Consider the following 64,575-nt stretch of genomic DNA (forward strand, 5'->3'; position numbering starts at 1 on the left):
TTCATTCTTGGGCTCATTCCCTAAAATGAGTTGATAAAATGGATGGATAGAATGGATATACAACAAATACATCAAGGTGGTACCACAATCAAGGCCTGACCTTACTTGATGTTACCTCGAGTTGAACCTGGCATAATTCGCTCCCATCTCTTACTAGAGAACCTGTAAAGAACTTCCATGCCAGTCGGTTGACTGCATGGTGTGGAACCCATCATGTTGTCTCTGAAATCTACTCTGATCATCATCTGGGTGACCATTTGTAGGCATTGATATAAAATCAGCCTTATTCATGATTTAGGTGGACCATACTATTGAAAACAGTGTATGAGATTATGCCCACCCTCTAAATTGTTTCCCTCGATGTGGCCCACCTGAATCATGGATTGTCTTGATTTTTGGACCCTAGGCTTAAATGTTTTTGTGGCATCTAATGGTTCGAGTGGATTTAACACAATTATAATGGTGAGCCATGTAAAAAATCAACCGTGGACGTCTGATGTAGGATGTATCACACTGCTGGACAAAAAAATGCCAAAATGAAACCGGAAGTTGTCTTTTAAATTCAGGCCTAGTCCTACATAGGGCATGACGTAACTGGGCCCTGAGTGCATCCAGTTCGAAAAAATTCATTCTAGATAAGGAGAAATTGTTGTTCAAATGGTAGACCATAAACTAATTATAACTTTTAATCCAGACATCGTCACGAAACACACGACTTATCGATTTTTATATAACAATGGTTCCGATATCAACTAACCTGGCAGGTCGCGTACATCTGTTTCATGAGAAAATGCATCCTTCTAGTTTAAAATTGTGGTTTTAAAAAAATATATTATTTTTAATAATTATTTTTGTCATATCTTCTTATTTTTAAAATTTTAGGTTTATCCGTATATTTAGAAATTGCTTGTAATCATAAGAATTTTAATTTTTTGGTCTTTCTATTTTTGTCAAATTAAGCTTTAGCAAAATTTTATTATTGTGAGTAACTTTCAAATTAGGGTTATAATTTTGTTATTTTGGATAATTTTGAATTAAGATTTGAGTTTTCTTTATTAGTGGTATAATCGAGAAATTATATACACATTATTTAATAGAATACTCAAATTTTCTTTATTATTTTCTTATGTACTCAAGAACTCTTATTGTGGATTTAAGAAGAAAATAATCTTTCTTTTATTGTTTCACACTTGTGTGTCAATGACACCCATGTCCATTTTTTACAGAGCCCGATATGATGTATAGATGACTCGGATCATTAGATGAGAAATCCCCCATTAGCTACAAAGCTTTTTAAATAATAATAATAATAATACGGAAAGAGACATCCAATGTTGATTTTTCACGGGGCTATCGTGAGGATCATGTGAAATCCACTCAAAATATTAGATGCCCAAAAAACATTTAGGCTTAGGGCCCAAAAATCAGGATAATTCATAATTAACTTGGGCTACACCAAGGGAAACAGTGGGGAGGGTAAGCATGGCCACCTGAATCACAAATAAAACTAAGATTTTTATACCAATTAGATTTAAGAAAACATTTAATTGGCTTTGTCACATGTCGTCTCAACGCTTCCGGTTTGCACACGAATCTTTGCAGAAGGGTACTTTATTCTTTCTGGCCGTTCCTGAAGAAGGCTATCATAAATACACAAAGTCAAAAGCTGGTTTTGGAATATCCTATACCGCCGAGAATTTTCGGGTACAAAACTCTTTATTAGAAGCTGATTGCGTCCATGCATTCAACTCCCACCGTTGAAAACTTATCGTGAGCAGCAGAAGTTCTGAATCAGTCTAATATTTTCGTTTTCCCTTCATTCATGTTTACGTGACCTTATACACAGATTGGATGACAAATAAACATCACAATGGAACGGTGAGTTTCACTATTGCCGCTGCTTCCTTTGGTGCGACCCACTTGAACATTGGACCTGCCTAATTTTTAGACTCATAACCTAAAATGAATGGACGGCATGGATAAAACCCATATATCACGGTAGGCTCCTCAGAGCCCCGTACAGGCGGCAGGACTCAATCCTGTTCCTTTATAATAAAAATAGTCTTAATATCATAAGCCTGCTTAAAAATTATAAGTAGGTTTCATCGGCTAATTACTAACTTATTAAGCAAATTTTATTGGTTAGATTCCAGGTAATTGATAGAGATATAATACATAAAGAAATCATCACATGAGGTTGCCCTCTTCACCCCTTCATTATTTTAGCATTTTTATATTTAACCCTGCTCAAAAATCATGCGGATCCAAAAACTGAGGTTGGCCGCACTGCAGAGACCAAATAAGAGAGTCCCACAAAATACAAATTCAGTACGTCCATTGGTTGGTCCGATGATGTAGATCCTCCTATATGACTGGACCTGCCCCGAAAGCCAAGTTCAGGTCATTGGTCAGAGAGTCGTGAGCTGGCTGAGTTGGGGTGACTCGGCCAGTTAGACCCACTCACCTCTATTTTTAGTTCTGACAAAGGAGTCAGTTGATCCGAGTCAACTCGGACGAGTCACAGTACTCTAGTCCAAATCTTAAAATCTAATCGTGTCTGTACGGGGGACGTGGATTGCGTACTGACAGCGTCAGTAGCCACCTTGTACTGACACTGCTGTGGGCCCCGCATAATCTATATATATTTTATCCAAGCCGTCCATCTACTTTTATAGAATTTTATAGAGCATGAGTCAAAAAACGAGGGAGATCAAAATCTCGAGTAGACCACAACGATAGAAAAGTGGAGATCGAATGCCCGCCATTGAAAGCTTCCTACGGCTCACTGTAATGTTTATTTGTCATCCAACCTGTTGATTACATCATGAACACCTAAATAAAGAGATAACAAAAATATCAGATTAATCCAAGTCTCAAGTAGACCACACCAGGTGAAATAATAGCCATTAGAAACTTGCCATTAAAAACCTACCGTGGCCCAACCTAATCTTTATTTGCCATCCAACCTGTTGATAAGGTCACGGAGACTAGGATGGAGGAAAAACAAAACGAATATCAACTTGCCAAAACTTTTGGGGCCTAAAGAACTTTTTTGTGGTGGGCATTTTAATCACTGTTTGGTCCACTTGAGATTTAGATATGATTTATTTTCTGGACCATGGTATAAAATGAGCTGTAAAAACTGATGGACAATGTGGATGTACATTAAGGTAAGCCTTATGGTTAGGGCAACACCCACTAATAGGTTACCAAAAACCTCTAGTCCTACACAAATTGTTAGTGAAAGCCTTTAATAGGAAGTTCTTAGGTGATGTTTGTGAGAAATACACGTGGTACATTTATTTTTTAGATCAAGTTAAGAACAAGGGCTCATTAGTTAAAATTATCAAATTTCAAACATTTTTACTAGAGTTGGACATGGACCGAGTTAGCTCACTTGATTTGACTTGAAAAAGCTCGATTCAATTTGGTTAGAAACTGAGTTCAAGCTGATTTTCTGAGCTTGAAAAAATTTCAAGCAAAGTTTGAGGTTGCTTGAGCTCAACCTAGCTTGGATTGAACCCCAACTTGAATTGAACTCGGATCATACCAGTTCGGTGTCTTGGTTATTTTGATATTGATGTTGCTCACCAAGTCTTTGATAAAATGACTTAACGAAGTATTGCCCGGTGGCGAGGAAGGTATGAATATAAAACAAATATTTGTATTTTGATTTTTATATTATCTAGTGAGTGTTTGATTAATTACTTGTAAATTGATGCTGATGTTTCACATATTGTGAAAAATTGAAGGTGCACTCCAAGTGTTTGAGAAAATGCCACAAAGGCTTGTTCTTGGCTCAAATTGGCCCAAGCTGCTGATCAAATTGAGCTGAGTTGGCCAGTCAGGCTTGAGGACTGAGCCGAGCTGAGTTCAAGCTAGGGTCAACTGGTGGCCGAGCCGAGTCAAGCTGTGCCAAGCTCGACTCGGTTCAACTCATGTACAACTCTAATTTTTAGCCAATATAAATTTTTAGATTTAATAATAAATGTGAGGACATGATTATATTGGAAGGAGACTGTGTACTAAGTAACTCACTAACGTACTTAGTAAACTCTATGAGGTCCACCATGATTTATATATTTTATCCGCTTCATCCATCCATTTTACGAAATAATTTTATGGCTGAGCCAAAAAATGAGGCATATCCAATATTTAAATGGACCACACCACAGGAAATAGTTGAATTGAATATATACCGTTGAAAAATTCTTGGGGGCCACATAAGTTTTGGATCAAGCTTATATTTGAATTTTCCCTTCATCCATGTAAGAATGATCTTATGAATAAGTTGGATGACAAATAATCATCATTGTGAGGCTTAGAAAGATTTCAACGGTGGAAATCATTATCTGCACTGTTTCCAGTGGTATGATCCACTTGATCTTTGGATATGCTTCAATTTTGGGGTCAACTGCTTAAATTAGATGAAAAAACGGATGAACGGGGTGGATATACCATATACATTCAGGGTGGGCCCAACTTAGTTTACTCAGTACGATGAGAGCATCCTCAGTAACTCAGTCAGCAATCCGATTTCGATTATATTACATAAAATGGTCTAATTTCAACATTTTTACCAAACATAATTTTTTGTATCCAATACTGAGTTTGAGTGTTCCGAAATTTTTTCAATAATTTACCAAACGGTCTTAAAACTCAGTACTTTATAAATTTCGGCCTTTTTTAATTCAGTTTACCAGACGCACCTCATCGTGAAAGACTAGTGAAGTCTGTACGAGCCGACTAATGTAGGCTCCCATCTGCAAGCGCTGAAAAGAGTGCCACACACGTTCCAAAGTATCACTTGCGTGAGAAATCTAGGCCGTTCCTGTGGCCTGCGGCACAGCGAGTGTATCTTATTCCAAAAATCACAACGTTCAAATTTTCTGGTGGGCCACGAGTAAACAAAGAAAATTGGACGGTTAGAAAAGGATAACAGGTCTATTTTCAATGCTTATTTTTGGTCCATGGTACATCGAGCAGTATGTAGTTGTGGGCCACATGGATGGGACAGATGCTGTCTATTCGGCACGTGAGAAGTGCTAATTTCGGGAACGCAAATAATCGCAATTGGAAGGTTTGTGTTTAGAGTAGAAAAAGCTGAAAACGTACGTGGCGGATCCAACGGCCTTGATCTCCTGGCTCTTGCTTCGCGACGTGGACACCCGGCGCACCTTAGACTTTTCCCGCCGTTATCAGTCTCCTGCCTCGTATATAAAATGATCTCCTCAAACGCTCTCAGAAGCTACCTGACGTCTCTTCTCCACAGACATTTTCAACTACTCTCTCTCTCTCTCTCTCTCTCTCTCTCACCAAAACCCTAATTCTCCATGAAATCTTGGTTTTTCTTACTGAACTCCAGCTCAATCCAAAGCCCCAAAATTTGCAAAATTCCAATTTCCTAAACCTAATTTCTCCAAACCTCAATATTCTGAAATCCCGATTTCACTGACTTCCAATCTTCGAAGGCCCTAATTTTCTCAAAATCGCAGGCTCCATGGCGATGCTGCTGAAGAAGGTCTGGGGGTCTGTGTCGAGCCGCTCGAATTCGAATTCGAATTCGAATTCATATAAGAACTCGTCAGATACGCAAATCTTTCTTGATTCATATACAGGCTTGTTTGACCAGCTGCCATTAGATATCTTTATGCAAATTCTCAAGTATCTCGGCCCTAAGGAAGCTGCAAAGGCGAGCGCGGTCTGCAAGATGTGGAAAATTCTCATTTCCGATAATCGGCTTTGGATTTTCTTCTTTCAGAATGGGAAAGAGCCATGGGAATCAGTTGTTTTTGCTGAAACCCATCTGCGATCAGGTTATCCTCTCCGGTAGGTTGCAATTTAATTTCCATTCATTTTAAAGAACAATCCTTTTTTAATTTTAATTTTCTGGTTAGAGACTGGTGGAGTGAATTTGCTACACTGTATTTGATTGTTGGCAATTGATCCAACTAATTGGGGTAACTTATGCCTATAAATTCTAATCTTTAAAGTCTAAATCCCATGAAGTAGAGACTATAACATACATATGGGTGAAGAAGGTGCCTAACATCTTACGTGTCCATAACCAAGGCCCTTACTTAAATCTTTGAAAAGACTAGATCACACGTGGAGTCATTTGATCAAAATAATCAAGTACAACATTCGGGTTATGTGGCTCTATGGATTCTAGCCTTCTGTAGCATGGTATTCAAAATCAGTTACATAATGGCCGGTAGGTAACAGCAATGGCCATTACATAATGGTAACAGTCATAATCGTTGCATGCTACGAAGCTGAAACAGCTGTAATGGCCGTTTCAGAAAAATGGCCCGTAACAGCCCCATTCCAGTCTGTAATGGCCCTGTATCGGACCGTAACAGTCAAGTAACAGTTTTTTTTTTTTTTTTTTTTTTTTAAGAGCTGAACAGCCAATAAAGGGGCTGTAACAGCCCCCTATCATAACAGTGACGGTACCGTTATGGAACACCTTGTTCTGTAGATCCAAGATTTGTTGGCTAGTGGCAACTCCAATTTACTTTTTCTTTTCCTCCAAATTTTGCTGGTGAATTTGCTTGTTTGTTCCAGTGTATTTCGTTGGAAGTATCATTATTTTTTATATATATTGCAACTAGGATTTTATAAAAAGCTAAATGAAATGGGCATGTAACAAACTAAAAGTCATAGATGATGTAAAAAATTATTGCTTCTTTTTAAAGATACCTCTCCTCAACACTCTACAATTTGCTCACGACTACATCCCATGAAACTCCTCCAGTGTTTCAACTTTATTGCAAAATTTTCTATCGTAAGTTCCATCCCGATTGACCACAACCTACCTTGCAGGGTGAGTTACCATGTAATTTTTCTTCCAGTCTCCAAAACCCCACATGCCAATGCCATCACCTAAACAAAGGCCTTCCATGGCATTACCGAGGCCATCCCAGAGCGATAAACGAGCCTATGCCAAATTGCTTCCTGGAAGTCTCAGTGCATAAATAGGTGATTCATCGATTCCCCCCTGTAGTTTAAAATATTGCTCAGTAGACTCCATTTAAGGCAAGTCATATCAGTTTATGTTGGAACTGGTCTGGGCTATACACTTGTTACAAGAATTACCCACAACTCGATCCTAACTTGGTCCAAATTATCCCATATTAGGACGAGTCCCATAAACTCATGCTGAGTCATGATGTCTTAGGATGATTGGGGGCAAGCAACAACCCACTTGTGCTATTCTTTCTAAAGAATCCATTTGTACAAGGGAAGTTATTTGATACTCAGGCAGAATATACTTAATGAGGTTTGCCGGTGCTCATTAATGTGATGGGTCATGTTATTCTTTTTAAAGAACCCATTTGTACAAGGGAAGTTATTCGAATACTCAGGCAAAATCCAATCTAATGAGGTTTGCCGGTGTTCATTAATGTGATGGGTTAAGACGTGTGTGTGTGGATCCTACATTTGATGCCCTTTTGTATCATGTAAACTAAATGTGGCACAATCTAATTTAGTTGCCACTTTTATGATGAGGATCAGAGTTTTCCTAATGAGTGGATATGTGGTAGTGGCCTTGTTGACTGTACCTATACGCTTAGGGCCTGTTTGGCTGGACCGATCCCATGGTATTAGGAGGGATGGGATCACGATATCCCAAGATATGCATGACGAGCCAAACAGACCCGGTGAACTTGTCCCGGGATATAGGCGATCCCATGGATCTTAAAACAATCCACTGACATCACCATCATTACCTTAAAATTGATCCTATTCCTTGGTTGGACGGATTGGAAGGTAAAATCCCGAGATATGCCGGGCGTGCCAAACAGACCCAGTGAACTTGTCCTGGGATATAGCAATCCCATGGATCTTAAACCAATCCACTGACACCACCATCATTACCTTAAAATCCATCCCATCCCTCCTAATCCCATGTTATTCGCCCGGCCAAACAGGCCCTTAAGATGAGACAAGCACAGCTCTGATTGTGATGGGATGTAAGAAGAGTAGGAAGGAAATAAATGCATCTCTTTCTTCTTCCTTTTTTTTTTTTTTGCCTTTTTATAATTTTTCTTTTTAAGTTTTCTTAATTTTTTTTATATATATTATTCTTTTGTGTAAGCTAGGGGACTCATCAGTTTTTGGGCGAGTTGCATTGGTTTCGGCGAGTCATGCTGGTTTCTGCATTGGTTGAGTTGCACTTAGAAGTCAACATTTAAATCCTTGTTCCTTACTGCAACAGCAGTGAATACAATCATCTGTAATTGTCAACGTTCTACTACCCAGGCTTTATGAGAACGCCTGAGGAACAAAATGTGTCTCTTTCTTCTTCCTTTTTTTTTCCCTTCTTATTTTTTTCCTTTTAAGTTTTCTTAAATTTTTTTATATTATTCTTTTGTGTGCTAGGGGACTCATCAGGTTTTGGACGAGTTGCATTGGTTTCAACGAGTCGTGCTGGTTTCTAAACCAGACAAGTTTCCCTTAGAAGTCAACATGTAAATCCTCGTTCCTTGCTGCGACAGCAGTGAATACAAACATCTGTAATTGTCAATGTTCTACTACCCAGGCTTTATGCTTTCCTAACAGCCAACCATAGGTCATCTAATGCAGGGGCATTCTCATACTGGGCTCGAGTGGGGTCGCTTGTGGGATGCAGGGGCACACTCGGGGTGGGTGCGGCCCACGGGGGAGGTCTCGTATTCGAGACTCATCACCAGGAGTGATTTATGCGCATTTCACACCGGGCTCGAGTGGAGTAGCCCGTGGGATGCGGGGACACACTCGGGGTGGGCGGCCCATGTGATTTGGGGCCCACGAAGGAGGTTCGGCCGAGGTCCTAAACCCATGAGATGTGGAGCCTGGGTTATGAGATAAATGGATTAATTCGCCATACTCTAACAGTTCGAGCTTTTAGAGCAAGTGGTTAATTGTCCTGCATCACTATCACTCTAGAGGACTCAAACCATTCCAAATCTAAGCTGTCGGAGCCCACACCACTCAACTCGTACTCTCCTAGGCCAAAGAGTAAAATGACTTCACTGAAGAAGTCTCTGCTCTCTCAAGATTCCCCTCCCAAACATCTTTCCTTATATGGATCAAACCATTCAGCATTCCATGAGTTTGAGGAACTCAATTTTGTTGTCAATAAGATTCCTCTATAAAAGTGATGTCCACATTACCCGATCCATGATCATGTTGTAGCATTGAGAAACCATAACCTCTCTCACTAGCACAACTTGGGACATCTGGGCATGAACTTGGCTGTGGGCTTTGTTGTTGAACCCAATGTCCTCCCAGAACCTCATATGTGATGTCTCCAATACTTAAGAAAATTGGTGTAGAGAATTCTTTTAGGGGCTGTTTGGATTGAGAGAAATTGTTGGAAAGGAAGGAGGTTTTCTCAGGAAACGTCTTTCAAGCTGTTTGGATAACCAAACCAATAGGAAATGGTGAGAAATTGCATTTCCATGTAGCAAAGTTTCCGTCAAAATCTCCAAAATATTTTCCCACTTTCCTCACTCGGAAACTGTATTTCCTTTCCCCCATTTTCCAACTCGTCACTAGTTATACCTGCACCACTTCGAAGGCAGCAACCGCCTATCTTCTTCCAAAATGAGGGGGCAGTTGTGTTGAATTCAATGATCCAGAACGTTGATTTGGTAGGCCCATCATAAGACTGGTCATGCCACAAATTCTTCTCCATTAGATATTCCCAACTGTCCATGTGATTACTTTTGAATGGATGGCTAAGAAAGAATAAGATTAAATGTCTATGATTAGTTGAAAAAATGTCTGTCATGAGGACTGCAAGATGAGTAATCTGTATCTCCAGCCAGCGGGCCATCCCGTACTAATTCTGGGCTGAAAAATGGTTGGGTGTAATTTCTAGACTATGACCCATCCAAAAAAATGGTTTGTGTATTTGAAGACTATGGGACACATTCACGCATTGAAGGGCAAATGCAGTTGTTTACACCAAGCCCCAGAGGTCAATTCCGTACATTCATATGCTGCAAATTGCATTAATTGGACATAGCCCACACACGTGTATAAAGAAGATCCTCTGCACTGTATGTATGTTCCTTTGTGATACATGAGTGCTGGATTCCATTGTGTGGATTCACTTTAAAAGATGCCCTTATGAAAAATAGGCATGTTTGTTTATCATGTGGCCTGGATTCACTTTAAAAGATGCTCTTATGAAAAATAGGCATGTTTGCTTATCATGTGGCCCACAGTTTCAGAAACAAATGGTTGACATGGAAAAACTAAGCCTATTTTTCTTCTATTTGTTTTCTACATTTTCTCCTATCTGATTAGTGGTCTTGCCTAAATTTAAGTGGGGGCATATACACGGCAGTATCCACTTGATGAATGGCTTGGATCACACCCTTGTGAGGCACTTGGGCACGTCCTATGTATGGAGTGGACACTATTTTCGATTAATGTAAAATTTGAAACTATGGAGTGCTCACTCATCAGTGTGTGGGGGAATAGCCAACTGCTCATGTTTTCTTTCAAGTTTCACCCATATGTGCAATGTTTTTTTTTAAAAAAAGTATTCTATATGTGCCATCATTCATCTTCAATCCCCTGGTATTTGTCATGTGTGCCTATGTGCCAATGTGCATATGTGCCGACTTCTAGCTTCAAGGGCCTCACATGCCCATGAAATTTTTTTCAATAAAAAATTGTTTTGCCAAACGACAATATTTGGAAACAGGCCCATTTTTTTAAAAGAAAAATCATGCTAAAAAAAGAAACAGGGGAAATGATATTTCCGTTCCCATAATCTCTTGGAAATTTAAGTTTCCCAAGAAATATCATTTCCTCTCCCCTACTTCCCATGAATCCAAACAGGCCCTTGTACCCCAGAGACTGTGTTCCATAATGTTGATGCGCTATGTTGGGACACAGACTCAGACCGTGTTCCATAATGCTGACGCCCAACATGGGGGCATGTACTCCATATTCACTCACAATCACTTGCTTCCTCAGGCTATCCTTGACTCTGAAACTCTAGAGCCATTTTCCTAATTTTGTAGTCTTCAAGTCTTTAATATGCCTTTATCTTGCCCCTAGCTCACTTGGCTCACATACCCATCTTCACTCTATGAGGTGAAACTTGTGTTTTTCTTTCATGTCTTGCCAAATAATGTCCTCTTGGATTCTCTAGTCTCCAGCCTACACATGACACTTGTTGGGCATCAAAATAGAGACATAAAATAAAACCACATGTTAGCTAATGCCAATTCAATGTAAATTGCTTGTGACTTTGAGAAACTTTAGTTATGATATATGTTTATATCTTGATGTATTATTCTCATTATTATGTAATGAAAGATGTTGGCAGAAAAGGGTGGATTTTGTTTACTAATGATGGATCTTGTGCATCTTAGTGAAAGAATTTGCGAATCACTGATGTTTCTACCAATTTTGGAAATTAAAAGCATGCCCTATTCCTTGATTATTTTATTAGCTACTATATGTTATTAATTCGATCAATGTTGTTGTGGTGATGATTTATATATCCATTTTCGCTACATACTGTTCAATTTCACTTCTCAACATGGATTGTGATTGCAGGAGTTACTATAATCGAGCTCCCCAGTTATCTTTCATGCATATCTATGGCCAACGTGAGAAACTAACTGGGTCTGTTATTATAGATGGTGAGAGCTAGCGACTTGACCTCCATATAATTTATTATGGCACAGTGCCCTTTTCTTCTGCTTTTTGGATAGTTTCTTATTCCCTGTAGTTACAGGTGGGATGAGGTTCTTTTATCAATGGTTGTCGATTGAACCTGAACACATCCATAAAACTACTCTTTGTCAGGTCTTCTTACATATGAACTATATTGGCAATAGTTCTGTAATCCCATCTCTCTGATTTTGATTGCTCCAACTGATACGTTTGATGCCTTATTTTAGAGTTTAAATTCAGGCCTTTGATATTCAGTTCCTAGATAATATAGTTATAGTTACTGCATATCTGTTCTAGTATGGAAGATATTTTATCATATGTTGATGTCGTTATTCTCCTCTCAACCTTGAAAAGTCATTTTTTCCAATTTATATACTTGTCGTAAATGTTTATTAAAATAATCCGTTTTTCAGCCAGGAGAGATTTTTTGTGTTAGCATCCAAATAAGTCTCTATCGTGTTGAAGAACAAAACATAACAGCATTATTTTAATTTTTTCCCTCCCACCAAATATCACAACATTCCAATGGTTCTTTATTATTATCACATTCTTTCTGACCATTTAGTCCTTACATCACTTGTAATTTGTTGTCACTTCTGTTAGTCTAGTTTCTCATAAGAGAGCACTGTACCAATCAATGTTTTAAATATCAATGATATCAGCCAATATATCCCACGATATATCTTGTATCCCACCTGTGCGATATGAAACACACAGGTAGTGCCGATATATCCCACATGTTCGATCCGGTGAGCATTTTCAATTTCTGATCACTTTTTTCCTTTTGTTGAAATTATATCAAATCAGTGTCAAATGGTTTTAAATCCATTGGTTCTTCATGTTTTGCATGAGAAATCATGGAGTTTGGAGCTTTTATTTCGATATCCATTGGTTCTTCATGTTTTTTTTTTTTGAAACTTTCCTTCAACAAGTAGCCAATTGAGACTAATTTCGAAGTGTTTGATAAAATGACCATCACATACACTCTAATTTTAAAATTTGAGTGTAGGTGATCTGATATGGGGAAATTTTGAAACTTCCTCAATTTCTCCCAAATTGCTTGCAATGTTGCACTCCAAACATGAAACCAAGCATGTATGTTGGCTGATCTACTGATTTGTTAAGTCCTTGTCAATTTTTGGAGAATAAAAATCCTTTTTTAATTAAAAATTAATAAAATATTATTATTTTTTTTTTGAAATTTCCCTTCAACCAGCTGTCAATTGAGACTAATTTCGAAGTATTTGAGTGTTTGATGAAATGATCGTTACATACACTTTAAATGTTATGCATTCAATTCGAATATAGCTGCACTGGTTCAGCCAGACAACGCATAGCTTAGGACCCTATATAAAGGAAACCTATCATGTTCCCTTCTTTTTTGAGAGTTATGATTTAAAAGTGTGTATTAAGGTCTTTTTTTAACAATCCCTGAAGTTTCAATGAAAAATTCAACCATTTTCCCAATGTTTCCCCATGTTTCTCAAAAAGTGCGATAAATTACCCAATACAAAAGATATATCCCATGCGATAACTGATACATATCTGTATCCCAAGGATGCGATACATAACACGATACTGATATTTCGAACACTGGTACCAATGTAGTCTAGGCAAAAGACATTTGTAGCTTCCTAAACTTCTCTTATCTCTTTAATGGCATTCATCTTTGTTTACTCCAGCCCTGAGTCTCCCAACTCTAGTGACTATTTATTGTTCTTCTTTTTGTGTCAATCTTTTTATCATAATGAATTCCTAAAATTCTGTCATCATCTCATTGTCTAGTCTTACATGCTGTTACCAACATATGATTTATGACTAGGTCTGCCAATCATTACAATTGTAATCTCATACTTCCTAGAATTGCTTCGCACTATTCCATGATATAAGTTTTGGCACTAAAGTAAAATATGTTGTGACATAATGCCACAGGTATTGTTGAATCATAGCCCGGTAGAGTTCCCGGTAGAGTTCTAGTTGTTAATGCTGGTGGTATAATACATGCATGACAATCTATTGTTTATGACCATCTAGGTTCTGACACTTTCTAAGATTGTTTTATCTATAATTATGTTTGAGTTTTTGCATAATGTTGCAAAGGTGGATCCGGCTATTGCAAGTTTGGTTGGAGCAAATATATTGGACCATCTTGCCGATCAGCAACATTTTTGGTGAGCATGGATCTTCAGCTAGCTGTTGTTTGGTATCAAGCCTCAAAAGTTCTGAGAGATCGTGAAATTCCATCTCTTACAGAGACACATTTTTGATATCCTACCTTCATTTTACTTGTCAATCCTTATGGAGGATACCATTTTAACCAGTTTATCTTCTCTGAAGTCTACCTTACCTGCAGGAATTTGGTAACATTGAGTCTCCAATGTACTCAAGGCTTCGACATTTTTTTGCAACAATTTATAGCAGGTCTGAGAAAATTCTTTTATATCCTACCACTCCTGTTATTCTTTTAGGCATATTTCCCGACCCTCTTCAGGAAAGTTATCATTTCCTTCTTGGATATCAGATTGTGTTTCCTAATATTACCTTGAGCATAGACAAACTGAGCATATTTATGTATCGATGCAATTTTTATTGGTAGCATATATGTATTCCATCATCAAGCAACTGTGCTGGTATCTGTCAATTCTAGTTTTCAGGCTTTAAGTTTGAAGTTTCTTGCGCTTTCTTGTTCTACAAATTATATGTAACTCCTCCCAAAAGTAGCAACACATATCTTATTTGGAGGTGAACAACTTTTGTTGCTAGAGGGAACGGCGAGAGCCTATAAAAGTATAAATTAACCAGCTTTTCTGCTTTTCTGCACAGGTCCAATTGAGATATGTACTTGAAGTCCTTTCGTTGAATGAGGAATTGTGAGCCTTGAGCCAATGATATGCTTCCAATTTGGGAAGCAGACTGTGTACTGAGTAAACTCTGTGGGGCCCATTGTGGATGTATGTCTCTTATCCATGCTGTCCTCCTGTTTTTTCATATCATTTTAGGGCTTGAGGCCAAAATTGAAGCATATCCAAAGCTCAAGTGGACCACACCACAAGAAACAGTGGGGATAATGAAATCCACCATTGAAACCTTCCTAGGGCCCTCAATGATGTTTATTTGCTATCCAACATGTTCATAAGGTCACACAGACATGGATGGTAGGTGTTCAATTCATACTGTTTCCTATGGTGTGATCTACTTGAGCTTTGGATATGCTTCAATTTTGGGTTCATCCTAAAATGAGCTGGTGAAATGGATGGATGGCGTGGATAAGACACATACATCATGGTGGACCCCACAAAGTTTACTTAGTATGCAATTTGCTTCCTCCATTTTGTACCAATGGCGCCCATGGTTCAGTGATCCAGACATTGATATGATTTGACCCACCAAGGATGAACTGTGCCCCCAAAAAACTTTCAAATTGGAAGATCCTAACCATCCAAGCTCTGGTTCTAGTTGAATGTGGAGAATTACTACTCTTTGTTTCTTAACTATCCTTTTGCAGGCCATCAATGAGGGGTTTTCTAGTCTAGGGGATGGGTTCGGGCATGGTCCATATAACGTGGAGCACCTTAGAACAAAGGTTTGATCACCCAACAGAGGACCTCACCTATACGAATTGAGGACTTAGGGATATGATATAGATCCTCGGGTCAAGGATCGTAAATTTCTACATTCCTAATGTTGGATCACAAATATAACGCTTGTGACTTCATTGAGTCATCTAGTGGAATTGCATTCATCGACCTAAAAGGATGTTAGTTATGCTATAATTCTAGCTTTCTATTTCAAACAATACTCTTTCCTTCATGGAAGCCAATTTTCACAAATAGCCATGTGAATTGGATTTCTCCTTTTTATTGAACAAATGGTTCCACAAACATGGGGTTTGTTAGAGTAGATTAGGGTATTATTCTACATTAGGATATTTCCTTATTTGTTAAGATGTATATCTGTTAAGATCTCACTAGATTTCTCATCTCTTCCATATATTCCAGTTATTGTCAATGAAATAAACAAGTACAATTTCTACAATGTAGTCTCTTGTGGTTTAACATGGTATCAAAGTCTCGATTCAGGCCCTTTAATCCCCACCACCTTTTCTAGTATCTCCACCACGATATCGAAGTCCACTGGATCCATCGATTCCGCCTACAACCTCTGCTCCAACGAGTGCCCTCACTAGCAACAACGCTTACTAGATCCCCGGTTGTGCCTACTACTATAAACGAACCCATCACCAACACTGAATGCATTTTAACAAAATAAGAAATATCCAAATGTAGAAAATTACAACCATCATAACTAAATTATAACTGAATGAATATAAAATCAAACCCTTATTATAACTAAATTATAGCCATCATAACCAAGTTTAGAGTTTATATTATATTATAATGTATAATACACATGCACGCGCGCACACACACACATAGAGTTAGCATTTAGTGAGGAGGTAGGGGTTGACCATATGACCCACCGAGTTTGGCCTAGCAAACCCAAACCCAATATGTTTAATTTCAGGTTGACAAAATAGTCTGAACCTAACACATATGGGAAATGGGGTTGACCCAAACTCTTAACTTTCTGAGTTGGGTCATGTGTCGTAGTTAGGTCAGTCAAATTTTGCCAAGCTTAACCAAGCCCCATCCTTTTCATTGCATTTTGGTGGGTACAACATTGGGTGGGTCAACTAGGTCCTAAGGTTTGATTCCTAGAGAAGTGAGGGTTGAGGGGTGGGCCCTCTTGATCTTGTCCATCAAATGGTTTTGATGACGGAAGCACAAGGTGGCTGTCTTCATACTCCTAGCATTTTCTTATTTTGTGAGCTAACACTACATGACTTATCATTTGAATTTCTAAAGCACATTGTTAAATCCTCGACTTGATTAGGGCTTTCAATGGGCACTTGGACCTACAGATACCCATTGGTTGTTGCCAATTTTTATGGGTTGGGTCTAGGTCTTGGGTAAACCACTTTGGCACCTGGGTTAAAATCAGGTCTAGTCAGGGTTGGGTTAGGGCCCCCATTTTGGACCCGATTGATATTGGGTTGGGTCCAGTTAACTTTATTACTAATACTATATATTAATTAATATATTTTAGTTAATCTAGCAAGAATGAGGTTTAGTAAGCCTCATGCATGTAAAAGAATCCGTTTACATACCACAACAATGTCGAAGAGGATATGTGCACAATTTAATCCATCCTTTGGGTGGTCCTACCATGTAAACACACTTATTGGACCTGGACCTGGACCAACTAGAAATCAAGTCTAAAGACTTGATGGGTACCCAACAAGTACCTGGACCCGTTTGGATCCAGGTCTGGGTCCTAAAGACCGAGACCCAGACCCTACAAGACCCAAACCTGATCAAGCCGGGTAGGGGTACTCTAGCACCCTACCTGAACCCTACCCATTTGCAGCCCTAAACTTAATGGAGAATATCAAATCAATTGAAATGTACACTTTACTAAAGTCTTAAATGTTTGTATGATTACATAGACTACATGTGCAGTGCATGCAGAGGGAATCAGTTTACAAATTGTGGTAGAGAGGGGAGTGGAAGCGGTCATTAAAACTTATAAGTAGGTTTATTTCGCATGCTAGATTTTTGTGATAGATAACCACCATTTCAAAAATGGTGGCGACTCTTCAACCATACACATGACATAGTTGTAGGAAAATCCAGACCATCCAAATTGCCAACCTAATTGTGTATGGAATGTACCTTAAAATTTTCACTAAAAGCATGATATTTACCATCTGATTTGCCCTTGGAATTTGGACCACTCACTGTTTTAATTCTTATAATCCATTTGATAGCCATCATTGGGATAGTTAGGATTGCTTAATTAGTGTGATTTTACAAATATGCTCTGTCTATGATGTGCCCCACAATTTGGTGGTGCGGATGGCAGTATATGAGTGGACTTAGTAACTGAAGGAGAGAAATTCGTACGCAGCAGATAGAGGGGAGGAAAGTTGTTTCTAGAAATAGGTTTCTTTTGTGGAGAGATGTGCTTCCTTTGTGCAAAATCCTTCCTACAAAGTTTTAGCTGTTTGATAAAACTTATGATGCGGGACAATTAATTCCTTTATCTCATAGCCCAGGCCCCACATCTCATAGGTCAGGACCTTGGCTGAACCCCCCTCATGGGCTCCAAATCATATGGGCCGCCCACCCCAAGTGTCCTCGCATCCCATGGGCTACCCCACTCGAGTCCGGTGTGAAATGTACATTAATCACCCCCGGTGAGGAGTCTCGAACACGAGACTTCCCCCATGGGCCCCAAATCATATGGGTCACTCACCCCGAATGTGTCCCCGCATCCCACGGGCTACCCCACTCGAGCTTGGTGTGAAAATGCCCCTGCATTAATCACCCCCAGTGAGGAGTCTCGAACACGAGACCTCCCACTCTAATACCAATTTGATGTAGGACAATTAGCCACTTGCTCTAAAAGCTCAAACTGTTAGAGTATGGCGAATTAATCCCTTTATCTCATAGCCCAAGCCCCGCATCTCATGAGTTAGGACCTCGGCCGAACCCCACTCATGGGCCCCAAATCACATGGCTTGCCCATCCCGAGTGTGTCCCCGCATCCCATGGGCTACCCCACTCGAGTCCGGTGTGAAATGCGCATTAATCACCCCCGGTGAGGAGTCTCGAACATGAGACCTCCCCGGTGGGCCCCAAATCACATGGGTCACTCACTCCGAGTGTGTCCCCGCATCCCACGGGCTACCTCACTCGAGCTCGATGTGAAAATGCCCCTGCATTAACTTACCGTGTGGAACATTGTGCCCCTGGTTGCTCAAGTTGTACGTAGTAGAGATTTGTGCATGCTGTCTGCTATGTTATCCAGGTGCACCATTTAAAGATTAAAATGTCTCGCACAATTATGGTACTCATTTGAAGTGTCTGGGTAACACTATGTTAGCACGTGTGCCAGTGTGAATTGGAGAACTGAGGCCCTATGCATATAAACAATGTACTAAGCAACGCCTGCTGCTGAGCATTAAAATCGTTGATATAATAATAGTATATGAAGAACTTAATTACATAATGTTCAAGAAGAAAGACATGAAGTCTGTCTTTCTTCCTAACAGGCCAGTTAGCTGATATGAAAATGGAATTTAAGTTTCTGGTAAAGTTAACTGCAAGGATGGTCAATTTAATGTGTTACTCAGGGAGTTCTTTAGTCTTGAAAAGGATTCCTGCTTAATTGTGTCTGCATCAGTTTATCAGTTGGTATTTTGTTCATATGAATGTTTAGTAATACAATTATTATTTGGTAATCTGATGTTTGTTGGCATGTTCTCTTTGAGACCATGTTGGGCAGCAAAATCAAAATCTTGCATGTGCTTTTAGAATAGAAATTTGACAATATTTTCTAACAGGATGCAGGTGAAACCATCAACACAGCCAATCGTTGTGTCCATACCGCTTTGCTATTCCGATGGTCAGCACCTATACCATTAATCGTCTCCCATGAGGCTATATAAACATCCTTTCAATGTTTGTTCGTGAAGTAATGAGGTTTCTTTTCTGTGATGCTGTATTGTGTTATGTATTGAAAGATCTATTTTCTGTGGAAAGCAGATTGCTTTATCATGTTGTGTTGATTGCATGACTATATTGCAAATATTACACTGATATCATGAGCTTCTCTGTTTTTCTGTCAATGCAACTAGAAATTATTAATATTGTATGTATTACTTGAATAAGATATTGTGTTAATTCTAAAAATAAATTTATTTTTAAAAAAAAAAAAAAAAGAAAAGAAAAGAGAAGGGGGGATCAAGTGCTGGCATTTTGCAGTAGACTGTTCAGCTAAAGCTTCGTTACATGCTCTATATTTTGGATAAGGGAAGTTGTCGAATCCTGCAGTTTTCCTCCTGTTTGTGCTTCTGCTTATTTCAGGATTCTAATAGACAAATCAGCATAAAGTTGGAGTTGGTGGGTGCTTGAAGCAGATGCTGGAGCAATCTCCTCTCCATAGAGTTTTGCATCCACACCATCTTTATTTGTGTGGCTAGAAGGGTTACTTTCGTTGGCATTTATAGCACCTCTCAACTTAATCCCTTGTATAGTTAAAAAATTTATCCAGTCTATAGTTGAATTATAGGGATGATTAGTAACAAATCTGATAATTAGTGGGACCCTCAATCTTATGGAGATAGCTTATGAATCTGCTTGGATGAAGAACAAATTGCGTTAATGAAGTGATCAGTAAGAACAGTAAAGCGGCTAACGAACCTGAAGCACGCAGTGATTTATGTGGTGATGTGTTTATATGCCACAGAAATAGTGAACACGGCTATCAGTTCTGGCATTATGCTTTGGGTGCTAGGCCTTTATATATATATATATATATATATATATATATATAGAGTCATGCTCCCCTGCGCACCTATGCACGTGCGCACCTTTTCACACGTGTCATGGGTGTCTAATCTGAACGGTCCATGTGATGCGGAATTCCATGAAACCCCATGTGACAAACGTTCACCCTGATCTAAAATTCTGTTGGGCCATAGCAAAGAGAAATGCAAATCAAGGGAGGAAAATGTTTTCATTTTTAATGGGCCATCAAAGTTTTAGATCAAAGTAAAACTTGGGCCCTGGGGGTTTCACGAGTTGCTGCTTCACATGAACGGTTCAGATTTTGGATCCACATCAGGTAGAATGGGTTCTTAAAAAAGTGCATACGTAGTATGTACGAACTGGCTCGCAGGTGAGCGTTTCCGTGTGTGTATATATATATATATTCTTATTTGGATCTAGAGATCTGGATTTTGATAATAAACTTTAAGTCTACCAATGGTTAATCTCTCAATGGTAGCTCTAAGTGACTTATTTCCATATGCTGCAGACACTCATCCTAATAATTTTGAGTTGTATTGTTTGGATGTGGCTCTCTTGTGTGCAAGTACACTCCTCATCTGTTTTCTGTTTGATGACAAACTAAAATTTTACATCATTTTAAAAACCTTCTGCGAATCTTCTTGTCTACTTGAGAAACAATCCAGTTTATTTAGTTTTCATGTCATCCTCGCTGTTTGCCAACAAATTGCTTCTGTTATTTCAGATGAAGAGATCATACCTTTTTCCTTTGACTTGATCTCAGAATTCTAGATGTATACATTGCGGGTGTGTATTCAAGAGGGGTGGAAAAATTAGAGATGTGCCTCTGGAGTTTTATGTCATCATCGTGTACCACTCCAATTGAAAGGAAAATTTATAGGATAGCTATAAGACCAGCCATGCTCTATGGACAGAGTGTTGGGCAGTTAAGGAACAACATGTCCTCATCCTAGCTGAAATGAGGATTTTGAGAGGGATGAGTGGCATGACTAGGAAGGATAGAATTATACATGAATGCGTTTGAGGAAATTTAGGAGTAGCACTAATAGGTAACAAGATTAGGGAAAGTAGACTTAGATGGTTTGGTCATGTGCAAAGGAGACCAAAAATTTTGTCAGTTAGGAGTGATTTGGTACAAGTTGTGGGCTCTAAAAGGGCAAGGGGAAGGCCCAAAAAGATATGGGCGAAGGTAGTGTTTGAAGTATCAGTATCGCTATGAGTTTCGCTGGTTGGGGATACGGAAACAATATCGATATTGTTGATAATATCGCTAATAACCGATAATGCGAGGAAACATTAGGAAAAAAGAGGAAAATGATGGAATTTTTCAGTGAAACTTCAGGAGATGCTAAAATGCACATATTTACATATTTCAGAATTAAAAATAAATAAATTAAATGTATACATAATAAGTTTCCATTTAATCAGTGCCTAAAAACATGTGCTATCATAAGAAATCAATCCAACCATCCCATCCATTCATCCAACCTTCCATCCAAGCATAAATTGATATTTCAGAATATTGACAACACAAGATATTCGCTGAGAAATCATCGATTACTGCAAAGGAAACAAAAGACTGTGGTGTCAATATTGCGATATTATAAATATTATCATCTCGACAAAATTGAACACTGCATAAACTATGGCCCATTAATTTTTATTTTTATTTTTTTTAAATTGAAATGGAAATTATTTTTAATAAACAAATTTTTGGTAATATTGATACATTGATGATATTATTGAAATATTGCTGATACACGAGCGATACAAGTGACACCTGGTATTTACATAGTTGAAAATATTGGCAATATTGATACATTGGTAATACAAGCGACACTTGGAATTTACACAATCAAAAATATTGCGATGCACTGGCGATACTTAGCGATACATTGATGATACTTGGAATTTCTGATACTACTAGTAATATTGGTATCACTACCAGTGTTATCGACATCGTCGAGCTGGAGATATGGATAATATCGTAGATACTTAGAACAATGGTCGGAGGTAGTAAGTAAAGACTTCATGACCTATGGTCTAACTAATTTATGGCCCTTGATAGAGTGGAATGGTGGAAGTGGATTTGTTAGCCAACCCAAATTAGTTGGGAGCTTAGATGATGATGACATTGCTGGTGTGTCCTTGAATGTTTACACTAGATGGCTTGGTAAAAACATTAGTGCATTTTCGGTTAAACTGATACATTTTATTATTATTTCTCCTTTTCTTCAGATACTGAATCTGCCAAGGCATCTAGAAGACAGCTGAAAGAGACAATCTACTCAGTGCTGTTCGATATGAATGTTCCCGCTGTTTGTGCCATCAATCAGGTAGGGCATTTCTTTCTTACTTGATTTTCTCTTATTAATTAAAGTGCTAAATTTTTTAACTTACCATCCGATGTATTCAGATTTGAAGTCTCACACTTGATTCCACCAACGTGTCCTCTTTTCATGCAATCTTAGTGTCAATATTTCCCATGTCCTGAATTAGATTTCTTTTATATAACTATCTAGTGGTGAATGGCGGTAGACCCACACCCAGCAATAGGTGTGCCTTCCACTCGAAACAGGACTTTGCCCTCTCTGTATCTAACCTGAACAAGAACACTTTTTCTACGACGATGGCCTCCGAACGATGCCCTACTGTAGCCTTTAAAGGTATGATGTGGTACATATGAAAGAAAAATTGCATGGCCTGCTGGGTCGAACTGTGATCTGTAGTCCCACCAATAGGCTGTCAGAGCTAATGGATAAGCTCACCCCTTCTTTATGGATCTCTCAACCTTTCTGTTTCTTTCCCTGGTTTAGTGGATGTTCTGGACCTCTTCGGTTAACTCAACTATTTGTCTTGATCATTGCATTGCTTTTTCTTTTTTTTTCTTTTTTTCTTTTTTTGAGGTCGAGCTGTCTAAAAGATGAGGTGTCTTTGTTGGGTTGGTTATGAGCTTTGATTGTTCGTTAAAGTTGTTGCATCCTGGTTGGAACATTGAGGATGGAAACTAAACACTTCACTCAGTAATTGTCATCATAGCCTTATCCGATTACTTTAGTAGGCAACATTCTCATGATTTCTTGGCAGAAGTTCAATGAACTTAGCAACCTGACATCAACCCTCCTTTATCTGGGCTGGGGGGCCAGCTGGTGCATAGCTACTAGGGGGAGTTTCAACCACTCAATATTGAGAGGATTTGAGTCTGTTGCTGATACCTGGAGGATTTTTTATTTTATTTTATTTATTTTTATTTTTTTGCCTTTTCCAAGCTCTTTTATATATTAAGGCTAAAGGAGCCCCCCCCCCCCCCCCCCCCCCAATGGTAGAATTTTCCATTAAACGACAGTAGATTCTTCCTGACAGAGTTTGGGCCTTCCATACCGTTTACAATGCCCAATAAGTTTCTACAAGAAACTATTCTCTTGATACCCTTGTGGTGTACGTATCCATTTGTTTAGTTGATTCTTGTTTTTTCTTTTCTTGTTTGTAAATATAAATAGGGCTATCAGGTTATTTTCCACTAGGCCTCATATGCTTTGGTTGTTATATAACTATTAATGTTGCTGGACCAGATGAAACAACTGGTGCTTGCTTATTGCTACCTCAGCTGCCATTGGCTCGCCCTCCACTTCGATGGGTTAGGATCGAGGGCTGGTCAATCTAGCCTTCAGATGTTTTTCATTGAGCCTTATATCAATATGAATAGGGTCATGCTGCACTAAACTGATAATTAAAAATAAAAATAAAATCATCTGTAAGGTATATGGTCAATTTTCTTCTTGTGCATTTACCTCTCTCAGTTCCAATTTTGTTTGTAACCTTTTCTCTTCACGCCATTCCTTGGTAGAAGATTGAAATAATCAGTTTGTTTTTCCCCTTATTATCCATGTTTTTAACACATACTGTATTATTTTGCAATAAAAATGCAGGCAGTTTTAGCTTTGTATGCTGCAAGGCGCACTTCGGGGATTGTGGTCAATATTGGTTTTAATGTCACATCAGTTGTTCCAAGTAAGTTATTTTATTCTGTTCTTTTTTTATTTTATATGCAATTGGTTACCTCTTTCTTTTCTTTTCTTTTTTCTTTCTTCGACGTTATTTATTCCCTTTTGTTGACTTTTTGAACATTGATATTCAAATAAATATTTGTGGGATTCATCAGTGTTGGCCATAAATCTCTATGAAGCTACTGCCTATCTATAAAAGAATACACTTATTGATCAAGGCTCCAAGGGTAGATTGTATTAGGAGTTCCTCTCTACTATTTATACCACTACAGGAGTGTATTGTATTCTCTAACGGTCTTAGATTGGTTTAACAATCATCTCTTCTTGCTGATAAGAAAGTCTTCATTGCTAACTTGCGTCATTTTTCTTTTGATTGCAATATCCATTATGTGATGGCCAATTTCTATATACTGCTTTTATTTCTTGAAATATAATGCATGCAAATGTGGAGTAGAAATTCTGTGGGTCTGTAGAATTTGTCTTTGTAAAATATAGACAAAAGCCTTTTATGTGACTTTGTTTCTTTTTTATAGTCATTTGATTTACTTTGATAACCCTTTGTACTTCTTGCATTTATTTATTATTACTATTATTATTATTATTATTTTGGTATTTGAATGATTGCAAATTTAAAGAAATCGTTTTTGTATTTTTTTGGTGCATTGAAATCCTTAAAATTTTGTGGTATGGAATTATTTTCTCTAAAGTGGATGATTGGGGGCTATCCATTTCATAATTCAAAAACTTGGAATATAGAGCCTTAACACCTTTATTCTTTCATTTGAAAGGTGGAGCCTTTATGCTGCACTTGCCTGCAAAGTAGGTCTAAACCTAGATTCATCACTTACCTGAACTTTGCTCAGTTCGTGAAGAATTGTAAATCTATGTGTATTTAATTCATGTACAGACAATGGATATTGGGATTCTCTCACCTTTATCACAGACATGATGTTACCCACGTAATTTTCATCATCCTAACACAGTAAATAAGGGCCTGTTTGGTTTTCCAGTTACAATGGTAAATGGCTAATGATTATTTACTCTTGTAATTGTGCAGTATCATCACTTATATTTGACTGCAATGATGATTTTGCTACATTGTTTGTTTCATCCACAAATCACTGTAAAAATGGTATTTCTATAATTTGAAAATGCAATGACTACAATTTACTTTACCTACTTCCTTTACAAGTGTATTTGGCTCTTGATTTACAAGCCATAATTCCTGTTTAAACAAGTACATGGAAATGATAATGATGGCTCATTTACTTTGCATTTCATTCGAAATTGGAAAACTGGTTCAATGCCCCTTTATCTCTCAAATATGGGCCAAATTCAGTCAGCGATTCAGGGTTAGCTGGTGTATTCCTGACTCAGCCCCCAATCTGCTATTGTCCTGGCAAGGCTCCAGACTAGGAAAAATCGGAACTGCTATTTGGAGAATGGCAATTTTAGCAATCTGGTGGTGTGTTTGGCAAGAGAGGATCGAAAGATGTTTCAACGAAATTTCTTCTTTAGCTAACGCGGTTGGTTCCAGGGCCAAAAGGCTTCTGTTCGAATGGGCAGTCTTCTCCAAGAGTTTGAGAGAGAGTGATTTGTGCTTTCTAGGCCCTTAGCTTGTGTCTGCTATCTCAGCAGATTTGTTTTATTGCTCTGTTGTTCATTTTTTCTTCTTTCTTTTTATCAATATATTTCTCTTCGTTGCTCTTAAAAAATAAAATAAAATAAAAAAATTGGAAAACTAAACAGGCCCTAAGTGATTTATTTGGTTGTTTAGATATAAATGTTGCCTGTTGGAAATGACCAAAAAGCTGTTTTTTATTAATTACTTGGAGATTATTTCTTCTTCTTCTTGTTCTTTTTGTTACTTCTATATTTTCCTCGAAGTGATGCGAGTTTGTTTAATTATTAACATGTATTTTGGCCAAGCTCCATAGGTAACACTTTCTTGGGCAATTATGTTTACAGTTTTACGAGGTAAAGTGATGCATAAAGTGGGTGTGGAAATTATCGGACAAGGTGCACTGAAACTCACAGGATATCTCAAGGATCAAATGCAACAAAGAAGAATTAACTTTGAGTCATTATACACAGTTCGCGAGCTGAAAGAGGTATGCATGTAGTTTGCAAAGACACCATGCACCGCTACTCCTGTTTGCTTCTTTGCAACAAAGTGTTTGACATGTACCTGACACTTGTTGACATAGTCTTTGTCAGAACCATTTTTGGTTTTACTCTTTTCCCCTGGTTTTTTGTTTTTTGTTTTTTTTTTTTTTTTTCATGCTGGTTTCTGTATTTGAATATTTCTCTTTATATATGCTTGTCTTGTACGCATGTGTGTGTATGAATATACATATACATATCTCTGTGTGTTTCTCTTCTATACAATGTGAGTATCCAGGGACAAACTTGTGCAAGCCATTAGTTTTAGGAGTAACTAAAACTTTGCCTTTCTCAGGGGCTTGGGAAGGGTTTATATAGAAAAGCTATTATAGGATGCTTTTTTGGCAATTATTTTTAACAGTTTTACAAGGTGAAGTGATGCTTAAGCTGGGTGTGGAAATTGTCAAACTAGGTGAACTAAAACTCACAAGATTTCCGAGGGAGCAAATGCAACAAGGAAAAACAAATTTTGAGTCATTATACCCCATTTTAATGTCCACTCCACCCACCAAGTAGGCTAAACCTATTTCTTTTATTATATGATTGACTGTGCATTATTTTGTGTGGCCACCTAATGAGTGGATCAAGCTTATTATTGCACTAGGTTGTCCTTGTGGTTGGGCCAACCGATTGAATGGGTTGCATCTTATCCACTACTTGAACAGTAACTTATCGCCACATGCATGCATGCATCAATAGATACATACTCTTAAGCCTTATCCCAATTAATTGGAGTTGGCTACATGAATCTTGTTCCTCCATTCCACTCCATTAAGAGCCATTCATTTAGTTGGATCATAGGTCATCAAGTCCTTTCTTATCGGCACGGTTTTTGGTTTCCATTGCACATGACTAAACCATCTAAATCTACTTTCCCTTATCATATTACCTATTGGAGCTACTCCTAAGTTCCCTTGAATGCATTCATTTCTAATTCTATCCTTCATCATCTTGCCACTTATCCATCTCAACATCCTCATTTCAGCTACACTCATCCTATAAGAACATCATCATCATCTAAGCCTTATCCCAACTAATTGGGGTTAGGTACGTGAATCCTTTTCCGCCATTCCACTCTATCAAGGGCCATGACTTCATATAAGTCATCAAGTCTTTTCTTACTGCCTCCACCCACGTCCTTTTGGGCCTTCCCTATACCATTTTCGAGCCTTGAACTTGTACCAAGTCACTCCTAATCGGCACAATTCTTGGTTTCCATTGCAAATGACCAACCATCTATGAGTCTACTTTCCCTCATCTTATTACCTATTGGTGCTACCCATAAACTCTATCAAATGCATTCATTTCTAATTCTATCATTCCTTGTGTTGCTACTCATGCATCTCAACATCCTCATTTCAGCCACTTATCCTATGAACATGTTGTTCCTTAACTATCCAAAATTGTCTCATAAAGTGTGGTTGGTCGCCATCCTATAAAATTTCCCTTTCAGATTAAGTGGTACACGATGACCACAAAAAACTCTAGAGGCACATCTCCATTACTTCCACCCCGCTTGAAATATATGGGCAACATCCTTCTCAATATCTATACTTTCATTAATTATCAACCCAAGATATCGAAAGTGGTCATTTCTAGAAACTTCTTGGTCATCAATCTTAACTAATTCCTTGTTCTCACTCCTATTATTACTAAAATTGCACTCCATTTACTCTGTTAGTCTGACTATTTTAAAATCATTTATATTCTAAACCAACCCCTCTATCAATCTAGCTTTGTGTTTACACGCTCCTTATCAATCAAAACTATGTTATCTACAAACAACATGCACATCGGATCTCCTTGCAAATGCTCCATTAACTCATTTGTAATCAACGTCAAAAGGTATAAGCTTAATGCAGATGCCAGGTGCAAGAGTACAGTAAATGGGAACTCACTTATCTCTCTACTCGTGGTCCTCACATTTGTTTATGTTCTCTCGTATATATCCTTAATCATGTCAACACTCATCCTATAAACATGTTATTCTTTAACTACCCAACATTTTGTCACATAAAGCATGAATGATCTTATAGCTATTCTATAAAATTTCCCTTTGAGTTTGAGTGATACACGGATTTTTTTATTTTTTATTTGGATTTATTGAACTACGCTGCCAATTTCCCTATGTATTGCACGTTATTGATCGATATCATCAATACCATCTAATAAATACAAAGCATTAGGTATGATATATAACACAATTTTGAAATATCGCGATACATTGTGATATTTTTGGCGAAATAAAATTTTTTGGACACTACACTCTCATGGTATCGCTCATATGCTATACCGATATAATTTGCTGATGTTATCAGCTGATAATATCAATACTGTAAACATTGATTGCAGCATTAGTAATATCAGCCAATATTATTAGTATCACACGGTAGCGATACGATATTGGGCTTTAGTTGGAAAACTTCCCAACATCAGTCAATGTATCACAATGTATTGCTATGGATCACAACTCACAATGCAATAACCCAAGTGCGTCAGTCCCCTTTGCAAAAATCCTAAAAATCTGTTTTTCTGAATTTTATTTATTTTTCTTTCATTACATTCCTAAGGAAATTTCAACCACTACTTTTTGGTTGTTTGGAGAGGAAAGGGGATTTGGTGGCGTAAACCGATATCAGAGTGTGTGGTACCAGAACCCAAATTGGTGAAATTTTTTGAATTTCAACAGTTTTTTCTTGTTTAAATTTCTTAGAATCAGTGGAATGAAGTTTATAATTCATGGTTTTACATGATTTTGTGTTCAATCAGGGTTTTTGACCTTTGATTTTAATTAGGAAAATTGGGGGAAATGAAAATTCTCCATTTCACCCATTCAATTTGCAATTAGCGGTTGAAAAAAAATCACATTAGAGTACTTAGGCTGATCTACAGATTGACGGAGCTTTTCAAATTATATATATATATATATATATATATATATATATATATATATATATATATATATATATATATAATACAAAAGCTGAAAAATAATTAAAAATATATTTGTTTGAAAACAAATAGATTGACCAGATGTCATGTATGCCTAATATATATGCATGTATACTGACCTTAATATCAGTTATGCTTGTTTATTTATTTTCAAAAATTAATTTAATTTAAAAAAATCTAAAAAATAATTAAAAATATATTTTTAAATAAATGCACATATATTGTAGGACATATTTAGTGCATTGAATGTTCTAATAAATGATATGAATTATAGAAATCTTAGTGATTTCTTTGTTTATTATTTTATATCAAATGATTTTTAATAAACTTTCATCACTTCTATCTGATAACGTATAGTTTAGTACCTTAGACAAAGAAAACTTAGTGTACTAGATTTTGTTATCTTATGAGTTCTAAGTGTGTAATGTTGTCTTTTTTAACATCCTCTAAAGCTTCATTGAAACATTCAACCAATTTTCCAATTTCTGCAATGTTTCCCAAAAACAGCAATACATTACGCAATACATTTGGTATTTCCCATGTGATACCTTATATGTTTTCGTATCCCAATGGTGTGATACATCTGTCGATGGCAATTCTAAAAACATTAGTAACAAATTTGAGGGACACTAGTGGAGGGACAAGTGAGTTCCCAATAACTATAGGCTTACACCAAGGGTCAGCATCAAGCCCGAGCTGTTTCTCATTGGTTAAGGACAACTTAATGAGGCATTTGTAGGAATAGATCCCATGTTGTATGCTGTTTCCAGATGACATAGTTTTGGTTGGCAAGACAAGGGACGACATAAACACAAAGCTAGATGTATAGAGGGTGCTTTAGAATCTAAATGATTTAAAGTTATTCGGACTTAAACAGTGTACACAGAGTGCAATTTTAGTAAACAATAGAGATGAAAACAATGAATTAGTTAAGATTGCTGACCAAGATGCTTCCCAAATGACCACTTCGATATCTTGGGTCAATAATTCATTAGGCTTGCTGACCAAGATGCTTCCCAAATGTCCACTGATGATATCTTGGGTCAATAATTCATTAGAGTGGAGAGATTGAGAAGGATGTTTACCATAGAATTCAAGCTGGGTGGAAGATATGGAGATGTGCCTTTGGAGTTTTATGTGATCATTGTGTACCACTCAAGCTTAATGGAAAACTTATAGGATAGCTATAAGACCAGCCATGCCTTATGGGTCAAAATGTTGGGCAGTCAAGGAGCAATATGTTCATAGGATGAGTGCAGCTGAAATGAAGATGTTAAGATGGATGAGTGGCAAGACAAGGATAGAATTAGAAATGAATGCATTTGAGGGAACTTAGGAGTAGCACCAATAGGTAATAAGATGAGGAAAAGCAGACTTAGATGGTTTAGTCATGTGCAGTGGATTTTTTTATAAAGGTTTTTCCAAAATGATTCTTAAAGCATGGGCTTTATTAGCGACTTATGGGCTTTATGGTTAGAAAGGAACGAACGTTGCTTCAAAAACAAAATGAGTGGGCCGGTGAAAGTTTTCAATAGGGCAATTCTTAATCACAAGGATTGGGTGGAAGCTTAGATTTTTAAATCTTCTCTTCCTTTCCATTTGGGAGAGTTTTGTTGGGTGGGATTGTATTTTTTTTGTATATTTGTATATTTGTTTAGCTGTCTCCTTTGGCTTCGGCCTTTTTAATATATCATCATCGTTTTTTTTTTTTTTTTTTTTTTAAAAAAAAAAATTATATAAAAAGATTCTTAAAGCCCCATCCAATTTAAAAACAAAAAATGAAAGCCAAGTGAAGCTTAAAATAGGGCTCTAAAATGACAAGGGGAAGGCCTAAAAGTATGTGGATGGAGGCAGTAAAAAAAGACGATGAGTACGGTCTGACTAAAGGTATGGCCCTTGTGTAATGGCGGAACATGATTCATGTAGGCTTAGATGATGGTGACGATGATGATAAAGAGAATGTGCACTTGAACTATGTAGATGGATTATGCATGCTATGAATTGAAGAAAAACACACAAACCTTAAAATAATAATTTTCCCTTAGAATGCTTGTTGTGTCACATGTTGCGTATAGAGTATAGATAACTCACTAATACTAGGAGATGCACCATTTAGTGAACGAACAAAGGGAGGGACAAGGGACAGTGCCCCTTCTTACAGGGAACATGAGCTAGTTCTTGTATTATATGCAATGTTGTCAAAATCGTTATCGTATCGCAAATCGTAATGGGAGTTCAATCGTATCGAATTGCAAATAATATCGTGAATTGTAAGATTTTTTAATGATTTTCTTAAAAATCCGGAAAATATAAATTAATCAGAAATAATAATAATAATAATAATAACAACTTAGCAATCATCCTTTTGCCATCAATATGCACCCAGTAATACCATATTGAGATAGTGTTAAAGGATTCTTACCTTTCCTTCTTCTTCTTCATTTTCTTGTCTTTCAAGAAATTCTCTAAAAAACATACAAGGATCCTTTAATAATTTATGTTCTTCTTACTTTTCTTGAATGTAGAATCATGTTGGAAAAGTGACATTTGATTATGTAAACTGACAATAAAAGATATTTTGATTTCTAGCCATCATTCCACAACGAATAAGTCAATATGATCGTGGCCATCCATGAAAACATTCCAGATAAGTCATACATCAATTTGGTGTTTCGACCAATTAAGAAGTAAGAAATCATTAAAAAAATAATAATAATAATAATTAAAAAAAATGATAAAAAATCTACCATTCAACATTGAAGAGAATATATATCATTTAATCTCTTATAAAGAACAAAATAAAAATAATTTACCTTTACCAAACGATTCTTTTTCTTTTTATGGTTTTTCATAAATGATTCTTAAAGCCCCATCCAATTTAAAAACATAAAATGAAAGCCAAGTGAAGCTTAAAATGGAAGAAAACAAGTATAATTTGAATCGTAAATCGTGGGATTCATATAAAAAGGATTCAAACATGGGATTCAAATCGTTTTGCATAAGTTTCGACTCAAATTGTATATTGTATATCGTAAATCGTAGGATTTGACAGCACTAATTATAGTAGCCTCGAGCTAGCACTAGTCTCTCACATGTTGGATATACTTGTGAAACCCTTCAAGTCAACACATCAAATTCATTTCTTAGAATATGCAGTTTACTTGATATGTAGTTTTTATTATCTTGTGCTAGAGGCACCACAAACAGCTACTAGTTTCAAGCAGTTCTGTGGGGATTTTGAATTTTCATACATCAATTTGGTGTTTTGACCAATTAAGAAGTAAGAAATCATTAAAAAAAAATAAAATTAAAATAAAATTTTAAAAAAATGATAAAAAATCTACCATTCAACATTGAAGAGAATATATATCATTTAATCTCTTATAAAGAACAAAATAAAAATAATTTACCTTTACTAAACGATTCTTTTTCTTTTTATGGTTTTTCATAAATGATTCTTAAAGCCCCATCCAATTTAAAAACATAAAATGAAAGCCAAGTGAAGCTTAAAATAGAAGAAAACAAGTATAATTTGAATTGTAAATCGTGGGATTCATATAAAAAAGGATTCAAACGTGGGATTCAAATCGTTTTGCATAAGTTTCGATTCAAATCGTATATTGTATATCGTAAATCGTAGGATTTGACAGAACTAATTATAGTAGCCTCGAGCTAGCACTAGTCTCTCACATGTTGGATATACTTGTGAAACCCTTCAGGTCAACGCATCAAATTCATTTCTTAGAATATGCGGTTTACTTGATATGTAGTTTTTAATATCTTGTGCTAGAGGCACCACAAACAGCTACCAGTTTCAAGCAGTTCTGTGGGGATTTTGAATTTTCATACATCAATTTGGTGTTTCGACCAATTATGAAGTAAGAAATCATTAAAAAAAAAATAATAATAAAAATTAACATAAATGATAAAAAATCTACCATTCAACATTGAAGAGAATATATATCATTTAATCTCTTATAAAGAACAAAATAAAAATAATTTACCTTTACTAAACAATTCTTTTTCTTTTTATGGTTTTTCATAAATGATTCTTAAAGCCCCATCCAATTTAAAAACATAAAATGAAAGCCAAGTGAAGCTTAAAATAGAAGAAAACAAGTATAATTTGAATTGTAAATCGTGGGATTCATATAAAAAAGGATTCAAACATGGGTTCAAATCATTTTGCATAAGTTTCGACTCAAATCGTATATTGTATATCGTAAATCGTAGGATTTGACAGCACTAATTATAGTAGCCTCGAGCTAGCACTAGTCTCTCACATGTTGGATATACTTGTGAAACCCTTCAGGTCAACACATCAAATTCATTTCTTAGAATATGCAGTTTACTTGATATGTAGTTTTTATTATCTTGTGCTAGAGGCACCACAAACAGCTACCAGTTTCAAGCAGTTCTGTGGGGATTTTGAATTTTCATACATCAATTTGGTGTTTCGACCAATTAAGAAGTAAGAAATCATTAAAAAAATAAAATAAAATAAAAATTAAAAAAAATGATAAAAAATCTACCATTCAACATTGAAGAGAATATATATCATTTAATCTCTTATAAAGAACAAAATAAAAATAATTTACCTTTACTAAACGATTCTTTTTCTTTTTATGGTTTTTCATAAATGATTCTTAAAGCCCCATCCAATTTAAAAACATAAAATGAAAGCCAAGTGAAGCTTAAAATAGAAGAAAACAAGTATAATTTGAATCCTAAATCGTGGGATTCATATAAAAAAGGATTCAAACATGGGATTCAAATCATTTTGCATAAGTTTCGACTCAAATCGTATATTGTATATCATAAATCGTAGGATTTGACAGCACTAATTATAGTAGCCTCGAGCTAGCACTAGTCTCTCACATGTTGGATATACTTGTGAAACCCTTCAGGTCAACACATCAAATTCATTTCTTAGAATATGCAGTTTACTTGATATGTAGTTTTTATTATCTTGTGCTAGAGGCACCACAAACAGCTACCAGTTTCAAGCAGTTCTGTGGGGATTTTGAATTTTCAATTAACAATATATCCATTTGACTAGAATTCCTTTGTAATTTTAGTATCTGCAGCTGAACTTCTGTCTTGAAACATTTGCTATGCATACAGACTGATGGTTTGGTGATATATGAGCTTGCAGAACCTATGCTATGTTGCTGCTGATTATGAAGCAGAGCTATCTAAAGATACAAGAGCATCGTTTAAAGTTTCGAGCGAAGGTGTGTTCACCCTCTCGAAAGAGCGCTTTCAAACAGGGGAGATCCTTTTTCAGCCTCAAATAGGAGGGATGTAAGTCTCCGTCCTTGCATGTTATGGGGGCATAACGTCCTGTCCCAATCCTAGTCATATTAGCACTTGGACCGAACCTCAATGTGTACATTCATGCAGGCTCTTAGTTTGTAATCTATCATGGAGGTAGCTTTACCATTAAATGGCAATTTCCAAAATTTCTGCTATTCATTAGATTTGTGTTATTTCATTTGAATAGTTTCATGGAACTTGTGGTGGGTACAGGCGCACGATGGGTCTGCATCAAGCTGTAGCACTCTGCATGGATCATTGCCTCTCTGCAGACATGACGACTGAAGATGGATGGTTCAAGACTGTGGTTTTGGCAGGTGGAAGTGCATGTTTACCTGGACTGCCAGGTTTGTGGTCAAGACTTTTCAGTAAATATATCCATGTTCGAGACTGTCATCTAGACGTGGACATGAAATTTGCCTCTGGACACTGACTAGAGGTGTCAGAGATGGTGACCCTGGAAAACATGGCAGGCTGGTGCATCTGGTTCTTACAATCACAATTATATGATAATACCTAAATCTATATCACCAAGGAAAACTCGATCCTAAAAGCATAAGATTTAGAAATGTATCTGGTAAATTGAAATACGTAAAAAACTATATGAGTAGCCTATACAGTACTGAAGGTTGAATTGCTATCTACACCCACCCTGACTGATAAGCACGCCCTTTCTTTTCTACTTATATTAAGAAAGAAGTACCAGTTCGTACTATTGCATTACTAAAAGTGGAATGTGTGGGCGCATTTATCAGTCATCATGGATGTAAATGTTAGTTAGCTATTTAAAAATTGAGCCCGGATCCAATCCCATGCTTTGCATGTTAAGCTTAACAACTAAGTGCAACCTAGGTGAGGGTGAGCAGAGGTCCTGCTCAGGCTAAAGCAGGGGCATTTGAGACAAGCACTGGTGATAATTGATATTAGACAATCATCTTAAGCAGATTTTCTGTTGAGTGTAGAGGACACCTGTGCTGGACATAATCCCAAGAAAGTTGTTTTTCCCTGAGTTTGTACCTTCTGTTTCGCAAGATAGTTGTCTTAATATTGGTTTCCTGTAATAAACCTCAGATTACCCTCCAAAAGAAAGTGCATCCAAGTACATTGCACTTGGATGAACTTAGACCTACTTAGCAGCACCGCTTAGATGGACTTTGATGCAGTTCTGTACATTAAGCTTAAGATACAAAGCTTTGCATTGGATTGGACCTCTTAAAATTTTGGGAAAAGAACATTTGTTAAGACTCTTCTGACAAAGCAAATATTGAAGAATGAAGTGAGCCCATCCCATATCGTGTATGTATGTACAGATTGTGTTTATATATATCTGTGTTTGTTATGTTTCTGTGCAAGTATGCCTACATAAAAATATATGAGAGGTAAGGAAGGATTATAAGACAGCTGAGTGTATGTGATGATTTAATATAAGCTCAATTCTTTTGTGTCCTTTTGTTTTGTTTCAGAGAGACTAGAGAAAGAGCTTCATCGACTTCTTCCACCATCTGTTTCTCAGGGAATCAAAGTTATTCCACCTCCATATGGAGTTGACTCTGCTTGGTTTGGAGGAAAGCTTGTCAGCAATGTGAGTTGCTTTAATTGTAACAAACTCCTTTTTATACAAACTCTCAAATGCACTCTCACATGATATTCGATGCTTAATGCAAAGTTTAGGTTAGCATTTGGGTGCCTTGGCAGGGCTTGTGATGCCTACTTTAATGTGCATGGAAGGCCGAAGCTGTATTAAGAGGCTATCATCTCCTCCCTTCTGCCCTAAATCATGACTAGGCTATCACCTCCTCCCTTCTCTGCCCTAAATCATGACTATGATGGGAATGGGACCTAGACCCCTTATCTTTTTCGACAGTCATGATTTGGTGCTGGCGCATCACATCAGCCTTTGGGAACTTGCAAAAGCCCAACAAGTAAGAAACCCAATTTAGTATGAGCACTACTTGTCGATCTGATTTCTCAATTCAATTGTGCCCTTGTTGAGGTGGGGATCTGTTTCCTTACAGAAACGGGCAGGGCCTGGGCTTGAGATAAACTGCCATTCTGAATTGCCATGGCTTAGCAGTTCAAAATTCAGGCCTCAAGCCTCTCCAGCTTGCCCATTTCCACCCATTTGGAGCCCAAGAAATCTCGACTGGATGCTTGAGAACTCATAAAAATAAAACCACTGCACAGGCATTTCAATCTCTAGAAATTAGACGTCCATGCATGCATGGGTCACATGTTGCATGGGCGACAGTGTGTTGTTTGATTGTTTATCCTTTCCAGTTGTGCTAATGTGCATTGCATGGATACAGCTGAGCACCTTCAGTCATGCATGGTGCATGACGAAGAAGAAATTCCGCCAGAAATCCCGACGAAACTCATCCTTCATCGGCTCGTGGTGAAGATATCCTAGCTTCTATAGGCCGCCTGCCTAGAAGTTTGCTTGGAAGCTGTTTAACTAAAAGCCCGAATCAATTGTTCACTTCACTAGAGGTATCTGTTTAGCTTGCCCTCTTATTCTGAAGTGTATGTGGTCATGAAATATGTCTATGTTGGATCTATTTGTTTCATTGTATCATTTACTTCAGGAATGTTGTTCCCATATTTATGGAAACTGCAGTGGGATACAGATAGTATTTATTGGGATGAACTTGAGAAAAATAAAAAGGGTAAGACAAACTTGCTTGCACGGCCTACTTATTTTCCTTGTATTTGGTGATTTAGTTGTTTTAAGCATAGTTCTGAAACACGAAAACTCAACACCAAATTCTGTCAACTCAAATCTGGCAAGGATTTCATGTTGAGTCACTATGAAACTCGGTTAGGAGTCTGAATCGGTGTTGACTCAGTCGAGTTGAAACAACTCACGACTCCTCAAGTTAGTTGTTTGCAAGGTAGGAGGCGCGATTTGAACTGGCGACCTGCTTCAGGGACAGAAACGCCTCCTACTTGCGCCCTGCAACCTAAAGTCATGCGTGTCTTTTTTCTTCATTTTACTTCTTTTCTTTTCCTTTATATATATATATATATATATATATATATATATATATATATATATATATAATTGTTTAGGAAATGGAGTGCCATCGATCCAACGCACAGATAGGAGGGAGGTATCAATTGGGCTGATCCATCTAGTGGGTCTTATTTTGGATGCAAATGGTCCAAAAAACAAATTGGACAATCATAGCAGTAGGTTCAATTTCTTTTCCCTTGGATGTCTGCTGTTACCGGTACTTGTTTTCTACTGTTGATTTGAGGACAAGTGATTAGATAGATTGGAGATCATTGACCATCCAGCAAGATCCCATAGATGGATGGTCGTGATCAATATTTATCCTTTGCATGTGTATGACTGAGATGGCTTTCCAACATCCCAGCTCCTCCTGCTCGATGGTATCGTTTCAGACGGGAAGTAATGAGACTAGCAAGGAGACCGTTTCTTCTTAACCAACAACATTTTTAAGTGATCATTTCTTTGGAGCTTGGAGTTTAAAGACTTAGCCTTAGGACCGGCTGACAGGCGTAAAAATGCAGTACGTATGAGAGATCTAGGCAGTTCATCTAGTGGTCCCTGCTGGAGTAGATTCCCTGGCCCACAAGCAGTCAACTGATATTCCTCGTACAAGCACCTTGGGAGCGGAGTTGCACATGATGTGCATGTTCCAACAGTCAAGATTGCTTGCTTCAACTCTTCCTCTTCAAAAGTTAAGGATGTTAGGGGTGATACGAGCCATCTTCTCCTTTGTGAGGAAGACCACAAGTGTATATCAGCTGATGAAGAAGCAACAGCCACCATGGGCCCTTAGACGTTGCGGTGGAAATGAACCACGCAGAACCAAGGCTCATGGAGGCCTATATTAGGAGCTATGAAGCCCAGTCCGAAGCATGGTTTGGCTTACAAGCAGGCCAAGTAATGCTAGTGATATGTCTTCGAAATCACTGTCACTAATCCATCATATATGGGTGATTACTGCAGAAGCATGCGTGTTAAATGATACCGACCGGAACCGGTGGCAGTCATGTGGATGGCTAAACATAATCAAACAGCTCAAATGGTTAAGATTGTCCAATCATCAGCGATTTCCTCCGTCCGCAATGCAGCCCCCAGTGTTGGATGGTCTTATGTGGATCCACTTGTGGATGGAAACTTACCACGGCTAGCTCATGGTCAGCCAACAAATGGATCACTAGAGAAATGGCCAACTCATCTAAATCTAAGGGCCTGTTTGGATGCCTGTAAGTCATTTTAAGTTGTGACTTACCTGTAAGTCACTTGCAGGGAAGTGACTTCTCACCCCCTACCCCCTCTAGTTTTTTGGTAAATTTGCCTGTAAGTGACTTACAAGGTTGTAACTTAACTGGTGAATTTTTCTCCCCCAAACACCACCTGTAAGTGACTTCCTTGCAAGTCACTTCCCATTTACCCAACTTACAGGCATCCACTTACCCAACTTCCACTCGATCAGCCTGCTTTCCTCCATCCACCCAATGTCCATATGTCCATTAGTTATTAATCAGTGCGTTTGTGGGTCTGGGTCTTGTCCCAGCTCCACCCAGTAGATTTTCCCGACACTTGCACATCTGGGCAGAGAAAAACTGCTCCCAGAATCAAGAGCCAGGCCCAACCAATAAATTGTAATCAAAGGCTGAATATGGTCTGAAACTGAGTCGACTCAGTTGACTTTGTTTCAGTGTTGGGAAATAAAACGAATCATCGGACGAAAATGCCCGTTTCTGTCTGTAGATGGGTTGCACTTCAAAATCGCAGTGAAAACCATTCCATCACCAATAATCCATACATGAACATTCCCCTCCCTTGAACACATGGAAGCGGCTCCTATCCCTAACAATGATTTCTCTTCCAAACTCCTTTGATATGAATTTGATGGCTCTATGACAATCCGTACAAATCCTCAAGTTTTTATAAACCCTGATTAGGCTCTTGGGCCCACTTCTCAATAGCCCATATGCAATAGCCAATCTCTCACTGTGCCTGCTCAGTGCAATCTCTTTCTCTTCCTCATCTATGTTCAACACAACCTCTTCCCTCCTTGCAACAAATCCAACCTCTTCTATTCTCCTTTTCATCTCATCCAACATCATATATATCTCTCTAGCATCCTTGTGGCCAATGTCTCCTGCTACAAACTCATGTACCATGCCATCCACTTCAATGCAGCTGGACCCACTTGTAGTCCCCATCTCATTCTCTTTTATCAGCTTCCTCACTTTTATTGCATCTTCCCCCTTCCCGGCCACAGCGAGCACGTGCCCGATCAGCTTGAACCGATCACCAGACCGTGGCTCAAGCGCAATCAGATGGTTGAATGCCCGTTTGCCCCTTGCAAGATCCTTGTGGTTCCTACAGGCACCAAGCAACGTGCCCCATATGATTGGATTTGGCTCCATTGGCATAGATGCAATGAGATCTTCGGCCTCCGCCAAGTGCCCGGCCCTGCTGAGGAGGTCCACCATACATCCATAGTGCTCGATCGATGGCGTGATCCCGAAATCGAGCGTCATTCGGTCAAAGTAGTGCCCGCCCATTTCAACGTGCCCCGCATGGGTGCAAGCAGATAAGACTGCAACAAAAACAGCTTCATTGGGTTGGATGCCGGCCACCACCATTTCATCAAACAGCTCGAAGGACTTCTCAGCATATCCATGCATGGCGAAACCCGAGATCATAGCCGTCCATGTGACCACATCCCTTCTAGTCATGCTTCTAAAGACTTCATAACTATTATCTATGCTCCCACATTTAGCATACATATCAACAAGAGCAGTCCCCAACACAACACTCATTTCAGCCTCAATCCTCCTACAAACATGCAAATGTATCCATCTCCCCTGATCCAACGCACCCAATTGTGCACACGCGGTGAGCGCGCTCACAACCATCGATTCATTTGGGTGGGCCCCACATGCCGTCATCTCCCAAAAGACACCCAACGCCTCCATAAACATGCAATTCTTTGTGTACCCCGACACCATCGCACTCCACGTCGCATCGTCCTTCATCATCATCCCATCAAACACATCTCGAGCATCATCAACGCGGCCATGTTGCAAGTATACTGTGATCATTGCATTCTTAATGAGCGTATTCTCTTCAGAGAATCCATCGAACACCTTCCGTGCACAATCCAAACTGTCGGATATTCCATACATGTGTATGAGAGAGCTGTGAATGTAATTGTCCGGCCTCATCCCAACCTTGATTATCATGCAATGCACTTGCTTACCTTCCATAAGTGCACTTAAACGAGAACACGCCTTCAGCATGAAAGTATAAGTGTAATTATCGGCCATCAGACCGTTTAATACCATTCGATTAAATAGTAAGAGGGAGTCATTAGCCTGGCCACCTACTGTAAGGCCCCTGATCATAGTGTTATAAGCAAAGGCATCTGGGCCGTCGATTCGATCGAAGACGGACCATGCATGGTCGATGTGGGATGTGGACACGTAGGACTCAACAAGCTTACCAGCCATCGGGCAACGTCTGATGAGGCCCACCACCACGAATTGTGCATGGATTTGTTTGAGTTGTTCGAGATTTTGGCATGTGTGGAGTAGGGAAATGGTGGATGGGATTGTGGCATGTTTGGATGGAGTTTCTGATTGGATTTTGATTATAGGTGTTGGTGCTTTTGAAGATTTGTTGTTTGGGATCGGAAGGAATAGAGTTAGAGAGGAATGCATGTGGTTGTGATTAGTTGTTGAAGAAAATCTCAGTAGATGTAGCTTTGCAGCTATGGAGGGGCAAATCTGTCTTTTTTGCTGGAAATGGGCATTTGGATTGAGTTCTCTGGGGCTATATCCGTCTTTTTCCAAGATAACTTACGTCTCGGTCCACAGAAATAACGCTCGAGTACTTCTGCACTCGAGCTTGGAAAAAGCCGACACGCGCCTCCGTGTAGTGCCAACCTGGCGTATGTAAGAAACATCCGAACTGTGGAATTTATTTAAATTTAAAAACCGGCTAAATCATTTATAAATACGCTGTCCTAAAAGATTGATTAACCCTTTTCTTGATTGTTGATGGGTCACCAATAAATTACTTCCAGGATAAGACAAGCCTCCTCTCTAAGAACTTGCATACAGCAACTACGAGGGAATCTATTTGGAAACGGGGTAAATGTAGTTAATCATCTGATAGATTTGATGAGTGGTTGAACTCAGTGACTCAAATAAAATTTCTTAAAAAAAAAATGTTTGGAGATAATCAAATCTGATCCTGATTTGATATGTTGGACTTGAATAATTCTATACCAGGATGGTCAGTTTATATAGCATATGAGGACTGGATTGTTGCTGCTTGGTCATGTCTCGCGACAATTTGCGCGAAGTCACGAGAAAGTGACAGGATGCCCACATGCGAAGTACAAAGTGCATCATCTAACACCATGTCTCGCGACGATTTGCGCGAAGTCACGAGAAAGTGACGGGAAGCCCACATGCGAAGTACAAAGTGCATCATCTAGCACCATGTCTCGCGACGATTTGCGCGAAGTCAAGAGAGAGTGACAGGATGCCCACATGCAAAGTACAAAGTGCATCATCTAGCACCAATACAGCCACATTGCCTATGCTTGTGCCCGATCGAGCATCCTCCATTTTTTTTTTACACACGCACACACACCGGGCACACTCACGCTGGTGGAATTTCACCACCTATGGATACTCGAACCCTTGACTGGTATTGAAACACCTGAGAGTCTACCACCCGAGCAAGAGTAAGGATCCAGCAAGAGCATCCTGCATTTCTCCCACTCTATCCGATGTTGGACTTAAAAAAACACACTGAAAATTAGTCACTCATTCACTTATAAACTACAACTTTTCTCCCACTCTATCCGATGTTGGACTTTAAAAAACACACACTTTTCCTTTATTTTTTCAAAAACCATTTTAGAGGGAAGATGAAATTTTCAAAAAAAATTATTTTGTTTTTTAAATCAAAATTTCAACAGTTTTGTATCTACAGGTTAAATAATGATTCTCACCTTATAGACGAAGTGGATTTATACACACACCATGGTGGGCCCCACAGCTTGTGTGTTCTCAAGCTGCTTGGTAAAACCGGTGTTGTAGAAAATTCCGGTCAGAAAAAGAAAACAGGACAGTACATAGGAGTACCACACTACGCAACCGTCACTGGTTGGCCACAATGAGGCCAGCCAAATGATAATTCCATTTCGTTGCTTGCTTGTGGGACCCACCTAATAGCTGTAATATTATTTTTCACCTCTCATCCCTAAAATAAATAGAGAACACATGCTCTGTACATAGAACAGATAATGCAAGAATCAATCAAATTTCATGTAGTTTTAGTCAGCAAGAGATATCGGGCTAAGGAGCATTCTGACACAGTAAAATAATACACGGCCCGAAAACCTGAGCCTTCAGAAAAACATGTTACAACACAAACACTCCCTGAATAGCATCACATGGCTTCAAAAAATCACAAACAGCACAAAGAACCCAACAATGACGAGTGTTAGGAGAGGGGAGAAGGGCTGAACCGCCTGACCTCCATTGGAGTTGGAGTCTGCCGAGTCTGGGGCCAATGCGGTGCACTCGAGTCCATTCTTACCTTCGCGGCACTCACTGGCGAACAGGCCAGGAGGGTACTTGCCGTAGAGGTTGATGTAACTGAACATGGTTGACGCACAGTCATTGGAGACATCGTTCAGATCGTTCGCATAGGGGCACGCAAATTCCTTGAAGGCATTGCAGCAGAGATCAGCGGCGTACTTGGGCCCTTTGCATTGGCTTGTGATGATCGTGTAGTTCATGAACTCAAAGTTCACAGGGCAGCCTGTAGAGAAAGATAGACGTACATAAGGAGAATGTGATCTATCAATTAAGGTTTTCAAATCGGTTTAGGTGCTACTGCATGGGGCACAACCGGTACAGGATCGTATCAGCCTGCATTACCCTTGTATCAGGCCATTTCGGGCGAGTACAAAAGGGGCAGTACAGATCGGTTCTGAACACGCATCAAACTATGCTATTGATCAAAACTCTTCAAGTGTTAAAGAAAAATCACTGAATCATTGGGTTTTAAATTGGCTCCTTCAGAACTAAAGAAAATCAAGCTCGTGATTATTCAGATTGCAATGCAAGCTTTTTAATATCTCAGAAGCTCTATTCGACTCAAACAGGAATCTGGACCAAGGTTCAAAAGTATCATCCAAGACCAGTCCGTATTGCTATTAAAACTGATTTCTAATCTGGGATCCCCACCAAGTCGGGGGGTTTTAAGCCTTCACGTTTCCAAATAAACTAAATCCATGCATGCTTCAGGCAATACCTCCCACTGATCCATGTCAAGTTTCGAGTTCTTATGTGTATGCATGTCTGCCAGTTTAACTTCCCAGCAAGTCAAATGTCCAGTGTACACATTTTTAAGGAAAAAACAAAAGGGTTCTTTTTCTTTTTTTTTTGAGAATTGACAATTTTATTTAATAATCAAAAGCATTGCCAAAAGGAGACAAGAATACAAGGTGGACCTAATGCATAAGCAGTGACCTTCCCATCACTAAAATAGTAGAACCCACCAAGATCCAAGATATACACCTAGACAGCTATAAGCTCCCCCAGATATCCAAAATGGCAAAATTTGAACAATCCAAGATTAGGTTAAGGAGGCATTTGGACGCAAGTTCCATAAGGGGTCTTCTGCAAAAAAAAAAAACCAGGTGTTTTCCTCAACTTCTGCATTGACAAGGCTTTTTAACACCTCTAGCTCCAAGTGAGCAATCAGATGGGGTTTGCAAAAGTGCATCCAAACACACAACACCACCTGGGTTTGGTTCAAAACGGCGTTTAGGCATCAATCGCCCCTCTTGAGGGTAGGGCCAAACAGCCCTAAAGAAAAGAAAGCAATTGTAATGTGGCTCTATAAACACAATACGAATCCAGATCTCCATTCAAGATAACTTTAGTAGGCAAAGGAGTTCCAGACCAAGGTCCATCTAGAAAGGGGAGAGATCAAGAAGATGTTAAAAAAGGACACAGTGCCATGTTACCCAGATCATCAACTTCAAATGCTTGCCGTTCCAAATCACACAATCTAGATTCAGGTCAATCGGGATCACTACAATTATCAACCAAAAAGTATGGTTCTATGCTCTTTTTGTCATGTTGTAATTTAATTATTTAAATGTATATCAACGATATAGAGATATATTCTTTAATTTCTGGAAGCAGTCTTATAAATTACAACATCAAATAACTATTTCGCAAACACTTAGTAGTACGTGGCAGAGAGACCCACATGAATCATGATCCTACCCCTAGCCACCTAGGGTACCACATGCTGGAAGTAGCATACTATGTGCCCCTTACCCCATACCAGAATGTCCCATGATCTAGGTAACCCTGACTCCTAGGTGCATCATTATTCAAGTATCTGAATAGGGTACTCTTTAAGAGACCCGAATACCAAAGTCGTTAAGCAAGCATCCATGTGCATTTTTATTTTGTTTTTGAAAGGGACCGAATACGCAAGCATCCATGTGCATCTTTTGTTCAACAAAGATCAGGAACAGAAGAACCTCTAAATCCAGATTCTTTAGGGTATGCAAACAATAGTGATGGATTACAACCAAGGTTTAAAGACAGCGTTATGACCCCATTACAGCTGAATGTCATAATCATCAGCACTTACAACTCTTCCTGTTTAAGGCCTATCCTAGGCAATGGAAAAAGCCTACATATCCTTCTCAACACCTCAATCCAAGTCCCTTCAGGATCCTCACATCGTACTTTCAGGTCCTTCAGCCCTTTTTAACCCGTTCTCTCAGTTTCCATAGCACAATATTTAAAACATATTCTAAATTGCCAATGTTAGATATGTGTACAATCACTGTGTCTACCAAATTACTAATAGGAAGGGGAGTTCTCTCATCCTTGCCCTCATCCAAGTGGCTGGGGGATATGACACTTTTTTTTAATTATCTTTTTTCTTCATAGCTTCGGCAAAATACGGCAACACCTCCACTTTTTCTCCAAAATGATCCAAACCACTTTGAAATCCAAATGGAGGAGATGCCAACCTTGGTAATCTAAGTCATTCTTCTCTAGGGCCCCATCATGGGGTGGAACAAGCCAAGTCACCCCCAAACAACTGTCCTAACCATCGGAAAAATCTCTAGCAAATGGACAGCTACACAAACTGTCCAGTTTAATGCAGAGAAAGGACCAAGGGATTTTTTTAGGGATTACCCCTCATCTGCAGTGTGGCCCACCACACAAACAGTTTGAATCACCATGAGGCAGAACCTCGCATTTAAAATTTGTTGGGCTGATCAACTTGCTCAATCAAAATTTGATAAAGTCCCTCCAAAAAAATTACTCCTTTCGCTTTTTTTAATGACTGTCATTTACCAATTTAGACAATCTCCTAAACACCAGGGAGATTCCTGGTGCACATAACGCGAGGCAATTATGAGATATCTAGGGCATTCATCAGGTGGGTCCCACATTTTTGAGAGAGAGAGAGAGAGAGAGAGAGAGATAGGTGGGTCCGACTGTTACATGTCCGGACCAAAAATCAGGGAGGTCCAAACCTCAGACTGATGTTCGGGTAAAAGATAGCGCCTGTTCCATGATCTCACCAAATAAGTAGAATTTCTTGATCTTTGGATGAGGGCATATTATCAGTGGTGACCAGATAAGCAGGCCCGGATCATAGAAGGCAGCACCCCTTCAATCCCTTCACAGATTTTCATAATTTGAAAGGTGGGAACATTTGACAAAATAAAAAATAAAAAATCGAATGACCCAACATCCCAATTTCACTGATCAAGCAGAAAAGGAGAATGGTGAAAGGCTACTGATGCATCACGACATTCAAAATGCCTCGCTGCATCCATTTTACACAAATGGGGCGCATGATTCAACGATCCGGTTGGTTCATCTCATAGGCCAGGCCACGGATAGAAGATCCAATTAGAGAGATTAAAAATCAATCCAATTTCAGCCTTTTCTTGTGGGACCTCAGCTACATTTTTCTCTCAACCATCCATTCTTAGGCTTCTAACCGAAGGTTTACAAGCTCTCTGTCTGTGTGATTTTGATCGGTCCCCAATCAAATCACAGTACGGATCACAGCTCATGAGCCCCGAGCATCAGGATCTTCATAGTTCCTCACCAAATAACAGAAATCAGGAAAATCAAAATCACGAAACACCCTCGATTCCTTCCATCAAATTCTTCAATTTCCAGAAAAAAATTAAAAATAAAGAACCAGGCCTCAAATTTCAAATAGAAATGAGAGAAATCCCATAATTTTCAAAAAAAAATAAAAATGGAAATTCAAAAGAAAATCAGGACATACTCTTTTTGGCCTGGAGAAGGTTGCGACCAGTCGATCCATGGGAGTCAAAGACGCCGTCTGAAACAGAATCCGAGAAATAGAGCGTCAGACACGAAAAAAAGGGGGATTCTTCAATTTCTCATGATATTCGAGAAATATAGGATGTGGGTTTTTGGGAATTTCACCTGAAATGAAGGTGGAAGCTGCTACCAAGCCCGTCGTAAGGAAGAAGAACAAGAGTCTCGCAAGAATGCATCGACCCGACGCCATTTCTCGCGAAAAAATGAGAGAGGGAGAGAGAGATCTTCCTCCTTCGACAGCGCTCTCGAAAGGTAGAGAGAGAGAGAGATAGAGAGCGTGTCGGAAGGTTTTTAGAGGAAATTGTGAAGAAAGAGAGATCGGTGGGGAGAGAAAAACGCAAAGAGAGGAAGAAATGGGGAGAAAGAGAGATCGTTGCCGAGAGAAAAACGCAGAGAGAAAGAGAGAGAGAGAGAGAGAGAGAGCCCGCACTGGCGACAGACGACAACGCGTTTTTTTAGGTTACTGGACGACTTAGCTGGACCAGACTCCTGTACAACAGATGTGTTCCCCAGCAATTAAAACGCCCCATCTCTGTAGGACCCACCGTCTAAACCGTATAAAATCCAGACCGTTCATTAAGTTTTATACCACCCTTCAGATGTCTCCCATAAAAATCAGGTACACCAAATCACGTTGGACATGTAAAATCATGGATAAAATTTATAAATTCTCTTGTGTGGTCCACCTAGATTTCAATCAGAATTTTCTATTAAAATTTTCATTAATCCATATATTGAAAACTGGATTAACTGTTCGGATGGAAAATAAAATCTAATTTGAGACCATGCAACATCTGAAAGTTTCCACCGTCTGTATCCCCATCTCCATCATTTCTTATGGTGAGGCGTATTTTAGATTTGGATCAATCTTATATTTTAAAAAATATAAAATCTAATAATATTGGATTCACTTTATGGACGGAATGGATTTTACAAAAGTATACAGTAGGTCCCACATAGGTCGGGTGCTGTATCTGCGGTTTAGAACACCCGTGATACAGCTTCCACTTAAACTTAGATGTGAGAAGAGCCGATTCGGTGAGGTCGTGGCCGTGGGGCCCACATTGATTTATTTTTTTGAATATCCACGCCGTCCATACGTTTTTTTTTCAAATAATTGTAGGGTATAAGCCAAAAATGAAGCATATCCAAATTTCATGTGGACCAGAGAGCAAGCAACATTATTGATTGAACGGTCACCGTTAAAAACTTCCCCGGGCCTACCGTCAGGTTTATTTTCCATCCAACTTGTTTATAAGTTCAGATAAAAATGGATGAAGGGAAAATAAAAATAACAGCTTGATCCAAAATTTTGTGGCCCACAAGAAGTTTTTAATGGTAAGCATTAAATTTCTACTGTTTCCTGTAGTGTGGTCCACGTTAGAGATTCAACTCCTTCATTTTTTGAATTATTTACTAAAATGATATTTAAAAACAAATAGACGGAGTGGATATATAAAAATTACATCAATATGGGCCCCACACTCACGGTCTCACCGAAGTTGGTGTTTCCCGGCCCCACCGAATCCAGATTTTGGGACGAGGAGACTTGATGATATGGTACATACGCGTCTATCTTATTATGGTAAGGCTTCCCTTCGACTGTACACGTGGAAAGATAGACTTCGAATCGGAACCGTAGATCTGGTTGAAAATAGCCTAAAAGTCCCATCATTTAAGACTGACAACAAGTGGATGATCTTGGGATTCAATTTAGCTACGTTTTGATTGGAAAATGGCTGGGAATGGAGCAATCAAGTGATGGATATGATTACAATCAAATTATGGGCCATCTTTGGTAGGAATCCAGGAGATGGACGGTAGTGATGCTTAATCTCTACCACGTGTACGGTAGAAGACCATTTCCGGGGAGTGGTATACAGCAATGCCACACGAAATCGAAAAGTTTCTTTTATAGAATATAGAGAAATTGACCACTGTAAATGCCACCTTTTACCCAGCGTCTTTTTAAAATATATATAAATGATTCCATGGATCCGCCTTTATAGAAACTTACATTCAACCAACCTTACATTGTCGACATGTAACAAGGTTGAAGTGAATCTAGACCGTCCATTTTGTGGGCCAACATTGGATTGGTATATTGTAAAAACAAAATTATAAAAATTTTCATTTTTAAGCAAATGAATGCAACCTGTTACTCATCCTTTTTCAGCTCTTCATTAGAAAACAGCTGATCTGATGGATGGGATAATCTGATTGGTGATGTTTGGAATTGTAAGATGTCTATGGCAACGGTCCACAAGATATATCATCCCAATCCAGAGTATCTTGACACGTGTACGGTAGAAATGTAAGTTGTTGCGAGTTTTAGTATAGACATCCCTATTGACTATCGAGTGATTTAGCTGGCGTTGACAGAAAAAGCGGACAACCCGCCACATCACGTTTTCGAATGAGAATTATTGAGAAAATGACCACTGTAGATAAAACCTTTTACCCAGCGGTTTTTACGAAGGAATACAAACTTAAGTTACCAACTTAGACTAGCACGTGCGGACAGCGACTTTGAGGACGAAACTACCCCTCCTTTTCACTGCGAAGACGAGCGCTGACGCTCCTCCAACTGACAGTTGTACGAACGGCTTAAAAGAGATCAAAGTTACATGGCCCCACAGCTATGTATTTATTATATCAACAACGTTCATCCATATTTCGAGATCATTTCGGAGCATTATCCAAAAAAAGAAAATCATATCCAATGATCAACTGGGCCACACCACACAGAGCAGCGGAAAATTGATTTTCATCGTTAAAACTTTTGTAGGGCCCACCATAACATTTATTTTCCATCCAATCTATTCATAAGGCCACAAAGACCTGGATGAAGAGGAAAAACGATTTTCATAATGATCCAAAACTTGTGTGGCCCCTAAAAGGGTTTCAACGGTAGACGTTCAAGTAGAATGGTAATGGCGTGTGGACAGGGATACGGATATAGCTACGGTTATAATCCGTAGCTATAGCAGTAAGTCGGCAATCAATCATGTATTCCATGATTCCACCGCAAGTTGCTGTCCATATTGGCGATTAATTGTGAACCTTGTGATTCCACACCCGATCTATGGCTACGGATTATAACCGTAGTTATAACCGTAGCTATAGCCGTATCCCACCAGAAGTTACTGTCCCTATCAGCGATTAATCGTGAACCTTGTGATTCCACCCCCGATCTATGGCTACGGATTATAACCGTAACTATAACCATAGCTATGGCCGTATCCCAACGCACATTTTTTTTTTTTTTTTTTTTTTTACATGGAGAATTTTATTCTACCTACATTTTTTTTCTAACACATATTTATATAAATATGTAAATATAAGCATAGAAAAAAAATCTCTTTTTTTTTTTTCATTTCTTTCTTTATTCATATAATAAGAATATTTTCTAAACCAATTTTAATTATTTTACGTACCATATATAATTTTAGCGCTGAAAGTGACCACTCGAGATCGGGTTGGGCTTGGTCAAGATGTATCGAGTTTGGTCTTGGGTTGTGGGTCATACAAACAACAACTCAATAAAACTTAGGTTGGGCTTGGGTTTAAGTCATGTAGAATTGATCGTGAAATGCATGGAAATGACCGTGAAATGAAGGAACATGACCATGAAATGCATGTAAATGACCATGAAATGCATGGAAATGACCGTGAAATGAAGGGAAATGACCATGAAATGCATGGAAATGACCGTGAAATGAAATGGAATCGCTAGGATTGACCGTGAAATGCATGGAAATGACCATGAAGTGAAAGGAAATGACCGTGAAATGCATGAAAATGACCGTGAAATGAAACGAAATCGCCGGGATTGACCGTGAAATGCATGGAAATGACCGTGAAATGAAACGGAATCGCCGGGATTGCCCGTGAAATGCATGGAAATGACCATGAAGTGAAGGAAATTGACCGTGAAATGCATGCAAATGACCGTGAATCAAAACGGAATCGCCAGGATTGACCGTGAAATGCATGGAAATGACCGTGAAGTGAAGGAAATTGACCATGAAATGCATGGAAATGATCGTGAATCAAAACGGAATCGCCAAGATTGACCGTTAAATGCATGAAAATGATCGTGAAGTGAAGCAAATTGACCGTGAGTGAGGGAAGCTAGAAATTCAGCGAGGCAACCTAAAAATTGAGTGAGGCAACCTACGAATTGAGCAAAGAACCCTAGAAATTGAGCGAGGCAACCTACGAATTGAGCGAGGGAACATAGGATTTGAGCAAGGGAAATTAGAAATTCAGTAAGGCAACCTAAAAATTGAGCGAGGAAACCTAGGAATTAAGCGAGGGAAGTTAGGAATTGAGCGAGGCAACCTACGAATTAAGCGAGGAAAGTTAGAAATTGAGCGAGGTAACCTACGAATTGAGCGAGGGAACATAGGATTTGAGCGAGGAAAGATAGAAATTCAGCGCGGCAACCTAAAAATTAAGCGAGGCAACCTACGAATTGAGCGAAGGAAGCTAGAAATTAAGCAAGGCAACCTACGAATTGAGCGAGGGAAGCTAGAAATTCAGTGAGAAAACCTAGGAAATGAGCAAGGGAACATAGGATTTGAGCAAGGAAAGCTAGAAATTCAACGAGGGAACTTACGGATTGAGCGAGGCAACCTACGAATTGAGCGAGGAAAGTTGGGAATTGAGCGGGGGAAGTTAGAAATTGAGTGAGGGAACCTAGGATTGAGCAAGGCAACCTAAGAATTGAGCGAGGGAAGCTAGGAATTGAGCGAGGGAACCACGAATTGAGCGAGGGAAGCTAGGAATTGTGCGGGGCAACCTAGAAATAGAGCAAGAGAACATAGGAATTGAGCGAGGGAACCTAGGAATTAAGCGAGGGAAGCTAGAAATTGAGCGAGGCAACATACAAATTAAGCGAGGCAACCTAGGAAATGAGCGAGGAAACCCGGTCGACTCCGCAAATGGCATTCACACCCCAAACATTTGAGATCGTTTTTTATTCCTCTAATAATTGAAACTGGAGAAACAAGTTTTTAAAATAAGGCAAAAACCAACTTTGGTGTATGTGAAATCTTTTCGTATTTCAATTTTTGACTCAAGGTCAAGGGCTATTGATAAGCATAAATGTTGGGAGTTTTGACGTTTTGAATGATTTACGAGGAATTATGCTTGAAGTGGCTTGTGGCTGCTACAACTGATAAGAAAAGGATAGCTTGATCCTAGGATTTAGGAGCAAGGGTTGTTGAATGTCATCGTTGAGTTAAGAAATCCTGTAAGTAGCCCTAGTGAATGGGTTAGTAGTATGAGTTTTGTGTTTCACTTGCCTAAAACCTCAAGAAAATCAATTCTTTTTTATATTATTTACACTGCTACAAATTAGCATGTTGATTTTTTACTTTCACATGTGTGCCTCTTCGAGATGCAACTGTGTCAGAACTAGAAGATTTAAGTTCTCATTTTATTGGTGGCTTATGCATGATGTGAGTGAGGTCAAACAAATGAGTATGGATTAAGACTTACCAAGGATTCTTTTCTTATTCCAGGCTTCTTATGCCACCTGGTACTCCTCTTTTTCTTATCTGGAAATGGAGTCAAACAAGTCAATTAAGTTCAACTAAAGTGGATCGAACAAGCCAATTGTGGCCAGCTCGGATCAGGCCGCTCCTTAATTCAGGTGGTTAGTTGAGATTCCCATGAAATTTTTGAAAATTATGTGTCTCCGTGGCTTGACAACCGCTGTGATACTAGCATAATGTTATTGTCGGGCCCACACAGGGATTTCGTCAAACATAAAACACATCGGTGGGTTTGCGCATTTATATAATCATCAAATTTAACATATGTATAGCATTTATAAAGGAATTATGAAAGAGAAAACCCGAGTAACATATGGTTTGGTTTTTGGGTCGTCTGAACCTATCTAACATATGGAGTTTATAAGGATATTTGGAAAGAGAAAACCCGACTAGCCTAGGGTTTGGGTCAAGGGTCGGATCTCACCTTTTTGTCCTAGGGTTCTTTTTGCAAGGGCCCTGTGCCTAAGGAATCGCATGTCAGGACACATGCATGCAGCCATAGCTAAGAAAAATGGAAGAGAGCTCAAATTTGTTACCTTTTATCAGCCACAATTCGCATTTACGGCAGTAGGGCCGTAGTCTCCAGCGAGTGACGGATGTAGGAGTGTGGGAATTCCAATTTCCTACTCCCCAAGCACTCACACCCTTTCCCCAATCCTCTCTCTCTTTTAAACCCATCCTTCTCTATTTTCTCTCTCTCAGCTGCTGTAAAATAATTCCTTCTCTTTCTTCAACTGCACTCTCTCGTTTAGATCTACTCTCTCCATCTTTAACAATTCTTTCTCTTTCAACAACGCCTCTCTCTCATCAAGCCTCTCTTCTCTCTTTCTCAACTCTTCCCTCTCTTTCCTTAGCTCATCCCTCTCCTTCTTCAACTCCTCTCTCTCCTTCTTCAACTCATCTATCCCAACCCTAAATTCATCCATCAAAAGAGATGGTTTTACGATATTCCCCCCCTCACCCTCTCCCTGTACGCCTTTTCCATCACTTTCCGCTGATCCCCCCTCACCCTCGTCATCATTCTCGTTACCCTCATCGCTGAATTCCTGAGTTTCGATGACCTTCAAAATGTATCAATGCACATATAAGAGTCGAAAAACTTTTAACGGTGAATTAAACAACATTTCATTTTAATTAAACGCTCATGATATCTCACCTGAAAACTATCACGGAGCAAGCGAACGGCGTCCGTTTCCCATTCTCGTAGGGTGGGTTCCAAGTTCTTTATTAAGATAGTCTGCAAAAGAACCCAGATTGATGTTAATATACGGAGTGTAAGTGTCAAATCAAGCAAAGTGAACGGCCGAGAAATACATATACTTATAGCTTCACTCTAAAAAATTGCATATATTTTGTTGTACCTCCAACCCTTCCAACCTCGATATTGAATGAAGCGTGGAATTTGCGAGGGAACAAATGAAATAACACACTCTTGTAGGGCCGGTAATCTCTCTACAGCCCATATCTGTTTTAAAGAAATTGCATGAGGATAAAAATCCACAATTGAATATAATCATGTAGAATAAATAAAGAGTTCTTACCTGCAGAGGAAAGACACAACCATATACATTGTAGCGAACCGCACCTGATGCCATCACAGCAGCTGCGACCCCTTGCGACATTGTATTGTAAGCCAAACTACCCCAAGGATAACTATAGAAATCCTCTATGGAGTCTACTAGGTACATATAATCCATGTTACACATAGTTTTCGATTCGGTTCCCCTAACAAAATACTCTACACACATAAGTAGAGCAACCTTCACTACATCCTCGTGCTTATTGGTATCAACTAATTTATTAAACGCATCTAATAAATGCTTCTTAATAACTGGATATTCTCTGAAGTATTTGTCCATTAATGTACTACTGATTGGACGTTTTTCTGATATTGTAAGCTCCCCAGTCTTAAGCCCTGTTATGAGGGCGAAGTCCATCTCCGTGAATTGCAACCGTGTCCCCCATATCTCAAATATAAGATCCCCTTTATATCTTACAAGAAGAAGGTGAAATAGAGCCCCTATAAATCGAAAGGATGAGAGGTGCAACAAGAAGGAAAATGGGGATTGCTTGAATAGGCTTAGCCGAGTATCATGCTTCTCTAATCCACCCTTCACCATGTCGAACCACCATCTCAATGAACACTTCGAGGATGGGTTTGGGAATTGAGAACAAGAATCGTCACCTACAAACATGTAATTGAAAATATATTAATAGCAAATTTCACTACTTAAAGAATCATAACGCAAAAAACTAAACATAGTTGAAATCGAGCGGAGCAAACTAAAAATTGAGCAAGACAAATTACAAAATGAGTGAGGGAAACTTGAAATTCAACAAGGCAAACATTAAATTTAGCGAGGCAAGATGAAACCGAGCTAGGCAACCTAAAAAATTGAGCGAGGCAAGGTGAAATTGAGCTGAAAACCTAGAAATTAAGCGAGGCAACTAAGAAATTCAGCAAGGGAACCGAGACAATGAGCGAGGGAACCTAAGAATTCAGCGAGGCAACCTAGGAATTGAGCAAGGAAAGTTAAAAATTGAGCGAGGCAACCTAGAATTTGAGCGCGGCTACCTATCAATTAAGCAAGGCAACCTAGGAATTGAGCGAGGGGAGCTAGAAATTGAGCGAGGGAACCTAGGAATTGAGCGAGGTAACGTAGGAATTGAACGAAGGAAGCTAGAAATTGAGCGAGGGAACTTAGGAATTAAGCGAGAGAAGGTAGAAGGATCTTAAAATTTGAGTGAGGCAACGTAGTAATTGAGCGAGGCAATGTAAGATTTCAATGAGGGAAGGTAGAAATTAAGCGAGGGAAGCTAGAAATTCAGCGAGGCAACCTAGGATTTGAGCGAGGGAACCTAGAAATTGAGCGAGGCAACCTATAAATTAAGCGAGGCAACGTAGGAATTCAGCGAGGTAACCTAGAAATTGAGCGAAGGAACCTAGAAATTGAGCGAGGCAACTTAGAAAATTGAGCGAGACAATGTAGGAATTCAGCGAAGTAACCTAGGAATTGAGCGAGGGAAGGTAGAAGGAACCTACGAATTGAGCGAGGCAACGTAGGAATTCAGCGAAAAAAAGTAGAAATTGAGCGAGGGAAGCTAGAAATTGAGCGAGGGAATGTAGGAATTCAACGAGGTAACCTAGGAATTAAGCGAAGGAAGGTAGAAATTGAGCGAGGGAAGCTAGAAATTGAGCGAGGCAACCTAAGAGTTGAGCGAGGCAACCTAGCGTTTGAGCGAGGGAAGGTAGAAATTGAGCGAGGAAAGGTAGAAATTGAGCAAGGCAACGTAGGAATTTAGCGAGGCAATGTAGGAATTCAGCGAGGTAACCTAGGAATTGAGTGAAGGAAGGTAGAAATTGAGCGAGGGAACCTAGGAATTGCCCAACGCCCATTAAGGCATGATGGCGGGAGGAATTCAAATGAGGTAACCTAGGAATTGAGCGAGAGAAGTTAGAAATTGAAACAAAGGAAGCTAGAAAATGAGCGAGGCAACCTATCAATTGAGCGAGGAAGGTAGAAATCGAGCGAGGAAGCTAGAAATTAAGCAAGGAACATAGTAATTGAGCGAGGCAACGTAGGAATCGAGCGAATCAACGTAGGAATTCGGAAGGAACCTAGGAATCGAGCGAGGCAACCTAGAAATCGAGCGAGGGAACCTAGAATTGAGCGAGACAACCTAGGATTTGAGCGAGGAAAGCTAGAAATTGAGCGAGGGAAACTAGAAATTGAGCGAGGCAACCTAGGAATTTAGCGAGGGAACCTAGGAATTGAGTGAGGCAACGTAGAAATTTAGTGAGGGAACCTAGAAATTCAGCGAGACAACCTAGGATTTAAGCGAGGGAAGCTACAAATTGAGCGAGGGAACCTAGAAATTGAGCGAGGCAACCTAGGATTTGAACGAGGTAACCTAGGAATTGAGCGAGGCAACATAGGGATTGAGCGAGGGAACCTACAAATTGAGTGAGGCAATGTAGAAATTCAGCTAGGAATCCTAGGAATTGAGCAAGGGAAGCTAGAAATTGAGCGAGGGAACCTAGGATTTGAGCGAGACAACCTAGAAATTGAGCGAGGCAACGTAGGGATTGAGCGAGGGAAACTAGGAATTGAGCGAGGCAACGTAAAAATTCAACGAGGAATCCTAGGAATTGAGCAAGGCAATGTAGGAATTCAGCGAGGCAACGTAGGATTTGAGCAAGGCAACCGAGGGAACCTAGGAATTGACGAGGAAAGCTACAAATTAAGCGAGGGAACCTAGGAATTGAGCGAGGCAACATAAAAATTAGAGCGAGGTAACCTAAGAATTAAGCAAAAGAACCTAGAAATTGAGCGACGGAACCTAGAAATTCAGCGAGGAAACCTAGGATTTGATCGAGGCAACTAGAAATTCAGTGAGGGAAATTACAAATTGAGCGAGGGAACCTAGAAATTCAGCGAGGCAACCTATAAATTGAGCGAGGCAACTTAGGAATTGAGCTACGCAACGTGAAAATTCAGCGAGGAAACCTAAGAATTGAGCTAGGGCAGCTAGAGGAAGCTAGAAATTAAGTGAAGGAGGCTAGAAATTGAGAAAGGGAGGCTAGAAATTGAGTGAGGCAACCTAGGAATTGAGCGAGGCAACAAGAAAATTTAGCGAGAAAACCTAGGAATTGAGTTAGGGAAGCTAGAAGAAGCTAGAAATTAAGCGACGGAAGCTAGAAATTGAGAGAGGGAACCTATAAATTGAACGAGGCAACCTAGGAATTGAGCGAGGGAAGCTAGAAATTGAGCGAGGCAACCTAAAAATTGAGCGAGGCAACCTAGAAATTGAGCGAGGGAACGTGAAAATTCAGCGAGGCAACCTAAGAATTGAGCGAGGGAAGCTAGAAATTGAGCGAAGGAACCTATAAATTCAGCGATGCAACGTATAAATTTAGCAAGGCAACCAATAGATTGAGTGCTAGTTAAATCATCAACAAAGATGAGAACGACTTTATTTTGAGAGACTATCTATCCTCTCATAGATAGAGGAATAGATAAAACAGAGAAGATCTTTATATCTTTTCTCATAGATATAATATAGAAGAGAGATCCGTCTCATTTTTTATCAGGAGAGATCTCTCTTCTTTGAGGGCTTAGGATTCAACGATTTTTAAGAGCAAGACAGAGAAAAGAAGTGTTGAGATAATACCTTTCATCCTAATCTCATCTACTGGAAAAGGGGGCCCTCTTGATCACCTGAATAGATTTGTAGGCAGAATTAGCATAATTATGACCGTGAGGATTGAGCTGCCAAATGAGATTATCCTCATTCCTCGGTTGGGGTTCTGGAAGATAACATTTATGCAGTAAAAAAGTCTTCTGAATTCAGCGAGGGAAGCTACAAATTGAGTAAGGGAACCTAGGAATTGAGCAAGGCAACGTAAAAATTCAACGAGGCAACTGACAAATTGAGCAAGGGAATCATGAATTTGAGCGAGGCGGGCTTGAAATTGGGTGAGGCTAACATGAATTGGAATGAACTTTAAATTTAATTGACCTAGCCTAACAATTTGCTCTTTGGTGAATTTGACCGAGTAGTTAATGAAATTGACCGAGATATACATGAAATTCTCTTCGATGAATTTGACCGAGCGATTAATGAAATTGACCGAGTGGTTCATAAAATCTTTCGTTACATTACATGAATCCGTGGAAGTTCCCCATCATATTTTTATGATATCTCCGTCAAATTTATGAATTGCTCGGGGAATTTCACCAATCGTGACCCGAGAAGTAGGTCAAATGGACCAAAACCTCTCACAATTTGGATTTATAGTTTTCTCAGTACGCACTTATAGTGCTGAGTTAACTGAGTTGGGCACACCCAAGTCCATAGCTCAATTGGCAGACTGAGTGGAGATACCTCATGTCAAACACTTGAAGTCTTGGTATTGATCCCTAGCAGGGGTGGCTAACATGGAGTGTGGGTACTGACATGGGTGTGTACTAACAAGCTAACCCAATAAAATAAAATAAAATAAAAATTAATAATAAATTTTTTAAAAAAAATTACATAAACTGAGTTGGGCCCGCCTTGAATGTATGTGGATTATCCACGACGTTCATCCGTTTTTCCATCTAAAGTAAGGGTTTTAGCCCAAAATGGTGGCATATCGAAATATCAAGTGAATCACAGCACAGGAAACAGTGGTTCCACCGTAGAAACCTTGTTATGCCCCCACAATGATGTTTTACTTGTAATCCATCATATTCATATGATGATTTTTTACATGGATGTACCGAAAACTAAGATTCGAGCTTCATCCAGCAGTTCAATGGCCCACAAAAAATTTACACCGTTTAGGTAAATGTACTCCATAATACCTGTAGTGCGTACTTTCTTCCGTGGAGGGACCATTTTCAGCAAAACGAGATAACGCTGCTGAATAGAGACGGTGGGATCCAGCTAGAGCGTGGTGCGATCCAAGCAGCAGATGTAGTGCTGTAGTTTTCGTCCTCCTTTTTTCGAAAATGGAGCGAGGGAAGGGGAGGGAGAGGAAAAGCAACGGCAGCAAAAAGGAGGGGCAGTTTCGTCCTTACTGTCCGCACGTGCTAGTCTAAGTTGGTAACTTAAGTTTGTATTCCTTCATAAAAACCGCTGGGTAAAAGGTTTTATCTACAGTGGTCATTTTCTCAGAATTATTTGATACTTCGGCCGCGTATGACACTTGATATGCAGACGCTCAGAAAATGTACACGTTAGATGGATTAACTCAAAATAAACCGTGTAAGTTGTCGAAAGTAGTCTCTAAATCGAAATAAAAAAATCAGATCCGTTGAATAATTCTAAACTCTGATTCGTGGACCCTTGTGGAAATAGGACCATGGGATATTTACGATTGTCGGATAACCAATCAGCAATGTTTTTAGGATATGATACAGACCGAAATTTTAATTTGAATACTTGCATTCCGAAGATGCGATTTTTAACTGGCCGTGTATCAGCCATCACACTGCCAGATTATTTAAGTTTTTCTAGTTTTTCCGCCGGTGGCCTGTGACCCCCCCGGTCACGGACTGGCTGACCTCAGCTTGAACTCGCTCAGCTCAGTCCTCGAGCCTGGCTAGCCAGCCTGGCTCAATTCAGTCAGCAGCTCGGGCCAGTTCGAGCCGAGTTCGCCAATGCAGCATTTTTATAAACACTTATACTACTCCTTCAAAATATCACCGTATTTAAGACAACAAAAATGGTTTTACAAGTATTTTATCAAACACCTTCTAAGTAACATAAAAATTAAGAAAAAAAGGATGTTAGTTTCACATGCATACCTTTCTTGCCACCAACCACATTTCTTTAAGTCATTTCATCAAACACTTGGTGAGCAATATCAATATCAAAGTAACCGAGTCACCGAATTGGTTTGATTCAAGTTCGATTCGAGCTAAGTTCGATCCGAGTCGAGTTGAGCTAAGGCCAGCTCGAACTCGGCTCTAACTCATTTTCGAGCTCAAAAAATCAGCTCGAGTCGACTCGAACTTAGCTTTGAACCGAGTCGAATCGAGCCTTTTCGAGTCGAGTGAGCTAATCGAGCTAGCTCGGTTCGTGAACACCTCTACTTGCCAAAGCCTTTGGGATGAAGTTCCTGCACTAAAAACTTAAGTGGGGCCCACTGTGATGTTTGCGAGAAATATATCATGTTCATCCGTCTTTTAAAGTTATTTTAGAACTTGAGATGAAAATTTATCAGAATACAAGACTCAAGTGGGCCGCACTAAAGTAAAAGGTGGGTAAGGAAATTCCTGCCATTGAAACCTCCTTAGGTTGGACAGTGATGTTTACATGACATCGTATCGTTAATAATGTCATTCCTATTGGGATGAATTGAAAAAACAAATATTAGCCTGATTCAAAACTACCATAGCCCCCCAAATATTTCAATTGTGGACATTAAATCCTCACATTTTCGACCCACTCGAGTATTAGATACAAGTCATTTCTAAATTCACGCCTTAAAACGAGCTCATAAAATGGATGGAAGGGGCATATTTCTCACAAACATCACCATGGGTCCCACCTAGGTTCCCAGTGCAGGAACTCCATCCAGCTATGTGGGTGGGACACCAATCATGGCCCCACCTCGATATATGCATTATATATCTACCCCATCCATCTTCTTTGACAAATCATTTTATAGCATGGGCCGAAAAGTGAAGCACATCCAAATCTAAGGTTGACCACACGACCTGAAGCATTGGTTATTTAGCACCCACCATTAAAATTTATCAGGGTTAAACGTAATGTTTATTTTCATGAACATCGGCTGGATCCAAATTTTTTGTGGCCCACAGTTTTTAATGTTCATTCATCATTGTTTTCTATAGTGTAGTCCACTTAAGGTTTGGATATCCTTCACTCTTCGGCTATGCTATAAAATGAATGGACAGGTAGATATACAATGCATGCATAGAAGAGGGGCCTACGATCAGGGTCCCACCCACATCACTGGTTCCCGGCTCACACTTCACATTCACACGACAATAGGTGCTTGAACCCATGACCTCTGTTCAACCCACTGCAATATACTTGTTTCATCCATGTAGCCATTAAGGCATGAACCCTGAAAGGAATCATATCCAAGGCTAAGTGGATCACACCATAGAAATGAGTGTTGATAATGATATCACCGTTGAAACCTTCCTAGGGCCCACATTGATATTTACTAGCCGTCCAACTTGCTCATAAAGTTTCATAGACATGATTACATGAACCAAGGAAACACACAAATATCATCTTCATCAAAAAAATTTCAAGACTAGTGGTTCAGACTCTAGACTCTCTACTGTTCTTTAAAATGATATGGGGGGCGTGGATAGAACAAATACATTTATGGTGGCCCCACAGAGCTCCTGGCAGGGGTAGGAAGGAAACCGCGTCCGCGATTAACGGTGCACCGTCAGTGCGGTCAAAGGGAGCTAGAAAAGGTGGAGCCCACTTCCTATGCAAGTACCGAAGAAATAGCGGAAGCGGTTTGCCTGATGTACCCAAACGTAAGCGGACGCGGATTTCCTGCGAAAGGCTATCGCAGGAAGTTACTGCCCAAGGATGCTGGGTGGGCCCCGCCGACATGTTTTTGATAAATCTAATACGTCCATCCGTTTTTTGAGATCATTTAAGGACTTGAGATCAAAAATTAGGTGTATATAGAACTAAAGTGGGACACACGAGAGGAAACAGTGATCTTTCAGTGAGCACCGTTGAAGCATTCTTATGCCCCAAAAATTATTGTATCAGTCTATATTTTTTATTTTTTCACTTCATCCCATTGACAATGACCTTATGAACGGTTTAGATAACATATAAACATCAAGGTGGAGACTAGGAAGATTTTAACGGTAGAAATTTCTTTCCCTAATTTTCCTTCTCATGTGACCCACTTGAGTTTTTTATTCACCTCATTTCTTGCCACACAACCTAAAATGAGATCTCAAAATAGATGAACGGAATGAATTTCTCACATACATTATAGCGGGCCCTACCCTGATCCTTGCGCAGGAACTTCCCGAAAGGCTCTGTAGGCGCGGATTTCCTACTATGCTTTAGCCGGAGGTACTGGCGTTGGAAACATAAGTGGGGCCCACCGTGACACTTGTGAGAAATCCACTCCGTCTATACGTTTTTTAGATCATTTTTAGGACATAAGGAAGAAAACGATCCGGATCCAATACTCAAGTGGGCTAAAAATGTGACTATTGAACATCCACAATTGAAATATTCATGTGCCACAGTAGTTTTGAATCATGATAGTATATTTTTTTTTCTCTGATCATCTCAGTAGTAATAATGTTACGAACGGTATGGATGACATTTAAACATCACTGTCGACACTATGGACGTTTCAACGGTAGGAATTTCCCCACCTACCTTTTCCTTTAGTTCGGCTAACTTGAGTCTTGGATCCTTCTCAATTTTGATGTACGTACCAAATGATCTCACAAAACGGATGGACGGTGTAGATTTCTAACAAATATCACAGTGGCCCAAGCTCGGCTTCTTGTGAAATGCTTTCCCAGGAAATTCGCGTCCCACATCTGCTAATTGCTATATAAGCTGGTGTTGGTACGTGGCGTGCGAAGACGAGCGCTGACGCTTCTCGAGCTCCAGTTGTACTAACGGTTCAAAATATATCAAAGTTAAAATAGGCCCTAAAATGAAGATGAATCGTATCCAAGTCTCAAATGTACCAGACCACGGATAGCAGCTGGGATAAAGATTTTTCACCGTTAAAACATTCGTACAGCCCACCATAACGTTTATTTTCCATCCAATCTATTCATTAGGTCACACGGACCTGGACCAAGAGGAAAAACGAATATCATATTGATGTAAAACTTCTGTGGCCCTAAAAAGGTTTCAATGTAGACGTTAAATCCCCCACTGCTTTTTGCAGTGTGGTCTAGTTGATCTTTATATTTGTATTATTTTTAGGCTCAATCCTTACCAGGAGCTGCAAAATGGATGAATCGGTTTGGATATAACACATACATACCTCGCGATGGGATCCATAAGACTATCTGACGTCAATACATCAGCTATATAGCTGGTGTGTGGTACACCAGCCAATCCGCCTCCGGAATTATCTTTTCCTACAAATCCTTTGCCCGGATCTATAATCCTTTTTTTTTTTATGGTGGGACCCACCGTGCTGTGCACCTGCAACCTATTCGGTGAATTAGGTGAGCCCCACGATGATGAGATGGGCAATATTAAGGCCAATGAAGTCACTAGGTGGTGAACATCATATAAAACCTCCAATTTTATGTGAACGACTGCCTGATTTTTCAGCCAGGCAACCCCGCTCGCACCATAATTAGAGCTGGCATTGAGTAGAGTCAAAGTGAGTTAGAGCTGACCAGACTTGATTTAGTTTTGAAATAGGCCTGACTTGAACTTGACGTGACCGAGTCCAGCATGCCTAACTTGATCCGTGTTCTGGTCTGGCCCGGACTAATATGGACCGAGTTCGACCCAGTCACAAGTACCGACTCGCATCGAATCGGCGCCGAGTCAAGCCAGGTGTAGCAGGTATCCATGGGCTAAAATCACAACTCAAAACCTAGATTCACTTGCCAAAATTGTAGCCTCTCCATCCGTCTCATGGCCTCTCAGGTTTAAAATGCAATATCTGAGATTTTTTTAATATATATGTACAAGTTGAGTTTTGGATTAAGTTGAGTCAGTACCGAGTTGGATTTCAGGTCATGTTGAGTTGATGAGTGACTCGAACTCAACTCAGTTTGAGTTTGGATTGAATGAAGTTGACTCGATTCGAATCGACTCACCTACTTGGTTTGGATCAAGTAGGATATGAACAAGTCGGACAAGTCAAGTTTGTCAAGTCGAGTCGACTCATCCCATGCCCAGCTCTAGCCATAATTATAAGACCTGAATTCAGTAATAACCCCTCCAGTAGTGGAAAAGGCTCTATACCCATCACGAAGTTTGTGTTTTATAACCCACAAGAGTTTTTTAACAGTAGGGACTCAATCGCTGTTGTTTCTTGTGGTGAGGTCCACTTGAGCTTTAGATTTGCCTTTTTTTTTTTTTAGATGATCACCTACAATAAAGCTAAAAAAATAGTTGGATGACATGAATAGAACACAAACATCATGAAATCAAATTGCGTACTTGCCAAGTAGGATTTTATGATACAAAGTAAATTGTTGGGCCCACCAAAACTGTAAGTGGTTTATCATTTTTTAAATTGAGCCCAAAATAGAAGAATGTCAAAAGCTCGGGTGGACGGCTCCACTGGGAATAATGATTTCCACTGTTGAAACCTTATTAGGGCTCACAGTGATGTTTATTTGTCACCCAACCTGATCATAAGATCACACAGACATAAACGAAGGGAAAACACGAATATCGGATTGATACAAAATATGTGGGCCCAAATAACTTTTCAACAGTAGACGTTCAATTCACACTGTTTTCTGTGGTGCGGTCCACTTTTTCTTTGGATGCACTTAATTTTTGGGTTAGAACCCTAAAACTATCTGGGAAAATGGATGGACATAGCAGATAAAATACATAAATAAATCACAGTGGACCCCACAGTTTATTTAGAACGCTTCCCAAATCCATAATCGCATG

The 64,575-nt window shown here is 39.2% G+C and overlaps 3 protein-coding genes across 5 annotated transcripts; 1 reads left to right on the forward strand and 2 right to left on the reverse strand.

The window, feature by feature from the left end:
• Positions 1 to 5,238: 5,238 nt before the first annotated feature.
• On the forward strand, positions 5,239 to 37,187 carry LOC131257743 (actin-related protein 8). 3 transcript variants are annotated; one of them, XM_058258568.1, is made up of 12 exons: positions 5,239 to 5,829; positions 11,566 to 11,651; positions 13,786 to 13,856; positions 14,039 to 14,106; positions 19,091 to 19,152; positions 22,296 to 22,393; positions 23,987 to 24,068; positions 26,033 to 26,175; positions 34,335 to 34,483; positions 34,709 to 34,842; positions 35,959 to 36,077; positions 36,802 to 37,187. In XM_058258568.1, exons 1-12 carry the CDS (start codon positions 5,501 to 5,503, stop codon positions 36,889 to 36,891), a joined length of 1,431 nt encoding a protein of 476 aa, XP_058114551.1. In that variant the 5' UTR covers positions 5,239 to 5,500; the 3' UTR covers positions 36,892 to 37,187. The 3 variants fall into 3 exon arrangements, with proteins under 3 accessions (XP_058114551.1, XP_058114553.1, XP_058114552.1); XM_058258570.1 differs by having other exon boundaries at positions 5,776 to 5,829; positions 14,023 to 14,106; XM_058258569.1 differs by lacking the exon at positions 5,239 to 5,829 and having other exon boundaries at positions 11,634 to 11,651; positions 13,765 to 13,856; positions 14,023 to 14,106.
• Positions 37,188 to 39,241: 2,054 nt separating this feature from the next.
• Positions 39,242 to 41,320, reverse strand: LOC131257744 (pentatricopeptide repeat-containing protein At5g66520-like). Its single transcript, XM_058258571.1, has one exon. It carries the CDS (start codon positions 41,195 to 41,197, stop codon positions 39,275 to 39,277), a length of 1,923 nt encoding a protein of 640 aa, XP_058114554.1. The 5' UTR covers positions 41,198 to 41,320; the 3' UTR covers positions 39,242 to 39,274.
• A 1,473-nt stretch (positions 41,321 to 42,793) lies between these two features.
• LOC131257745 (GPI-anchored protein LLG1-like) lies at positions 42,794 to 47,282 on the reverse strand. The gene is made up of 3 exons (XM_058258573.1): positions 47,006 to 47,282; positions 46,842 to 46,898; positions 42,794 to 43,316 (listed from the first exon to the last, which is right to left on the reverse strand). The coding sequence occupies exons 1-3, from the start codon at positions 47,088 to 47,090 to the stop codon at positions 42,952 to 42,954; spliced, it is 507 nt and encodes a 168-aa protein (XP_058114556.1). The 5' UTR covers positions 47,091 to 47,282; the 3' UTR covers positions 42,794 to 42,951.
• Between the last annotated feature and the right edge of the window lie 17,293 nt (positions 47,283 to 64,575).

Source organism: Magnolia sinica, chromosome 10 (assembly GCF_029962835.1).
Source record: "Magnolia sinica isolate HGM2019 chromosome 10, MsV1, whole genome shotgun sequence".
NCBI lineage: Eukaryota > Viridiplantae > Streptophyta > Magnoliopsida > Magnoliales > Magnoliaceae > Magnolia > Magnolia sinica.

Excerpts from the sequence above, each read along its gene's own strand:
- LOC131257743 (XM_058258568.1), top strand. The coding sequence starts at position 5,501 with ATGGCGATGCTGCTGAAGAAGGTCTGGGGGTCTGTGTCGAGCCGCTCG. Across the intron at positions 13,857-14,038 it reads GCCGATCAGCAACATTTTTG|GAATTTGGTAACATTGAGTC; the intron begins GTGAGCATGGAT and ends CCTTACCTGCAG. Across the intron at positions 22,394-23,986 it reads CTGTTTGTGCCATCAATCAG|GCAGTTTTAGCTTTGTATGC; the intron begins GTAGGGCATTTC and ends ATAAAAATGCAG.
- LOC131257745 (XM_058258573.1), bottom strand. The coding sequence starts at position 47,090 with ATGGCGTCGGGTCGATGCATTCTTGCGAGACTCTTGTTCTTCTTCCTT. Across the intron at positions 46,899-47,005 it reads AGCTTCCACCTTCATTTCAG|ACGGCGTCTTTGACTCCCAT; the intron begins GTGAAATTCCCA and ends ATTCTGTTTCAG. Across the intron at positions 43,317-46,841 it reads CCTTCTCCAGGCCAAAAAGA|GCTGCCCTGTGAACTTTGAG; the intron begins GTATGTCCTGAT and ends CTTTCTCTACAG.
- LOC131257744 (XM_058258571.1), bottom strand. The coding sequence starts at position 41,197 with ATGCATTCCTCTCTAACTCTATTCCTTCCGATCCCAAACAACAAATCT.